Source organism: Lepidochelys kempii, chromosome 3 (assembly GCF_965140285.1).
Source record: "Lepidochelys kempii isolate rLepKem1 chromosome 3, rLepKem1.hap1, whole genome shotgun sequence".
NCBI lineage: Eukaryota > Metazoa > Chordata > Testudines > Cheloniidae > Lepidochelys > Lepidochelys kempii.
Window position 1 is genome coordinate 131,236,290 of NC_136382.1, and position 72,089 is coordinate 131,308,378.

General features: G+C 41.7%; 1 protein-coding gene across 5 annotated transcripts; it reads right to left on the reverse strand.

Annotated features, from left to right (window-relative positions):
• Window positions 1-278: 278 nt before the first annotated feature.
• Window positions 279-44,910, reverse strand: COG2 (component of oligomeric golgi complex 2). 5 transcript variants are annotated; one of them, XM_073338031.2, is made up of 18 exons: window positions 44,738-44,893; window positions 38,317-38,478; window positions 37,358-37,423; window positions 35,040-35,120; window positions 32,932-33,035; window positions 31,430-31,538; window positions 29,354-29,533; window positions 24,191-24,315; window positions 21,959-22,085; window positions 15,749-15,888; window positions 13,875-13,936; window positions 12,350-12,501; window positions 11,307-11,504; window positions 10,367-10,439; window positions 9,690-9,832; window positions 5,955-6,094; window positions 5,102-5,282; window positions 279-721 (listed from the first exon to the last, which is right to left on the reverse strand). In XM_073338031.2, exons 1-18 carry the CDS (start codon window positions 44,810-44,812, stop codon window positions 620-622), a joined length of 2,220 nt encoding a protein of 739 aa, XP_073194132.1. In that variant the 5' UTR covers window positions 44,813-44,893; the 3' UTR covers window positions 279-619. The 5 variants fall into 5 exon arrangements, 4 of the variants coding, with proteins under 4 accessions (XP_073194132.1, XP_073194135.1, XP_073194133.1 ...); XM_073338034.2 differs by lacking the exon at window positions 44,738-44,893 and adding an exon at window positions 40,873-41,371; XM_073338032.2 differs by lacking the exon at window positions 5,102-5,282 and having other exon boundaries at window positions 44,738-44,898.
• Between the last annotated feature and the right edge of the window lie 27,179 nt (window positions 44,911-72,089).

Here is a 72,089-nt window from a genome sequence, read left to right on the forward strand (position 1 = left end):
AGTTGTGATAATTTTGCAACAACAAGAAATAAAGTGTTCTCATTCCAGTGAGCACTATATTCTAGGAGAGTTTTCCCGTTGTATATGTATTCATTAGTTCTAGAAGTCTGAAAGTAGCCACGAGTTGCACATTTATATACTAGATGTCAGCACATAGGATCACCATTTGAAAATTAAGTTTAAAGATGACTCAGGATTTAAACATTTTGATGAAAAACCCCTAAACCCATGGACTCCACTGCACGATTCCGTCCCCCACTCAATGACACAGTTAGGAAGACAATTTATTATATATTTATTTTAATCGTTAAGTCAGTTCTTCCACATTAAGATTTACAATAAAAATAAAAACATTTGCTTTGCTTTTAATCTAAAGTAGAAAGTTTAGAATGCTTTAAACTGCCTTCCATACAATGGAAAACTACATTGAATGCTCTCTTGTAATTTATTGTTGAAACGAGTCTTTGGGTATCTTGACAGAAGATGCATTGACTTGTTGCTGGAGACGCATTAGGAAGCACTTCATTGCTACATAGTTTGGTAAAAGAAAGAAGAGGGAAATAATTCCCTCCCGTTTTTGGAGACCTGGTTCATCCTCATCACACGTTTTCAAATATATTTAAGATTGTTCCACTGTAGTCTGATCCTTGGCAGCGAGAACAAGCTCTAGAAGAGCTGAAAAGCTTTTTATGTTGCTTGTCTGCAATCCCATCTTTTGCATCTAAAAAAACCCACGGAAGACAGGGTTAAATTGTTGTCTGACATTTTTTGTAGGATAAGGTAGACACCTTATTTGTCTGCATTATTCTATTGTAAAAATCTAGAAAAGAAGCATATCATGTTTTGTTGTGTGCTGACAAAGCAAAGTCCATTATTATACGTGTTCATCTCTGTAAAGAGAGAACTATCCAACTTTTAAGAATTTTCATTTAATACGTTTTGCAGGCAAATATTTAGCAGTTTTCCAGGGTGCCTGTTGCTAATGATCCCTATAAAGTTTATCCAGCAAACTTACCACTTATGAGAATTAGCTCTCTGAGGACATATTTTTGACAAGTGTGCCTTGTGTGACAAGAAACTATTGCTTAAATAAACTACTGAAATAATTTTAAGGTGTTTATTTTGTTCTACTGTAACAATGGATAATTTTCAAATTTATCTTCTCAGCAATTATAGAGGATCTGATCTAAAACATGCTATGTGTGCATGAACTGAACACTCCTAACTGAAGTCAGCTTGTGCTGACAGAGTTAAAACTGATAATAATGCAGTAACTAGGGCTGTTGATTAATCATAGTTAACTTACGCAATTAACTCAAAAAAATTAATTGCGATTAATCACTTTTAAACAGAATACCAACTGAAATTTATTAAATATTTTAAATGTTGTTCTACATTTTCAAATATATTGATTTCTATTGCAACACAGTATACAAAGTGTATAGAGCTCACTTTATATTATCTTTATTACAAATATTTGCACTGTAAAATGATAAACAAAAGAAATAATATTTTTCAATTCACCTCATACAAGTACTGTAGTACATTCTCTTTATCATGAAAGTGTAACTTACAAACATACATTTTTTGTTTTGTTACATAACTGTACTCAAAAAACAATGTAAAACTTTAGAGCAGTGGTGGGCAACCTGCAGCCCATCAGGGTAATCCTCTGGCGGGCCGCGAGACAGTTTGTGTACACTGACCATCCACAGGCACAGCCACCCTCAGCTCCCAGTGGCCGTGGTTCACCATTCACTGTCTTGCGGCCCACCAGAGGACTACCCTGACAGGCTGCATGCGGCCCATGGGCCGCAGGTTGACCACCACTGCTTTAGAGCCTACAAGTCCACTCAGTCCTACTTCTTGTTCAGCCAATCGCTAAGACAAACAAGTTAGTTTACATTTACGGGAGATACTGTTGCCTGCTTCTTATTTACAATGTCACCTGAAAGTGAGAACAAGTGTTTGCATGGCACTTTTGTAGCCGGCACTGCAAGGTATTTATATGTCAGATATGCTAAACATTCGTATGCTCCTTCATGATTCGGCCACCATTCCAGAGGACATGCTTCCATGCTGATGCTTGTTAAAAAAATAATGCATTAATTTAGTTTGTGACTGAACTCCTTGGGGGAGAATTGTGTCTCCCCTGCTCTGTTTTACCCACATTTTACCATATATTTCATGTTATAGCAGTCTCGGAGGATGGCCCAGCACATGTTCGTTTGAAGAATGCTTTCACTGCAGATTTGACAAAACGCAAAGAAGGTACCGATGTGAAATTTCTAAAAATAGCTACAGCACTCGACCCAAGGTTTAAGAATCTGAAGTGCCACCCAAACTCTGAGAGGGACAAGGTGTGGAGCATGCTTTCAGAAGTCTTAAAAGAGAAACACTGATGCAGAAACTACAGAACCCGAACCACCAAAAAAGGAAATCAACCTTCTGCTTGTGACATCTGATTCAGATGATGAAAATGAAAATGCGTCGGTCCCCTCTGCTTTGGATTGTTATCGAGCAGAACCTGCCATCAGCATGGATGTAAGTCCTCTGGAATGGTGGCTGAAGCATGAAGGGGTATATGAATCTTTAGTGCATCTGGCACATAAATATCTTGAGACCCTGGCTACAACAGTGCCATGTGAACACCTGTTTTCGCTTTCAGGTGACACTGAAGAGGGCAGCATTATCTCCTGCAAATTGTAACCAAACTTGTTTGTCTGAGCAATTAGCTGAAGAAGTAAGACTGAGTGGACTTGTAGGCTCTAAAGTTTTACATTGTTTTATTTTTGAATGCAGTTATTTTTTGTTCATAATTCTACATTTGTAAGTTCAACTTTCATGATAAAGAGATTGCACTACAGTACTTGTGTAACCCCTTGGGGTTTAGAGAACATGGCCCCTTTAAATCTTTTTCCTCAGGAGGGGAGGGCGAGGGTGAAAGGAGGGAAAATCCAGGTGGGGCTCTGGAACAAGAGCAAGAGAGAGAAGGGCTGCAGCCCACAGGCCCTCGCAAAGTGAAGCAGCAGGGAACCTGCCTGAAGCGTGGAAAGGACAGTAGCCAGGAGGAGCAGTGTGCAAGGGAGGAATTGCCCGAGAAGGACAGGCCGGAGCTGGACCCAGTATCACTGCTGCCCAGTGCTGCATGGGGCTGTGAGTACTGGGGCTTGTGACTCTGCATTGGGAATGAGGAGGGAGGCTGTAACTAGTTAAGTGGGGAGGTGGTCGCTCTGTGTGGCTTTGCAGAGAGCAGCAGAAGAGGGCACCGGCGGGGTTTGTTCGGGGAATTTTACTGGCGCTGAAGACGACCAGGAGCACCCAAGACTCAGCACTGAACTGGAACTTTGCTCAGGCCTCCTGAACTCTGTGTGCAGACGCATTTGCTTGGTGTCTGCCCTTTCAGACTGTGCTACCACTAGGCCTGTGGGGCCTTGGTTTGGATGCAACCCTGTTTTACTGCTCCCCTTATATTTCCCCTTGTTGTTTTTCTCTTCTCATCCCTCTGTAAATAAATATCTCCCTTTGTTATATCCATTGTACTTTTCCTGGGGTGGGTGGTGGGGGGTGCGTGTGTGTGTGTTCATTCACTCTGGGGGGTTTGGAACAGGTGCCCCTGGGGTGGAAGGGATTTTTCCTGCTGCATTCCTGCGCACGCCTTCTCTTGGCCAGTGCTGCCTGCAAAGCAGACTCCATCTTGGCCATGAGGATGCTAAAGTTACACTTGTATTAGGTGAACTGAAAAATACTATTTCTATTTTTTCCAGTGCAAATATTTGTAATAAAAATATAAAGTGAGCACTGTACACTTTATATTCTGTGTTGTAATTGAAATCAATATATTTGAAAAATGTAGAAAACATCCACAAATATTTAAATAAATGGTGTTCTATTATTGTTCAACAGCACAATTAATTGCAATTAATTTTTTTAATCGCTTGACAGCCCTAGCAGTAACAATATTTGCGACTTTTATTTTAACAAGGGGTTCCCACAAAGTCTTCTCCCTTAACCCCTGTGCTAAACCCCAGTACCAGGGAAGCATGTGTTTACAGGAAGTTTGATGGACTAGAGGATCTATTTATTTATCATCACACTTAAATGCTTTTCCACAACCATAACCAAGGGAAAAAGTGACATTATTTGGTAACTAATATTACGAAGCTGCACTTAGCTAGTAATATTTATGCTTTGCTTCTGAAAAATATACCAAGTATGTCCATAGTTCAGCATGAACGTTCAGTTTGCGTAATTTGAAGTGAGGAGTGTACACACACCCTACCTTGAGGAAACCTCATTTATTCTTTGAGCACCCTAAAGCATGCTAGATAATACAAGTAAATAACATCACACATTAAAGAGACAATCACTGCAGGGAAGTGACAAGTTAAGAGAAGACAGACAAGAGGATGGGGGGAAGAGGGTTACAAATACAAAAACATGAAAAAGCTTAGTGATACTGCATGTCTTGTGCATTTTTTCTATTTGTATGTGTTTGTTAAGGTTTTGTTTTATATATGACATTATGATATTTCAAAAGTGAATCAAGTTTAAGCATTGTAATACTTATTGCTTTGCTGGCATTTTCACAGCCCTTCAAAAAGATTAACTACTCCTCACGTAGTAACTCAGGTAAGAATGCCAACACATGAGGAAATCAAGGCAGAGGGTGTTAAATGTTCTCAGGGCCACAAGAGTTGCTGGGTCAGAGCCAAAATTAGAATTAAGGAAATGCTTGCTCTGGCTCTAGACTCCGACCATAGAAGAGGCTTATATCTCTTCTTATGCTTCACTCTCACAACAGAAAGTTCTGAAGATCATTGAATTGAATTTGAACAAAGAAATGCAAGACTTCTTCCCAACCCATATAATTAAATGAATAAAGCGGAAAAGTGTAATATATTATTTTAGTTTTTATTTGTGGTAATTGAGAATTGCTTTATGCTTAGGAGATAGGCTTTAATGGAAGTCAGACTTATACAGGCATTTGCATACAACCTTTTCTAGCAGACCTGAACAAAACTGTAAACAACTAAGACAGGTCCACAAGAAATAGCTAGTGATAACCCTTTAATAAGCAGACTTTTCTCTTCCAACTTACCTGGTCTCCAAAGTACTCAACATCCAGGGCCAACTGTAGTCTGATTTTGTTATCATCACTCATGCCCCCGTTTGAACTAACATGGTTTGGAATTACAGTTTTTCTGGCCTGTTTGAGTCTTTTCAGGCTCTCTTCCATTTTTTTTACAGAGCTCAAAACATCTGATACAGTTTCATAATACCTGAGTAAAGAGAGGTTAATGGAATTTAAGTTCCTACGTAAGTAAGGATTTCAGGCAATATGCCATTTGATCCAAGAAAAAGGCAAAATAATATGGTATTCTTCTGAAGAATGAGACACTCTCTCATCAGGATATTTATAGGAGCAGGTTTGGAGAAGAGAGCTCAGTGTTAAAGACAAGTCATGTCTCTTTACTATCCAGCAGTCTTTCTACCCACCCACAGAATAAGTGTAATTTCTAGATTTCAAACACTTTGAGGTGTCCAATATTTAAATGCCTTTTTATTTTCAACTATGAGTAATTACTGAAACAATAAAGATACTTAACTCCTATACAGAGCACCTGATTCATAGATCTCAAAAGCTTTTTAAAAAAATGGGTAACCTATTACATGCATTTTAAAGAGGGGAAAAGTGCAGCAGAGGTTAAGTGCTTCACCCTAGGTCACACAGTCCGACAGTAGCAGAGCTGTGAACAGAACTTGGGTCTCCTGACTCCCAGTCCTGCATGTGGTATACACAAGACCACACCACCTCCCTATGAACATACCTTGCTAACAACGGAATATGCCTGCTTTGTTTTTGAAATAAAAAAAACTGACCGGTGAGTTAAGGTTACAGTTTTGGCAAACACTGAGATTGTTCTGTATGGTTCTATCATCTTTTCACTTACTTTTGTGTGCTTTCAGATAGGGCACTTTCCAACCATTGATGAATCCTGGGTTGCGTCAACATATCCTTGTACTCATTCTGCAGTCGGTAGAAAGGTTTAAGAGCACTGTCGACGTAAGGTGATGCTTTAGTTGGCACCTCCTGGTAAATCATGTAGGAAGCAAGGTGGAGAACAGAGCAGATAAATATCTTGTTATTTAAGAATGCCATGTCAAATATACCATACACGTGAAACGCAAAGCATAGTCAATGGCAAAAAGGATGTTAATGCTGCTTGGGCATATGTCATCTCCTTGCAGGATGTGGAGTTGAGCCAAACTCAAACTGAAAATCAGCTCTAGGAGAACAGAGGGAAAAGTGGCATAGGTAACCTTTCCCTCCCTTCCCCTATTTGTCCTTTAATAGCATTAGACAGAATCCTGTGGGTGAGAGTGAATAGCTGGTAAAGAGAGGTGAAGTGTGTGTTCATTTCAGCAACTGTGGGGTGGTAGAATAAACGTGTCTGTTAATGGGGAGTACTGGGGCATTGCTGAAAGAGGCAGAGCTCGGACTGCAAATAACTCAGCATTTCCTGGTTTTCAGAAGTTTGAATTTTGCTCAACTCAGTGTTCTGCAAGGGGACGACATATCACCAAGCAAGCCTCACTTTGCCTTAGAGTTTTTGCCATTGAATCTCCTAGTTTTGAGAACAGGAAAAGATGTAACTGGCAGGAGTCAGTAGTCACCTAGGCAGTTGTATGTATATCCCGCAATTTGCGTATTGAGGCAAATCAGCCTGTTGTCAGCAATCCCCACATGATGGTGTACTCCGTGCAACTTCTGCAATCTTGTGACTCAGGAATTGTCCAGAAACTGCCACACATTTAACAGAATACTTCTTTTCCCTCATTGGCGAAGGTATCTGTTCCACTATGTGTCTTTGGAAACACCACATTAATCTGCCCCGAGATCAGGAAGTAGCCATTTAATAAATTCTCTCATGTGGTATCATATCGACATGTACATGGATCTACTGTGCTGGACCACAGACCTCTGCCATTTGAGCTAATGGAGTGACAGGTAGCTGTAGTAGATAGTCATCCGCTATCTGGATCAGACTAGAGGGGGAGGAGAGACGTTGCCAGGGAATTTCAGAGATATTTCCTGAGAGCACAGTAATGGTGAGACTCAGGAATTTTGGTTCCATTCCAGGCTCTGGAGGGGAATGTACTCTAATGGGCACAAAAGTTTGGGAGTTTCCCGAGGCTTGACCCCTTCTGCCCCATGCCCCCAACTTGTCCCAGTCTTGTCTCTTCCCTACCCCTGGCTCCTCATCCCAGTCCGACCCTCGTTGACCAGCCAGCCCTAGTCTTAGATACGTATATCGCCCCACTACCATAGCATCTGAGTCCCTGACATTTTTTAGTGCATTTATCCTTACACCACCTCTGGCAAAGCCCCATTTTTCAGAGCGGCAACTGAGACAGACTAAATGTTTTGCCCAAGGTCACACAGGAAATAAAACCATGTCTCCTGAGTCTCCCACTAGCAAGGTGGATAAAAATAATTGATTTTTTTTTAAAAATTGGATTTATTGAAATCAGATTTTTAAAAAGAAAACCTTATTATAATTTAAACATCAAAATAAAAAAATGTCAGATTTCATTTTAAACAGGTTTAATACAAAATCTGTTAAGGCCTAAAATTATCATCACCTCTTAAAACACTGAAATAAAAAATAGGTACGCTGAATCCATGTGCCTCTAGCAACAGCTTTAAGTTAAAGGCTGCTTTTCTATATAAAGACAGTATCGGGGGGAAAATATCTAACTTTTGAAGTCAAGCGTTAAAAAAGGACACCACAGGCCATGTACTGTTTTAAAGGCTTGATCCTGTTGGGGACCAAGGGGTTATGCTTCTGGATGCAAAAGACTGGCCAAGATAATCACCGGCATTGAGACCAGGCCTCTGACTCCAGGAGACACCAACAAAAATCATAGGATCATTCACCGAGCCCACCCGAGGTCTCGTAGGCATGTTTTATAGCTTCTCCTTACCTGAGCTCTGAGTGGCTCAGTTCTCATTTTAAAGAAAATCACATCACTGAACTGGGGGAAGTCACTAGCTAAGCACCTGGAACCTGGAAATGCTCAACCAGCTATTGACAAGAGTAGCTGCTTCTGAAGGCGCACACAGAATATTTTCTTCATTTGTGCAAATTCATTCAAAGTTGAAAAATCAATTGGGAGTTGAAAAAGCAGGAAAACTTGTCTCTTCCTTTCAGTCTATGAATAAAAATGAGGAGGGAGGGGATGAAATCTACTAGTTTTAAAAGTCTGAAGGACAATTAAGTAACTTAGGAGACTGTCTCATTTTCAAGAGTGAGTAGGAACTTATGCTCCATTCATTTTCATTTAGGCATATTCAAAAATTTTCCCAGGCTGACCTGAAATAATCAATGTAATTCACTGATTATAGTTAACCCTTCTATGTAATAAATTATTTACTTGTACGTGAAATGTTTTGTTAAGAAGTTTATGTATCTAAAACATTTTACATAAATGTTTTAATAAAAATACATTGTATATGCTGTTTTATGTTTAATTAAATTCCAGTTACCATCCTAATGCAGCTTGACAGAAATCATGAGCAAAAACTGAATTATCTGGAAAATAAGCAATATATGATTCACCATTTTCTAACATACTAAAAATGTACAATTAAAAAAATCTGAAAATAATAAGCTACATAAATGCTTAAATAAATGTACATAGTTATAGAGTACCATCCTAGGTAGCAAAAAGATGTACCAAATATAGTGAAGGCTCTATTCAGTAGTAAATCAACAGAGGATGTTATGAAGACCAAGACACTAACAGGGATCCAAAAAGAACTAAATACTTTCATGGAAGATAGGTCCATCAATGGCTATTAGCCATGCTGGACAGGGATGGTGTCCCTAGCCTCTGTTTGACAGAAATTGGGAATGGCAACAGGGGATGGATCACTTGATTATCTGTTCATTCCCTCTGAAACACCTGCCATTGGCCACAGTCAGAAGACAGGATACTGGGCTAGATGGACCTTTGGTCTAACCCAGTATGGCCATTCTTATGTTTTAATGGTTATATCAACCATTGAGAATTCTTTAGAAAATAACTGAAGTACAAATGGAAAAACTGATTAAAACTGATTATTTAAATCAAGGCTTCCCCCCACCCAAAAGAAAATAAATTCATGAAATGAACAGCCTTGACAGCATCAGTGACTAACAGACTAACGCTCTCTATTTGTCCACAAAACAGGTACGATCATACTTAGCCATTGTGCTTACAACTCGGACTTAGGACAAGACAGATGAGGGGTCTGTGGAGAACAGGACCAAATCTAAGGATGAGAGGACAGATCAATTTCCATATTGTTTCTAATCTGCCCTGACAACGGTGCCAACAACAGTTTTGCCTCAAGGGCACTTGCTACTTGAAACCAACTATTCTCTAGGACACCTAAGGGTGACAGCAGGTTTTAGCAACTACTGTCACACTTTAAGAGCCAAGTATGATATTTTTCTTAAAGACCATATTAAAGTTCTCTTGAGCGTGGCAAGAATGAAATGGTGGCAGGAATTAAACAGTCACAAAGTAGGGATATTTGCAAGCAGCTATAGATAGGTGTGGTAGAAACCCTGAATACATCAGCTGGTTGTATTCACAGCCTTTCATGAGAGCACTTCTTTTCACATGAGATCAGCACTGACCTTATTGGTTCTTCTATAGTGTCTTGGTACTTCTAGTGCGCTTTTCAGATAACTGAAGCAGGATTCACTCAAATCCTGAATAATCTTATTATTCAAGGTAGGCATGGAGGCTGATAAAGATGCCTGAGAGTCTTCCAAGGCTCCTGTTGAATTACAAATGTGGAAGCTGAAACTAAGCTACACTGCCAAGCCCCAGACATAAGCAAACTTGTGCAACCCTTTCCATCCCCACTCCATACAATACATCTTGTTCTAGGATATGTAACAAAGACATTTCTGATATTATTTCTGCAATCAAATCCTATATTTAACATTACTCAGCTTAGGAAATAGTTACTAAAAGTCCATGTCACAGCCAGAAAAAAAAGGGGGGGGATGGGGGAGATCATCAGATTAATTGCTTTCTAGTGTTGGTAATAGTAGAGATGAGGCACACTCAGGAAGTTCAGAATCAGATACAAACTCTCCCAAAGTTCAGTAGAATTTTTTCCAGCTCTGAAGCTCCCATTTCAGACTATTTCTAATTAACTGTTCTAGTCCAAATTAGATTTTAAAGAACTATCAAATGGTATAGTTTTTTTAAAAAACTCTTACTTGTAAATATTACAAGAATATACATACACATAATGTTTTCCCTTTGTTTCCCCAAATGACTAAAATCAAACTCCCAGTTTTACCTGTGATGCAGGATATATTCTTGAAGCCAATCATTTCAAGTTTTGGTTTGATAATTTCCAAGAGTTCAGGAAGCTGAACAAAACCAGATATGCATACAACCATTATTATGAACACATATGGGTTTGTTCTCTCAAGGTCTGAAAATCTCCCATGCATTAAAAGGAGAGACTGTGTTATGTTTAAATACTGGGTATATTTTTACTGACTATTAAATGGGAATCAACAAGACCAAAATACAGGACATATCCGAGAAAATGGCATTAAGCATTTGGTGCCCTCCCCCCACCATGGCCCTTCCAGGCAAAACATTAGAATTAACGAAACACCATATTACTCATATTATTGTAACAAGCTGGCTCCTTCAAAGGTTTTAGGAAGTTCAGTTTAATCAAAAGCACAGGAAACCCTCCAAGCAGATCTGTACAACCCAACCATCTGTGAGATTTAGAATTTTGCTTTAAACTCATTGTTAACAGTAAAATCTTGCTGAGGCTCAAAGGTTAAAATAGTAAATATTTGTTTAGACCAGAAATAGCTCAAAACATGAAGCCTGATTTTGCACTGTGCCCCTGGACACCAGGTCCTTGCTGTTCATCATTCACACAAGGAGAGGTGCAAGACTGCGGCAGTGCTAACTGGTGCCAAAAGTGAACGGAAAAATCTGGTTTCAGCAGCCAGTGCAACAGCTGCTGAAAAATTCATTATACTGAAAAACTAGACTCCTTAATTACCTGTACCTGGACTGGTAGCTCTGTAACCAACCAGATTGAATAAAAACAACAGCGCCTCCCTAAAGCTTTGCTGCTTGTGATACCTCCCTACTTCGACTATGCTAGTTTCAGCACTAGTAAATATTTAAGATGTTGTGAGCAATATGCCAAACAGTATTGACATGTGATCAGTGAAAATGTTCTTGTACATATAGTAGCATGTACTAACCTGCTCCTTAAGTCTATCCAAATCTGCAGCAATATATACCAACTGAGTATTGGATATAGAAGGTAAACGCTGTGTTTCTGGAGCGCCATTTCCCTGGTCCTCACTGGGATTTGGGTTTACAGAGGATTCCTTGCTACTGGTTGCCACCGATTTTTTGTTGTCCTTTGTACTTTCATTGGAGATGGGCCTGAGCAAAAGCTGTAGTAGCCAAGTGAGAAATGAACTTCAGTCTTTGAGAAGATAGTTACAGCTGAGCTCAAAATTGCAGTGTATAAAGTCTTCTGCAAATTTTTCCCAACACAGTACAACATTTGCAGAAGTTATAAGCATCTAAGTTTCTATTCTGCCTCGTTGTACTTGGTTTACATAGGGTTGTTTTTTTGTTTTTTTTTAATATTAACAAAAGGCCGCAGAATATCTAACATTGTACAGCATCATCTCAAGACCCTGGTGTGTAAAAATCAATGTATTCTGTATCTGAATCTGTTCTTTGGGCCAAAGTCCATAAAATGAGGTGATGACAGTCAAACCACTGTCATTGGTTTAGATTGCAGAGACTGGGAGAAGGATGGAAATTGAGAACTTGACTATGCTTTTTCATTTCACAAAGGATGTTGCAATTTTCACACTCCTAAAAATGTTACCCCTGTGAACTTTAGGGGTTCCACTGGCTGATTTCCCCAGCAGTATAGTGACACTGTAAACAATACTGCCATTTTTCAGTTGCAACATAGAAGAACTGAAGCATGAGTATCAGTCCCATTATAATGACTTGAGAGGAGACAACTCTGTGAATGGGTTGTCTCTCCATGGCACTTTTTCATATAAGTAATGATTCAAGATAGTTCCCAACAGTGACCATTAACATTCTTTTGCAATATCTTTTTTAGTTTTAAGGCTCTATTTAAACTGTACTTGATACACATTTCTTAGTCTAAAAGGTACTAATATATTAGAAATTATAGATTTAAACTGAACACATTTCATTTGGTACGTATAGGCCATCAATAAGTATCAATGGCATAAGCATGTCATTCTCTTACCTCATTAATAAACACAGAGTAGCGTGCTAAAATCTGCAGTGTAAATTTCCATAGGCGGTGTGCTAATAATGGTAAAAACATCTGATCTGACCAACACTTCAGAAGACTCACCCATACCAGGTGAGTGGCCAAAAGGCAATATGAGCTTCCAGCTAAAAAAATAATTAGGGGATAATGGTTATATTACTAATCATGATTTAAGATCTTGTTTTGAAAATTTATTTTTCAAAGCTTATGGAACTGTACTTTTACTGTTAATTTTTTTAAATCAAAATACTTTGAACTTTAAAAATGACTTCAAAATGGTTTTCAACATCACCAAGATAATTTACTGAAATTGTTTAAAGCCAAATTTTTAATATCAGACCTACTTTCCCCTGGATCAAGTGTCCATTAACATTGCATAAATGTGCAACACAAAGGTGACATAAGAATCTTGATTGTCTCTATATTTACTGACTATTCACCTAATAGGATAACTAAAACTAGTTCTGAAAATGTTATCTTATCAGGTTTCACAAGGTACATTAAAAAAGTTACTAAGTTGACTGAGTGCATGAAAGTTGCCAATCAGAGCAGCAACTGTTCTGTGTCCTGACAATACAATGCAATAAACAGCAGCTGTTATCACTGTTCGGTACCAAAGGAGTGTTAAGTTCAATAAGTAAAAGCTACAATTACATGAATACTTTTAAAGCAGTTTTGGCAATCGAGTTATACAGTTTGCAAATGAATAGTACTTAGCTCTCAGTCTGTAAATGCTTTTCATTTAGTTTCTAAGATTAATGCATAAATCCTAGAAACAAAGGCAACGTGTCCCATATCTCCAACTCTGCTGTCCTGTTTTCTCATAATCTTTAGTCCTATGCTTAGAAAATTTGTTTTATACAGATTAGAGAGACTAATTCCATTAAAAAAACCAAACACTTTCACTGCCTTTAATGTTTCTTTTAAAAGGCCCTGTACGTTTCTCTCCTGGCTCTTCCCACAGCACCAGTCCTTTTCCTCCATTCCCATTTAATATGTTCTGCCTCCTAATTCACTCAATAGATTATAAATTCACTTTTCCAGTCTCCTAATACACTAAATAGATATGAATTCATTGCTCCTTTCTAATTTCTGGCCAATGTAGCAGACAAATGACTCCTAGAGTTGATGCCTATACTGCTGAGATTAATAAGTGCATTTGCTGCTTAGAAATGGTCATTTCTTCCTCACTTTCATAACTGTAGTGTTCTGAATAGGAAAGATGTTCGCGCCAATAGCATGGCATAATTTTTTAATTGCATCTTCTAGGAGACCTACATTAATTTAGATCCCTCATCTCATTTGTGTAAACCAGGTACCACTATTTGTATTAATGAGTTGATCTAGCCCATTTAATTGACTTACCAGTAAAAAAAGACTGACATGATTTTAAGATCTAAAGCTTTGTGTGACTGATTACTCTAACAATCCCCGTCACTACCTGGAAACAGTTTTATTTACACAATAAAAACTACAAGTTTTAGTAAAGGAAGTTTACCTGGTGCCTCTTCTAGGCTATCTGAAAGTGCAGCTTCTAAGGCTCCTGCTACCTCTCTAAATCTGACAGAAAGAAACAAATATTGTTCAGTATTACAAGTTATGATTATTTAAACTGGCGTCTAAACATGCCTTATACTATCAGCTATATAAAGAAGGTGTGGATTTTGTTTGGGGAGATTTTTTTTTGTTTTTTACTTAGTTTGATCCCTAACTGGAAAGCATTTAAAAGAGAAATGATGGAATTTTCCAAGCAGAAATGAAGTGGGACAAGTGGGAAAGAGATTCAAGTTATAATCTTAAACATCCTGTAAAAAGCAGCAAGTTTGAGGATGATTCAGTGTCTATACTTTTAGTAAGAAACACTAACTTGTTTACTTTATTGCTTTCACACTGAAAAAGTCAACACATTATCTCACTTCTTACATTTGCTTTAGTTAACCTTCAGGTAGGTCACATGATCATGGTGCCTGTAGCTTTCTGCATGTTTGCTAATGAACAGTGAGTGGCACAAGGTCCTGCAAACAGTTCTGTACCTGATAAAAATCAATAGTTCCTCCCTTGATTTGGATGCCCTGACCTCTTTTTTTTTTTTTTTAAACTACAAAAAACTTTGGGGGTTAGTACTGAAAACTTTCAATTCTCATTTCAACATACATTACCTAAACAGTGTACACAGCCTAAAGATACGTATCTGTTCAATAGCTACCACAACACTGCATACAACAAAGGCTTTGGACAGGCACCCATAGACGGATATTTAAGAGATTATGCAAGGGCAATTCACACCTCTTACCATCTGAGCTCAGTGGGGGGTGGAGGGGAGGGGAGGGTGTGTGAATGTGAGTGGGGGGGGGGGGGTGGGGGGAGATACCAAGTTGTAAATATAGGAGACAATCTGAGACAAAGAGCTTCTGGTGGGATGAAACTGACACTCTCAGGGAGGGGACACTGTTTGTTGGGAGACAGTAAGAGAGACCTGCCCAGGTTCTCTGCCAAGGGATGACAAGCCTCTAGGTAAGACAGATGTGTGTAGACCTTTATTTTACGAATTCCTTATCTCTTATGCTATACTTCATTCTTACTGTTAAGATTACACAACTATTTTTTTAAAGGCTGTTTTGATCCACTGTTTACACCTCTGATCATAAGCTCCAGAAGGGAAAACTACACATACTGAGTCCAACTGGATCAGCTGAATAACCATAGCTGGTACACAGGCTACTTTAGCCCATGACCTGGTCTAAGAGTGGAGAATTGCAGGATTCCATCCCAGAAAAGGTAAAGTCATGAGACCTAACACCTATGGAGGTACACCCAGTAAAATGAGAGAAGGGATTAGAGGTACAGCTAACCCAGAACCATGGCAGATTAATTGATATGATATTCAACCCTTTATTTTAGAGCTTTTAAAAAACAGAACTCTACCATGATAGCAAGTTTATTAAGCATTCCACCAGCCTTGCAAAAACTCTATTAAATCTACATTCTTTCTAATTCCAGAAAGAAGATAAGCAGAGACTGAGCTATAGAAGATGCAGAAGGTTTGAAAACGAGTCTAGACCAGTCCCTGGCAGTCTTATCAGCAGTGACACTCTGTACCAACTTCACCATAACTCTAACTGGTTTTCTGGCTTGTCTAACTCAGTGAAAGTTGTATAAAATTAATTACATGCCCTGGTAACCAGTTGCAGTATCCATGCTTTTTCTTCAGATTTATTTACATTTTGGCTTCTCCATTTTAAGAAAGCTGCTTTTATGTGACAAGTACAGCTCCCAGGGACAGAGGAGCTTTGGTTGTGGGCTACATTCTTTTGCCATGGCTAAACTTCGCTTTTGCTTCCTTCCTTCCAAGTAAATAAATCCAATACTGACCTTATTTGGAAATAAACAGGCAAATTCCACTTATTGTTAAAGCTGAGGTAGGCAGGATGTAATCTTAATCTTTTCACGCTGGCCTGCGATCCACACTGACGTTCAAATCTCTGTATAAAATCCATGCTTATAGTGTATCTCTGTATGAAGAAAAAACACATTCTGACTACTATAATTTAGTTTTTCCTATTAAATAGTCAAGACTGTATGCTGATTCTATTATGTGGTCTATAAAGATTATAGTTGTACTCATTTCTCAAAGTCAGTTGACACTACCCCAACTTTCTAATATCCATAGGTATGTCTACACTGCAAAAACACCACTCATGGCAGTGATCTCAGAGCCCAAGTCTACAGACTTGAGCTGAAGCTTCAGTTCTAAAAATAGCCATGTAGATGTTACCACTGAGGCTGGAGCTTGGGCTCCTGAAACCCACCCCCTCCCTGGGTTTCAGAGCCCAACAGGAACATCTACATGGCCATTCTTAGTGCCATAGCATGAGCCCCATGAGTCTGAGTCTATAAATCTGGGCTCAGAGACACACTGACACAGGATTTATTTTGTAGTGTAGACATACCACATAAGGCCAGAGCCTGGGTTGCAATGGAACTGAAGCAATCATCCAGTTTATTCCATGGTGAAGGGAAATGAGACTGACCATGAATTATGCCATGAGTGTGCAAGTTCCATAGCTACACCTCCCTTTCATTGGCGCTCTGTACTTGTCCAAGTATACTGAACTAACAACTCAGAGGTGCTCCAGGACTTGTGAGCTGACCCAGTGGTCTGGAAGTGGAAGAAGAGAAGCTCCCATGTTGCTCAGTGTTAGGAGAAGAGGAAGGTGGGAGCAGGTGACTGTGGGATAGTGTCAATGCCAGGCATGTAGGGATAAAGCTGTGAAGTAGGAACGGAATGAACTGGTGTGGGAAGGGAAGGAGGAGAGAATTTGAAACCGATTGATAGTATGAGGTTTACTTTGCACTATAGGTGTAATAAATTAGGCCCTTATTTTAGATAGCTATCTTAGATGTTTTTGGTTGTATACAGATGTTTTACAAATAAGTAATTCAGAATAACTATCTAGACTACTTCCTTTCAGAGTCGTGTACCTCAAGTGGGATGTTTACAAGTACCTCAAAGCCATTCTGCATGGCTTTGAGGTATGTGATTCATCAAGACATACATTCGGTGTTTTGCAAAGCACAAAGCTAACCACCACCTGAGGAAAAGGAGATGCATTCTGAGTAGTTCTTTGTTACTCTACAACATTTATGCACTATTTTATTCAAAAAGAGTGACATTAATGTAATGTTAAGGGTGAGATATCTAACAGAAATTAGGAAATGCAGAGTTAAGGTTAAAATCTGTCCTTCTTGCTCATTCTTTAAAATATGGTTTCCATACCATATGTTTGCCAAAAAATATGTAACAGAATACAAATCTGAGTTTCTTAACAACCTTATATATATATATATATATATAATAAATTCAAGTACAACACATAGTCTGAGACTTGATCTAATTTACACATCTCACTGAGATTATTAAAAACAGAGCTGATGAAAACTGCTTCAGCAGTTCTATGATGCTTAAAGTTGAATAAGTATAACATTCTAAGCCACACTAGCTTTGAAGTCACCTAAAAAAACCTGAGCAAACTTAAACGTAACTTAAAATACTGAACCAATTTTATATGAACTTGGCTTGGTTTGCATTAGACAGAATAAAATTAACATGAGTTAAAGACTACAAGACATAAGGGGTATGTCCACACTGCAATTAAAAACCTGCAGCTGGCCCATGCCAGCTGACTCGAGCTCACGGGGCTTGGGCTAAAAGGCTATTAAATTGTGGTGTAGACATTTGGGCTTGGGCTGCAGCCTGTGCTTCAGGCCCAAGTGAGGTGGGTGGAGCGAACAGGGGCAGCGGACATAAAAAAAGGTACCACCCGCTTGTACTCACCAGGCGGCGCTCTGGCTCCTCGGTGGCACTGAAGGCCCCCGCTGCCAAAATGCCGACGAGGACCCAGAGCAAGTGAAGGCCCCCGCCACCGAGGACCCGGAGCGCCGTCAGGTGAGTAAAAATTAAAAAAGGCGTTTATAAATTAAAAAGGCACCACTTATGCTCAGAGGGGGAGCGGCTGCTCCCCCCCCGGCTACGCTACTGGTGGGAGAGTTCCAGAGCTCAGGCTGCAGCTCAAGCCCAAACATCTACACCACAATTAAACAGCCCCTTAGTGCTAGCCAGCTGGCACGGGTCAGCCATGGGTTTTTCATTGCAGTGTAGACACAGCTTAAATGCCATTTCTTAGGCTAACCGTAGGGCAATGTACAACAGTGCCATAAAACAGTCAGCATACACAGAGTTAATGTGCCATAGTGGAATCTGAGATACTGCAGTATTTCCCTTAAAAAGGAAACTCTTGGATACTACCTGATAGCTGTTGAAAAATGCTGCCTTTATAATCACCACCACCACCACCACCACCGTGCAAGTAACACCATACACACACTCACTGCTTCGGATACTGAAACTCCTGTATGTCCTTAACCCAGGGGTCAGCAACCTACGGCACACGTGCCAAAGACGGCATGCGAGCCAATTTTTAATGTCACGCTGCTGCCTGCCGAGTCCCAGCCACCGGCCCCGCTCAGCCCACTGCCGAACCCAGGCCGGGACGCTGGCAGGCAGCAGCGTGCCATTAAAAATCCTGCCCACCCTGTCCCACTCTTCTCTGTCCCGTCCCACCCCGCCATGGTGGCTCCTGCTGCAGAGCAGGCAAGCTCCCCCCTCCCCCACCTCTTCCCCCAGCATGCTGGGTTCCTGCCCCTCCTCCTCTCCCTCTCTGCCACCAATCAGCTGATGGCCCTTGCAAGCTTGCTGCTCCTGGGAGGAGGTGGAAAAGAAGTGGGGAAGGGGAGTGGAATCAGGGCATATCCCCTCCAGCCCCCTGCTGTGAGCCGCTCTGAGCAGGGGGCTGGGAGCAACCCCACAACCCCAGGCCTCTGCCCTGACCCCTGCTCCACCCTCTCACACCCCCAGCCTCCTGCCCTGACCCCTGCACCCCCACACACACACCCCCAGCCTCCTGCCCTGACCCCTGCACCCCCCCACGGCCCCAGCCCTGACTCCAGTGCCCCCACACATACCCAGACCACTCACACCCCATGTCCTGACTCTCACACCCCCCACATTCCCACCCCCACCCCGAGCACCAAACGGGAGCTCCTGCACCCCCTGCACCAAATGGGAGCTGCCCAGGTAAGCACCCCACACTCAAACCCCAACCCTGAGCCCCCTCCCTCATTCTAGCTCCTAGCAGGACCCTACACACCAACCCCGAGCTTGCTCCTTCATCCCCAGCCCTGTGCTCAGTGCACTCCCACCCTCAGCTCAGTGCAGAGAGAGAGAGAGAGGAAGAGAATGGGCTAGAACCAAGGAGAAGGTAGGTACCCACTCTATGTGGGCAGGGCTGGGATCCCACACCGGCAGCGGGCTGAGCGGGGCTGGCAGCCGGAACTCTGGCTGACAGGAGCCGGCGGACTGAACCCCAGACGGGCAGCGGGCTAAGTGGCAGCAGACTGAGCTGCTCAGCCCACTGCCAGTCTGGGGTCCCAGCTGCCGGCCCCGCTCAGCCCGCTGCTGGTCTGGGGTCCTGGCTGCCAGCCCCTTGCCAGCCAGGGTCCCGGCCGCAGGCCCTGCTCAGCCTGCTGCCGGCCTAGGTGAACGGAACCCCAGGCTGGCAGCCGACTGAGCGGGCCAGTGGCATAAGATCAGCAATTTAATTTAATTTTAAATGAAGCTTCTTAAACATTTTGAAAACCTTGTTTACTTTACATACGACAATAGTTTAGTTATATGATATACAGACTTATAGAGACCTTCTAAAAACATGAAAATGTATTACTGACACATGAAACCTTAAAGTGAATAAATGAAGACTCGGCACACCACTTCTGAAAGGCTGCCAACCTCTGCCTTAACCAATCCCTGGGGCTGGCCATTTATCCAGATCTGTCTAATAAGTAGTCGTTGGCTTTTTGGAATAAGCATCAATGAATCACACCACATTTCTGATTTGAACAGAGCATCTCTGCTGCAGTGTGTTTGTAATGGTAGGACCTTTACCACATACTGCAGCGTTGTGTGCAGTGGTGTGCAAAAATCTCTTATGAAGCACTAAAACATCTACAAAAAGAAGGCCTAAAGCTACTGTTAGGTAGCTTGCTTTTTTAAATTCTCATCGGTCTTAGGACCTACAACGAGGATATTAAGCTCCTGGGCAGCCTTGAAACTGAAGAAACTATTAGAACTAGTCTTCAATGGCAACTTACAGTATGGTTTGCCCCTGAGATGGTTAAAGCACAGTTCCATTTTGGCATGTGGAGAAGATCAGCAAAATTCTTAACCCATAAGTCATTTTGACACTTGAAATTTTAATTTCTTATTGATTTTAGGTTAAAATATTTTAATGACTCAGATTCAGAATTGCTAAATTCTCATTTAAGTAGTCAGTTGGAGAAGTACTCTATTTTGATTGCATGGTGTAACTGAAGGTCAAATTCTTTTAATCTGGATTATGGATCAATATCAGATTAATTTTAAAAGGCAAGCTTTTAAAAGTTTTGTTTTTTTTTTTTTTAACATGGAGATAAGCTTTCAATAAAGATACAAAGATTCCAATTTAACCTGAGCAGCATGAAGAACAAAAGCACTATGCAACTGATACACTGTCATACACAGGGCATTCAATGGAACATTGAAGAGCAGCTGATGCTTTATGGAAAACTGAAAAGCATTCTCTTTAGAAACAAACACACACATACACATTTGCTGTATTTCCTTATCCAAGACAGCTGCATGAAAACAGGATCTCTTTCTTTAACCTCCTTATGATGCTTGTCCCTTATTTAAGCTCCGAACCCGCAAGCACATGTACTTAACTTTAGGCATGTGAGTAATTACATTGTGTGTTTACAGGAAGGAGACCTTAAATTCTAAGAGAAATTGATCTGTTTTTATTACAGATAGTTTTGCATGAAAATAGGGAGAACCACTTGACAGATACACCTACATATGCAAAGAGTTCAACATTTTCTTAAACAGTCCATTTGCACTGATGTACCTGGTATGCCTCCTCCCTCTCCCACCTTGAGATCGTTTGTTACAAATAGTCACTTCACCATCTTAAAAGGAGTAATGTAAGAATCCTTTTCAATAGAGCTAGTTACAAAGAGGATTCTATCAATTAAGAGAGTACAAGTAAGAAAAATAAACCACAAGAAAGCTATTTTGACATTCTGGTTTAGATAAGGACACAGGCATCTCACCATCTGAACGCATGACAAAAGCGGAAGGCTTACCATTTCCTAGTTTGTCATCTGTTCAGATGGCAAGCTGCAGTCTCTATGCCCTACTCTACATCAGACTGAGCTTCCAGCTGACAAGTATCAGTAAAATGTCATCTCTCACAGATATACAGTAACATTGTTCACAATTATGAAAAAACTGTAGTGACAAGTATTTCCATACACTTCATAATCCATTTTTGAACACACATAGTAAATATTTATGACATTATAAAGCAGTTCTTTCAAGAGTCCATTTCTCCAAAGTCTTATTTACATCCACATTCCCTCAAAATACTTGAATTATTCAAGCTGCCCTCTGAAACACCTTTAGTCACAGCATTGTTAGTGATGAAAAAGGCTAAAGGTTGAGAGAGAAAGATGGGATGTCAAAGAAGGTGGGTTTTTTTTGTTTTTTTTAACCTTTCCACAGTAAAGGGCAAGTCACATTCAAATGCCAAGTTGCTTCCCAGATGTTTAACTAACACAACAGCGGTCTATTTCTAGCAGTTCCAGCCTTAAACATTCAGTTCTCCCTTTCCCTCCTTTATTTACATTGTGTTTTTCTATAAACTAGAGATATCTGCTGTCTTGCAAAGGTTAAGACCAAATTCACATGACCGTACAAGTCCCACTAACATCAAATGCATGGGCAGAATGCATGCTGAAGGCAGAATTTGCTCCTAAAAAAGTTAAAATAGAATTTAAACTATCACATGATCTCTACCACACTATCTTATTTGGAGGCATGCAGCAACATGAATTTTCACAATAGAATCTGAAAAAACAAGCTAGAGAACATGACACACAAGTTCTTCCCCACATCAGAGTTATAGCAAATGTAAAAACATGTAAAATTACCTCATGAAATACATCGGGGTTTCCAGGGTTAAAAAGTGATTGTAATTTTTCTTCTAAGCCATGTACTATTTCTGGCCACACTGAATTCACTAAAAAATCATATCCAGGAACAATATTTGCTTTTTCACTGCAAGAGGATAAATATTTCATTTATTGCAAAAAAAATTTCATAAAAAAGGTAAGTTTAACTCATGAAAGTTCAAATTTGGAAATAATGTTAACCAAAACTCAGGCACTGCATTACATAGGCATGTTATATAGGCATGTTTACTCAGCTAAACCAGTTCTTTCTTTCTGTGTTCTTCACAATTTTCATATTTATTATGTCTACATTAGAGCACCATATTTGAGACAACCAAATTTGTTCCAATTTAATACATTTTTTAGAAAAACAATAGTTTTATGTAGAAGCACATTTTTAGTAAATTCTGAAAAAACACAAATATTTATCAGTAAAAAAAATTCCTACTCTAACATGTATGTTTTAAAGTTTCAACAGGTCCCTCATCAATCAGATGCCAAATGGAAATAGGATGTTGGGAAGAAAGGGAATTCCTCTCTTTGCTTCCTCTGAGTCTCATTTCTACATGCAGCAATTGGTGTTATGCTTCCAAGTGGAAGATTAAAAGTTTATCTTGAATTTCCAAATTCAAAAGCTGACAGAGCAGAAAAAGAAAGAAGCATTTATAATTCTAGTAGGGCACATCAGAGTAAATACTAAAAACATCCTCCTATAAAAATAAGGATTAAAAATGCTGAGGGAGTAACAGAATTGAGATGTTAGTAAAATCTAAAGACATGTAAAAAGCACAACAATAGATGGCTAAATAGAAAAGTAATTCTGCAATCTCTAGAGACTAAATTCTAAGCACTGCTAATTGTAGCAGTCTACTACATTAACCAGCCTCTGAATAGATAAATAAATGGATAAAGTTTAGTAGACTTGAATTCTGTAGGCTTCAAAACAGGCAGTTTAATTACAACAGGAATTAAGCGTTTTTGAGTAGACAGCAAAAAGAGGTATACAGATCAATCAAATCTGTAATTCCAGAACATATAATGAATTAGTCAAAACTATGGGGGAAAACTAATAATTTTTTTCTTTTTTGTTATGCAGACAATCTAGTAACTTTGAAAACTGAATTTTCTAATAACTTCCTTGTGCCCCTCTCCTTGGATGGAGGACACAGTCAAGTTCCCTCGCATCAAAGAAAAATCTAACCCAACCATTGGTTTACAGATAATGACTGTGGCAACCACTCCTTCTGGGAGTACTATCAGAGGAGGATGGGGGTTAAATCCTCAGTAGGCACAGTCTTCATTTTGTAATGAACCAATGCTCCAAGGGCTGACTGGGCACTAGATCCAGGAGTTTTGGTCATATTTCCACCTGTTTGTAGCTTGATGTGAAAGGCAGCGATTGCCCAGCTACTTGCACCTCTGGACAACCTACTAGACTTCCAACACAGCAGCACAGGGAAAGGACTCATCATATCAGGCATTCAGCAGATTGTTTCCTTGCCAGAGATATCAGTCACATGGACAAAAGTGTCATTGAATGAAATGAAGATATGACGGACACCTTCAGCAACCTGAGGTTCCAAGCTGATGACCTGCTCTTCCTTCTTCTCCTTAAATGTATAAGGTGCCATTTCCAGGCACCCTACAGACTGACGGAAGCCACCCTAGGGTCAGGGTGCTTCAGAACCCTGACCCAGATCCATTGCCTGTATAATGGGAGCAAAGAGCAATCAAAACCTCTCACTGGCTTCTCTGAACAATGTCACTTTTCAGCACAACTGGGCTTCTTGGTGACTCTAGCCCCTGGCTTCCCGGAGGCCTAGTGCCCTGCTCTGAGGGCTTTCCCTCTACTCTTCAAGGTGGCTGGGCCCAATTGATAACAGTAGGGAAGGTCCCAGACAGACTGGCTGCAGAAGGCCAGGGCTGCTGCAGGGTCAGGCCAAGCTGATGGACTATTGTAATGGTACTCAGTTTCATTATTGTAGTATACAGTTTCTCCCCCTTCTCAGGCCCAGTGCTACAGCATCAGGAAAACTTGTTCACATTTTTTTTTTTTTTTACACGTGCAGATCTAAAAGAGAAACAGTATCGATTTTAATCTTTAGGAAAGGACTGGCAAATCCTTTGTGTATTGTAGTTAAATATCATACAGGTCATTCAGAAGTATTGGATAATCAACAACTGGCACAACTATAGCTGACAACCAGTTACCTTGACATAGCTCCCCCTGTTACTTCACGCAAGAGACGGCAATGGTGAGGAACAAACTCCAGCAGTTTATTGTACATGGCCTGCAGGCCATTGGGATGAGATTGAACATACTGTTCCACAATCACCTGCCAGGAAGATTTTAATATGAAACATCAGACAGGAGAACATGCAACGAAAAAACAATCAGATGTAAAACATACACATGCTGCATTCAATAAATATTACAACTGCTACAATGTAATGCCCATTTTGAGTTATATATTTTCTTTATCTTATGTAGCACTCTGGTTGGCTTAACCAGCCTCTGGAATCATTCAAATGTGATTAGCATAATGGTATTTAGGTGCTTCAATAACAAAACTTTAATAAGTGGACTAGAATAGGAATGTAGCAATACACAGAAAGCTCATGTTTCAGGAGTCCTAGTCTATCAACCTACTCTTACTTATTTATTGTAGCAATTTGTCCCCCATAAGATGCATAGGAATGGAGTTATTCTAAGGGACAATGTTAGATTAAAAATGATGTTAAAAGACATTTATGTAAAGCAATTTACCAAAAACATCTGAGATTATTAAAATCTAAGAACTTTAAAACTGAATTTAGTTTTCTACTTTCTATAACTTTTTTGCAGCTCTCAACATTGTTAAACAGTCAGTTTCTAATCAACTGTACTTTCAGGTGTGCATACACTGCCACAACAGCTGGACTGCAAACACCACAGTGGATTATTTCTTATAAACTTTTCCTTGGACTTAAAATAAAAAAAAAAAAAAAAAATCACAGAAAATTTTCTACTGGTTTTAGTTTTTGTAAGAACAAACTTTCCAAAACCTACAATTTGGACTTTGTTGGGCCTGATCAAAAGCCTACTGAAGTCAGCTGGAGTCTTTCCACTGACTTTAATGGACATAGGATTGGGTCCACAGTCCCTTTCAAATAGCTTTTTATTGTTAGTTTTCAAAATCAACCCAAGCAACAGTGAGCTTTTGTTACAGGGTATTTTACCCTTTTAAGTGAATTACTATTAATTACTTGTATTAGCGTAGCACATAGGAGCCCTAGTCATGGACCAGAACCGCACTGTACAAACACAGAACTAAAAGATAGATTGTAAGCTCTTTAGGGCAAGGACTAAGTACAAAACAATACAAAACAGATAGATGCAACACTATCTGTTTTCAATGTTGTCCCACTGATTCCTTGTATTCCCCATCCATCCATCAGGATATTGTATATTTCCCCTTTTAGTCCTTTAGGATAGTAGGTGAGAGAAAGAAGGGATCTTGGGAACCTAACATAATAACGGACAGAATTTCTTGCCTTTCCTGTGGTTGTTTTGGTTTAACTAAGGATCTGAGAGCAGTACTCCTAATGAACAGGGTGAGGGCTCTATTCTTTTCCTCTTTCAAGACGCAAAGGTTGTTCCTTAATTTTTAGTGGTTCTTCCCTGTGAATTTTTGCATACATGGGTGAGAGGTGAGTCAGAATGGTTCATAACAGTTTTCTCTCATTTATTCCAAAACTTTGCAGGTTCTGTCCCTCTCTCTGAGCAGAAAAAAAGAACACGTTCACTGTTGTCAGTGGAGCTGTGGCCACATTGCACATCAGAAGAGGAAACTACTCTTCAGCAACAAGAGTGAAAGAACCATAGCTTAAAGGGGAAACGAAGCCAGCTATCAGCCTCCAGATGGAAAGGCATCTCTCATTACATAATGAAGACATCTCCCTAATATGATTCATAGAGTCAGCCACCCTGTAAACAACTGCTACACAGATCAGCCCCTGGGACTAACGTAAAGAATCACAGGTGTGGAAATCATCAGCTAAAAGGAACTGAAGCAGAACAACCTGAAGTAGTAGTTTAAGGACACATCTGCCTGGATCTTCAGGGAGACAGGCTAGGCTGAGGAAAGGCTACTGTACAGCCCCAGGAACAAGAGAGCACAATATGGGAATGTGCTCAAGTATCTGAGAAATAAAATCCCTTTGTTACTGATTTTGATAAAGAGATGTTGTTCTGCACCTTAAATATTTGTCATTTTTATCAATAAACCAGTCACAGCAGAGCATAAATAGGACTGTTACAAGAACAGTCTGCTCCATCCTAGGAGTAGAGAGAGAAAATGCAGTACCACTCAGCACCTCACACTGCTCAATAGCAGCCCCTTCAACTGAGAAGAGCTTTATTAAGTCTCTCTCAACTGAGAGAATGGTGGCCATAACAGTGTCTCTTAAGGGTAAAGTAGCGTGAGAATGAACAATTAAATTGACCCACAACCCAAAGCCACCAGATAAGGAGGAAAAATATTATGCAATACAGAGACCAACATGTGAGGGTAGGAGAGATTCCTTACTGTTCACAACAACACACAGGAGGAGCATACATTATGAATATTTTGTTCTTTAATAGAAAAATTTACATGTGTGTCATCAGGTATTATTGAGATGACTCTGGTATTATATAGGCTTTTCCCCCAAGCAGACATTGTATGAATTGGCCAGATCTTTCAGAACCATTAGCAGTGTTGAAAGCTTTAAGATATAAAATTGCTATACCAAAATTAGTAATTCAATCAAAAAACAAGGAAAACACCCAAAGCAAGACAGTCAATTAACAGCCTTACTGAATATAATCTAAACTAGGGGTTTACTCAAATCCCAGCAGGGAGTGGGTGTCCTCCGAAACAATATGGAGGTGTTACCTGTTCCTAGAAAGAATTCCTAATTGGCTGTGAAGAAAAGTGTATAAAACTTAATATAGGGGGTTTAGCTCTTCAAGTTTCAATAGAAAAAAAACTATTTTAAATATGAGAACATGTAGAATAGCACTTCCTAACAACTTGGTAAATGATTTATATATACTTCTACCCCGATATAACGCTGTCCTTGGGAGCCAAAAAAATCTTACCGTGTTATAGGTGGAACCACGTTATATCGAGCTTGCTTTGATCTACCGGAGCACACAGCCCCGCCCCCCCAGAGCACTGCTTTACCGCGTTATATCCGAATTCGTGTTATATCGGGTTGCATTATATCGGGGTAGAGGGGTGTGTGTAATATATATATGTATTTATGTACATGATTCACTGACAGTAACAACTGCTTGAGTGCATATAAATCAGACTAATCTGTGGAAGTGACAGGAAAAACTGACAGACACACACACACACACGCTAGAACAATGTGCAGAATCTCAGAATAATAATTAACAGATAATTATACTTATAATATTTTTAAAAGCCAAGAAGAGAAACATAACTCAAACCTGAGTGATATGCCAATTTCACTTGATATATCCCCAATGCAAACTGAGAGGAAGTTACATCAGTTTGAGGATCAGGAACTTTATTAACACTACTGTAAACTTATTTTCTATGTCTATTTGAAAATGAGGAATGACCCAATGCCAGATATGCCAACAATGGGTTTTTATTACCATGACAGATATTGAAACCGCATGCAGTATCTCTGGGGGAAACACACTGGATTAAGTTTATGTATCACTGTGGACCCGGTATTGGATTCATGACTGTGGTCTACTCCACTTGGGAGGGTTACCACCACAGATCCTTCAGGAACTAGAGGAGTGGGGTATGATTAAGATGAATCAGTCACACCTCCAGAGAAGGAGTACCCCCTGAGAAGGTTCTTGCATTCTGGTTCAAACTGGGTTACCAGAGACTAGGAAGACAAAAAAAGGTGGGTTTGGTATAGAAAGGCTGCATTTAAACTGATTGCAGGCCTTTTTTCTGTTCCAGCAACAAACAGGACCTTCTGTCAAAGGGGTCCTCAATCCCTGCAGGAGGGTTGGAAAGACTTTGGCCTACCAGGGCCCCTAAGACTGATGGGTGATCTCAGACAAGCTTTTAGCATGTGTCTAGGACCTTTTGTTGTTTTTTATGTTTTTTCTGGAATCCTTTTACTTTAGGAATAACTGGGCTTGCTTATAAAGGGTGGTGTAGTAACTGCTGGCATGACACTGTTCATAGCCCTCAGAGAGAAAGAAAAGCACAAGCACTGGCCATTAGGCAGACTAGCTTGCTGGGAATATCACAGTGCATGGCAGGAAAATGTGCAGTCTTAGAACTTTGACTGTCACTTGTCCCAATTTCTTCTGACCAGGAGAGACCTAAGACCTGACTGGGAACTCCTGGAGTAGACTATGAAGGGATGAATACAGGTTCAGTTACCCTGAAACTATTACACATCTCTTAGCATGATGCCCCAGGGAGAGCTTGAGGCCTTGTTTACCATGACCAACTAAATTTGCCCTTAAATTGAAGCAGCCGTAATGATGGTGGGAATGCTAGTGTTGATAAGCTGGTAGAAGTGCCAGTGACCAGCTGATGCCAAGTATACATTAGTATTCTGACTATTGCTATTACTAATACAGATTTTTTTTTGTGGGGGGGGAGGGGAAGTTTCCAGTGTAGAAAAGGCCTACAAACACATCTGGGCAGCTAACAAAGGCTTTGTCCACACTGGCAATTTTAGGGAAGCCTTCCACCACTACGTAACCAACAGTGCAGCAGCACCAGTGCTAGAAACAGTGGGAACAGCAGTGCAGATTATTCACCAGCACTTTTAACTCCCAAATTGAATAATCCAGGCCAGAGCATGTCTCGACACTGTGGAAAAAATCCTGGCACCGCTGGTTTACACTAACACTACTTCCACCATTGCCAGTAGAGCTGCATCAACACTCGTGCAATGGTGGAAGCCTTCCACCAGAACTGACAGTACAGGTAAGACCAGAGAGATCAGATACTTCCTGACCCTGGAGAAAGACTGTGAGATTGAAACAGAATGCATTGTCAAGAGCAGAATTTCTGAAATTTGAGATATTCAACTTGTTTAACCAATGTTCTGTAATTAAGAGGTCTGGCCTTACTAATTACAGTATTGTATTGTAGTCTAACATTAGTGATGATTATATTTTGCTTCGCTTCTGTTTTATTTTGATTTTCTATTGCTCATGCCAAATATATTTAAGACAACTGAAAATGGATACTGATATTAGGGGATACTATCGAGCAGCTGGAAATAGGAGCTTTGAAGGTGCTAACTACACTCAGAGGGAGCATGAGGGAAGCTAGGCATGTTCACAAGTAAACAAATTATTTTCCCAAGCAAGTTACTTTTCTCTGGCTCTTATCTTACCTCATCTACGTATGGTTTTACAAGAACCTGACCAACTAATGCCTCTGCATCTCGTGTTTTGTCTATTGTTGCATAGGTCCGTAAGCAATGACGTACTATGTCAACATTGGATGTTTGAAGGCCTTCCAAGAGCAGCCCTTCCAGAGACTGCTGCAACATAGCTGTTATTCCAGCTATACGCTACAAAAAAGAAGAGAGATAATAAAAACAGAGCACTGCCCTCTTTACAGGACTTATGTGCAAGAAGATTTACCAACTTCAACACACACTTTTAAAATTAAAATGTGTACATTCAGAATTGTAGTAACTGTATCCATTTAACATTAAAATCCAATGATTAAAATAAACCTATGTATTATCACTGTATATTTAACTCCATATCATGAAATTACTCAATTTAACAATGTTAAACTAGAGAAAAAGTCAACTATTTTCTTTCATATATTGAAAAATCAATCTGGTAAACAGTCTAGGATCTGATTGACATGGGAGAAATGATAGTCAACAATTGTTCCTCCCCAATTAACTAACCTACACCTTGTGTCAACACGCAAACCCATTTGAATCAATTGCAACATTTACCCCCTGGATTTTTTGAGAAAAGCAGTGACTGAGTCCCAAACATTTCAGGTCAAAGAACTGAGAGCCAATATGACTGCATCCTATTAGCACAAACGAAGGACTGTCATGGTAGGCAGCTGCCAGGGCTAGCAGCTGCTTCAGCCAGCAAACTTCCTTTAAGTTTGTTGGAGGAGGGTCTCCCCCTGGCAACATCTCCTCCACGTAAGCCCCACTCATTCCCAACACTCTCCCCAGAAATACCCCCTTGGCCATGCCTTTCCAGGAGATTCTCCCAGTAAGCGTCCCACTGTACAGCTAATGTCTCCCAATATGAAGCTGATGATTCAACTGTTGACCCCCAGTCTAGTCCCTTTTATGCCCCCTCTTAAAGTATCCCCCTAAAAAATAATCTCCTTGGAAATGCTCTCAGAATCCATCCTGAACATCCTAAAATGGCAATCAAATGTAGGTCACCAGCTGCAAGTAATCATTTGAAAACACACAACTGGGTCACTGGTCCAGGGGGAACTGTGTCTACACTGCAATGAACTGGAGTTTGAACCCTGGGTCCTGGTTTGACTCAAGCTCATGGGGTCCTGGGTCTGAGCTCTGGGTTAGTGCAATTTGTGTGTAGATGCCAGGGCGCTAAGCTTGAGGCTGAGTTCGAACCCTGGGCTTATACTGCAGTTGTCTACACAGCAATTAAAGACCAGTGGCTGGCCCACATCAGCTGACTCGGGCTCATGGGGCATGGGTCTGTTTAACAGCATGTACACATCTAAGCTCGAGCCCAAGCCCGAGATGTGGGACCCTGTGAGGTGGGAGGGTCTCAGAGCTCGAACTGCAGACTGAGCCTGAACATCTACACCTCAATCAAACAGCACCACAGCCCAAGCCAGCTACCACGGGCCAGCTCTAAGAGTCTAACTCAGTGTTGGGCAACCTGCGGCCCGTCAGGGTAATCCGCTGGAGGGCCGCGAGACAGTTTGTTTACATTGACCATCTGCAGGAGGCCACAGGTTGCCTAACTGCAATGCAGACATACCCTAAGAGGTGGTTCACTGGCTGAGGAAGCCATCAAAGATAATAGCCACTACACCTCAATTAGTTTAAGGAAGCATTGCTGTGGACACAAAGGCAAACCTTTAATCAATTCAGGGTAGTTACTCTGGACACACTCAATTGTTTATTCTTCAGTCTGTATAAGATAATCAGAGTTATTAAATCCCCTGAGTACCAAGGCCTAGATTTAGACTAAGGATAAGATGTTATGCTGACAAACATTTAATATAATTTCTTATTTTCTATTCCTATTCTCAGCTGTTCATCTAAAAGATGTTGGAAAATAACAGCATGAACACCCACAGAAGATACCATTGGTAAAGGATGGTTTTAAACTAGGAACCTGTTTTGCTCAGAACAAACTAATTAAAACATTACTGTTGATGTAATGTATTGTACCTACTGCATATGTTAGATTTCATGGAGGTTAAGCAGGGTAACAGTGGTACTTACTGGTCTGACTTTGTCCAAAAGAGGCATTCCTTTGCTTTGTACTGCATGAAATTGTAATTGGTTAAATTCTGTGGCAATTCTCTCTAAAATCTGTCCAGTCAAAAGCGGGCTGAAAAAGAATGTGTGTTTGTTAGGTTAGAACTAGCAGTTCAATACATAATAAGGTCTCCACAAACAAAATCATGTCCACCTAATGGTCAGAGGCACACTGCTCCCTGCCCAACTCTCAGCTCTAACATGGGGGAGGGAGGGTATGAGGTCAGAGTTACAATGTTTTCCCTGTGAATAATGGTAAGAGGCAGGCATACTGGGCACAAGATCCTGCCTCAGCGGCCCAGAACATTGTTCCATGCAATGACGATTCTGCTTGTTGTCACAGGGGAAGCCAGTTTTACAGAACTCAACAGCTCTGGAAAGGAACAAATCTGACTGATGAAGGAAACCCGCTCTTTGCCAATTCCCTGTGGCATGGCAGCACTAATGAAGGCCATCTCTGAGGAAATAGCCATGCCTTCTTGATCCTAGCATGGCTCCACTAAACTTCCCCATTCCCTACAATTGAACTGCTACCCCTGCACCCAGTCTCAGTTTTCACTGTGTCCCCTCTAAACAGTAGGAGAGGGTGTATCCAGGGCTCCTACATCCATTCTCCCTCCTAACCTTCCCATACTGACTGTGTCCCCCAGACATGCCCCCCTGTACCACGACTGAAGAGCAGCGGAGCTGATCTCCTGCACCAAGAGGCGCAAAAGACTAGCATTTCCCCTGCCTATGAACTACAGCTAGTTTGTAGGCAAGATGAGGTATGTGAGGATCACATCTGGTACTTCAGCTTCAAGGCAGATGGAGAGAGAAGTACCCCCGCATCTTTCCTTAGAGGAAGAGAGAAGGGAACTTGTCCCTGAAGTTATCTGAGAAGTCCAAGTACCAGTCTGGCTCTTCATGAAGCTCCCTCCACCACAGATATGACATCATCACATACACATCATCTTGCTGTTGGCAATTTTCTTTTCAATTATATGAAAAGGTTGAGGAAACAGGAGAAGCTACTTTTTGTTTTACTCCCAACAGTACTGGAGTTAATGGTATATTTGCAGAAACATAGGAGGGATTTCAGAGCCAAAGGTGTTACAGATTATTGGCAAATGGATTCTGAAAAAAACAACACTACAAAATTTTTGAAATGTACCTTTTTAAAAATTGATTAATGAGCATGCAACAATCTTCTTTTACTCAAAAAAACACTTTCAAAAATTCAGCGTTTATGAAAATGTTAAGTTCTATATTTAATTTACTGCCACTTTGCAGAACAATAACTGAGATTTTAAGAATCCTGTAAAATTTAGAACTATGGCATTATCTTAACTGTGGCCTTGCTGTCATTCCACTGTATTTAAAATTCTAAACATGTAATAAGGGTATCTGTAAATTCTGGTACAGTACAACAATGAAACCGCACTTGTTGGTTAGGACTATATCTTGAATGTTTGCACATTCCTTACCTGTTTGCTTCTAATAAGGACAATTCTTTAGAGCTTTGGGAGTGTAGAATTTTCTCAATTTTTTCAACTGATTGAATAACCTGAATAAGTCTCAAGACACACATCTGTAAATAAAGCATTATTTATCATCATCTTCATCTCCTGTTTCAGTCTCCATTTTCTAATTAACAACTCTGAGAATGGTACTGGGGCCACTCTTCACATTTTTGTTTGAAAGTTTCTTAAGAATCTGAATTGGTTTAGGAGAAAAAACAGACGACCCAGGAAATTATATACCAGTTCAGCCTAACTTTGATACTTTGAAAGATACTGGATCAAATTATTAAATAATCAATTTGTAAGTACCTAGAGGATACTAAGGTGACACGGAATAGCCACCATGCATTTGTCAAGAACAAATCATGCCAAACCAACCAAATTTCCTTCTCTGATTGTCCTAGTGGATAGAGGGGAAGCAACAGACTGGATATATCTTGATTTTAGTAAGCTTTTCATGCAGTCCCAGATGACAGTCTCATAAGCAAACCAGGAAAATGTGTTAAAAATGAAATTACTATAAAGTGGATCAAAACTGGTTGAAAGACCATACTCAAAGCGTACCTATTAATGGTTCGCTGACAACCTAGGAGGGCGTATCTAATTTGGTCCTGCCAGGGTCAATGCTATTTCTGGTACTACTTAATATTTATATTAATTACTTGGATAATGGAGTGGACAGCATGCTCATAAAAATCTGTAGATGACACCAAGCTGGGAAGGGGTGCAAGCACTTTGGAGGACAGGATTAAAATTCAAAAGAACCTTGACATACTCAAGTATTGGTCTGAAATCAACAAGATGCTATTCAATAAAGACAGCAAAGTACTATACTTAAGAAGGAAAAATCAAATGCACAACTACAAAATGGGGAATAACTGGCTAGGTAGCAGTACTACTGCAAAAGATTGGGGCGGACAGTGGATCACAAACTGAATACATTGTTAATGTGATGCAGTGGCAAAAAAGGCTAATATCATTCTGGGGTGTATTAACAGGAGTGTTGTACGTAAGACACAGAAGGTAATTTTCCCGCTCTGCTTGGCACTGGTGAGGCCTCAGCTGGAGTACTTTGTCCAGTTCTGAGTGCCACACTTTAAGACAGACTTGGACAAATTGGAAAGAGTCCACGGGAAAGCAACAAAAATTATAAATGGTTTAGAAAACCCCATCTATGAGCAAGGTTAAAAAAAATGGGCACGTTTAGTCTTGAGAAAAGACGACTGAAGGGGGACATGAGAACAGTCTTGAGATATGTTAACAGCTGTCATAAAGAGGACCATGATCAATTGTTTTCCATGTCCACTGAAGGTAGGACAAGAAGTTATGGGATTACTCTGCAGCAAGGGAGATTTAGTTTAGATATTAGGAAAAACTTTAACTTAAAGGATAGAAAAGATCTGGAATAGGATTCCAAGGGAGATTGTGGAATACCCATCACTGGAGTTTTTAAGAACAAGTTAGAAAAACACCTGTCAGGGATGGTCTAGGACTCTAGGCTTATTAGTCCTGCCCCAGTTGAGGGGCTGGACTTGATCATTTTGAGGTCCCTTCCAGCCTTTCATTTCTATGATTCTAATTAGATATAATGGTGTTAAGCACAGTAGGAACTACATTACATTTTAGTACATGTCCAAATAATTCTTGTTCTTCCACCTCAAAATAAATTAGATGTTTTTTGTGTAAGTCAAAAATTAAACATTTTTCTCTCCACGTTTATTATACTACATTTAAATTATGTGGAACTTTACACACCAGTATGAAATAGTAGTGCAGTCTTTTTTATAGAGTGAAAAGTAAAGTAAGTGTTAATAGTAAAAATGGCTTGACCTAATGATAAAAGGAAATTTGGGATTATGATTGATTGACCATCACTCACCTTATACTACCAGTAGTCTCCAAACAATGGATGTCTAACCTTTACATGTATAAAAGCAGTGCACAGTATGATATGGACAGACACAGCCATCTCTCTAAATTTCTTGTTTTAACACAGTTATTTGAGAGGGGTGGGGAGAGATACATAACTCTAATTAGTGTATTTTCTTCCCCCAGCTATTTGTCTGTTGTACCTTTTTTCTTCTGATATCCTCTTGTTTAGACATACGTTCATCTACTGCCCGAATTCCTTCACTCACGCACGACTTAAGGCTCTGAAAGAGACATGAATTAATTTGGAAAATTTGGCTTAGTGATATGGAAAAATTTAAGCCTAAGAACACACCAACTTGTGTCAATTAAAAAAAAGAAGGGTTTGGCTGTCCTTAAGAACTGTTAATTTTTATGGGATTGCAATAATTTTCGTATTTAAAAAAAACACTGTCTCTTACATCATAACAGGAGAGAGAAAACAAAATAGGGAAAACTGATTAACTGATATACAGAGGAAACAAGTTGAAATATACAGTACATGAACTGCTGTCAAATGCACAAAGTAAATAAAACTGAAAATAGAGGAATAATATTTTCAATTATATTTAAGAACTTAAGAACTGCCATGCTGGGTCAGGCCAATTGTCCATTTAGCCCAGTATTTGGTCTACAACAGTAGCCAGTACCAGAGCTTCACGGGGAGTGTACAGAACAAGGCAGCTAGAGTGACCCACCCTGTCTTTCCTACCCAACATATGGCAATCAGAGGTTTAGGGTCATCCTGAGCATAGGGGTGCATCCCTGACCATCTTGGCTCATAGCCATTGATGGGCCTATTCTCCATGAACTTATCTAATTCTTTTTTTTAACCCAGTTATAGTTTTGGCCCTCACAACATTCCACAGGCTAATTATGTGACGTGTGAAAATATACTTCCTCTTGTTTGTATTTAATCTGCTGCCTGTTAATTTCACTAGGTGACCTCTGCAGGAAAGGGTAAATCACACTTCTCTAGTCACTTTTTCCACACCAGTCACGATTTTACAGACCTATTAGATCTCCCTCCCTCCCCCCCCTTAGCGGTCTCTTCCCTAACCTGAACAACCCTACCCTTTTTAGTCTCTCTTCACATGGAAGCTGTCCCATACCCTTGATCATCTCTGTTGCCCTTCTCTGAACCTTTTCCAGTTATATTATATCTTTTTGAGATGGGGCAACCAGAACTGAATACAGTATTCAAGATGTGGGTGCACCATGGATTTAATATAGTGATAGGATATTTTCTGTCTTATTTTCTATCTGTTTCCTAATAGTTCCTTACATTCTGTTTGCCTTTTTGACTGCTACTGTGCACTGAGTGGAAGTTTTCAGAGAACTATCCAGGGTGACTCCAAGATCTTTCTTGAGTGGTAACAGCTAATTTAGATCCCATCATTATACATGTGTAGTTGCGATTATTTTTCCCAAAGTGCATTATTTTACACTTAACACTGAATTTCATCTGCTATTTTGTTGCCCAGTTCTGAGAGATTCCTTTGTACCTCATGAAGTCAGCTTTGGACTTAACTATCTTGAATAATTTTTTGTCATCTGCAAACTTTGCCACTTCAACATATTCATTAATGGTCTGGAAAAGGGAGCAAACAGTGAACAGCACAGGTCCCAGTACAGATCTTTGCTTACCTCTCTTAAAATTTACCTAAGTGTTACTTGAAACAAACAGTAAGTTTTCAGACAGGAGTGTGATTTTTTTAAGTTGACTGTGTCTCTTTAACTTATGCTTTATTTAAAAAAGAAAATGAGTTAAATGTACTAACTTGCAAGCAGTACACAGGTACCCTAATATGATTTTGTTTTTTGGAACTGAAGGTAATATGTGGATTTAAACATTTTTCCACCATGGAGGAAAGATAAGGTACTAGCACATGGGCATTTTCCACCTCAAAGAGATGAGGTTATAAGTCAAGTTTTCAACAAAAATCCTCTAGGAACATCTGTGAAGAAGATTTTTACCAATGTATTTCAGCTGCTAAATGCAATTCATGCTAGGTGAACTACTGTAACAAAGGTGTCAAAGGAGAAGGGGAGGAAAGATGTCTTTGTGAATAATGAATACAACTGGGAGGGAGGAGATGCATCCTCTATTTCTGGTTCTGCTGTAGACATCCTTAAGGGCTCTGTGCCTCAATTTCGGGTGTAAAATAGTGCTAATTCTTCACTACACAGTGGTTTCATGAGGCTTATTCATTTATGTCCTTAGATCACTTGAGGTCCTTGGATGGAAGGCATTTCAGAAAATGCAAAATAAGAGTTATGTAGTAGCAGAAGTAATATCACACTGTCCTCTGAAACAATGAACAGGAAATGATGTCTTACATTTCTCATTTTCAAAGAGAAGACTCTGATAAACCATTATCAATTCGAGGAATTTAAAAGGTAATTCATTTTCATAAGATATAGTAGGAGATCTAAGTTTACCGAGCTATTTTGACATATATATGGATTATTTCAAACATACCATGACTTCTTCTCGTAGCTGTCCCAAAGGCACTGAAAGCTGATTGAGGGCCTTATCCATGCCAACCTACAGAAATGATCAAAACATACAGTTGGGAAGCTATTTGATTATAATAATGTTTGTTTCACTTAACATGTGAATTAATTATTGACTGTATCCATTAGATACAGCACTGTTTTATAGACCTATACAATCCTCACAAAAAAGTCATCTCATCTTGATTCATACTTATTAGTGATGTGCCAGTATGGTCATTTAATACTACAAGGAAGGCACAAAAAAATCAGCACTACTATTTGTCTTAGTGGTGCAGAACAGGAAGAAAAATGAAAAACTATGTAAGATAGATATTTGTACTATGCATTCCAATGCACACCATACAGAAATGCAATGACCAAAAATGTGCATAATTACACATAAATGTAATTTATTTTTCAATCAGCAAAATCATGTAAATTGGTGTAGAAGGGTAGCATTAGAGACATTTCCATTTGAAAAAATGAAGTGTGGAGCTTGGTCAACTGGACTGAACAATACTGACTTGTTACATAGTCTGCATGCTTATAAGCATGGCCATTTCTGAAGGATTCTTACGGGAATCTCAGATCTGTGTCACTCAGTTTTAATAATTCAGATATCTGGAGCTTTACATGTATTAGGGGCTTTTCACATTTTAAGGGGGTTGGGGAATTCTCAACATTTATTTACTACCTTCATACTAAATCCATTATCTGTAAGAAATCGCAATTATTGCTTTTCATCTTACTGCAGACAAACAGCAGTTATATAGAAAGTACAGGTACAGTACGTAAGTGTTTTCCAGTATCTCTCAATTTGAAGGGCAACAATTCAAGGCTTCTTTACCTAACATGCCAGGAAAGAAAGACATTCACTATTTTGTGGTGTAACTAAGTATCACACTAAAACACACACACATAAAATTAAACCTGAAGACTTACCAGATTTGTTGAAAGATTAACAAAATCTGCATAGTCCTTGTTTATGAGTTCTACCATAGAAGTTTTAAGGAGTTTGTAATAGAGCTCCAGATCATCTCTGAGCTCTTCCAACTGGACACGCTTTCTGCAGTCAGACACAAAGTGATCGACATCAAAGTCTGGCTGAAAATGAAACGAGCAAAAAGATACAGGGATGTAAATAAAAAACATACAAAAGAAATGGATCTTTCCTGCAATAGAGCATTCTACATGAAACTAAACTGTTGAGCCTACCTGAAGGGGGGAAAAAAAAATGGTTTGCAGAAAATTGACAAACCATACTCTAGAGACAGATTTTAGCTTTCTGGGATCCTAGACTCATTGGGACAGACGATACTGTCTTCTAATGTGTATTGCAGTACTGTATTTACCAAACCCCTTTATTGCTGCTTTAAACTGCCCATGGATTTATCTGAAAATATGTTACAAGTATGAGCTCAACACTGAAGCTTTTTTTATAAAGCCCCATTGCACTTTGTAGCTAAGCATTCAGCAGGCATTGTTAAATGTTTGATTTTAGTCATGCTGCAGTGGAGAAGTTCAAAGCTTCTGTTAAGATTGCAGGAGGTGGAAAGGAAAAACGAAGCTATGTAGATCAACCAACAGATGACAATTTTCAAGACTACTAGACAACACTGAGAAATCAGATTGATGACCAGGAAAAAAAAAATCAATATCAAATTAAGATGTTTCAGTGGAAGGTGAGAGAGGACAATGGAAAAGAAGCTGAAGCTGCTTTTTCACAGTAAATTATGAAATCTCTAGGGAAGTGTCATGGAAATAGGAGTCTGCCTTTCAGGTTCATTCCATCCAGAGTCAAATGTATTCTCACTCACAGTCTAGAAAAAACAAATGATTAAAATGGACACAAAAACCTGTGCACACAGACAGACAAAAGAGGACACAAATAAACAATCTACAAAATGTTAATTACTGATATTGATTGTGTTCTCTTCAGACTTCTTGATTCTTATAGAATCAAGAAGAATGTAGTGAAAAGGAGTACTTGTGGCACCTTAGAAACTAACCAATTTATTTGAGCATAAGCTTTCGTGAGCTACAGCTCACTCACGAAAGCTTATGCTCAAATAAATTGGTTAGTCTCTAAGGTGCCAAAAATACTCCTTTTCTTTTTGTGAATACAGACTAACATGGCTGCTACTCTGAAGAATGTAGTGATTCAACATATAGGCCTAATCTAAGCCTAAAAATTAGACTGACCTAACTACATCACTTAGGGCTGTGAAAAATTTTGTATCCTGAGCAACATAGTTAGGTCAACCTAACACTGCAAACATATTCTATTGAAATTGGATTTTTAAAATTTAAATTACACTTTAATTTAAATTAAATACAGGTTTATTTATTGTAAACAAACCTATTTAAAATTAAATTTGAAACTGAGACTCTGTGTTAATGCCTAAACTTATTTAAATTAAAAGACAAAACATAATATTAAGCAGCCCATATGTTTGCTGCCAAGTTTTAAAGGAAGTCAGACCATTGAACTGGTGGAAATCATTGGCTAAGCACCTGGAACCAGAGTTTGTGGAAGTGCTCAACCAGCTTTTGAAAGCAGTAGCCTCTTCTGCAGCTGAAGAGAGAATATTTTCTTCATTTCAATTTATTCAACTACTGTAGTTCAATTGAATGACTATCTCAAAGTTCAGAAACCAACTGAGAGTTGCAAGAACAGGAGAACTTGTTTTCTTCTTCCAATCTATGAATAAAAACTGCACGCAAGAGACTGACATCTTTTAGTTCTAAAATCCTGAAATAATGGTGACCAGAAATCATCAAGTCAGTTCATTAGTACCGATATTATTTCCTTGGTTTAATAAAGCAATCAGTTCTAAATACAAAAGACGTTTTGATAAACTCCTTTTGATTATATATTGAGCACATTTAAGGTAGTCTTATTTAATAAAAAATAAAATGCTATTTTTGTGCATTAATTGAATTTGGATTTCCATTCAGATAAAGCTTGGCCCAAGGCACAAATAAAAAATTAATCATGTAGTAAAAAGTTAAACTATATAATTGCTTAAATAAATGTGTACAGAGATAGCGTATTCTCCTGGTTAGCAAAAAGAAGCACCAAATGTAGTGTAAAAACTATATTTAACTGCGAATCAACATGTTTTAATGTTTATCAACCAATGAGAATCAATCTTTCTTTGGGAAAATCACTAAAAAGTAAAAATGCAAAACATGACTAAAATCAATTATTTAGTCAATCCACCCTGAAAGAAAGAGAGGTACTGAAGTTGATAAGAATAATGTATGAGGAAATTGAGAAGCAGCACTGCAGGAATGTCATTTGGAAGCAGTTACAAGCACAAACATCAAAAACAGACAACAATCAGATGGACAAGAAAAGGAAAATCATTAAAACAGATTTATGTTTCAAGTTTCCCCTATTACAGATGAAAAATTAAAGCTTTTTCTTAAAACCTAGTTTATATTTCTTATGCTACACTATTTATTTACAGTTACACCCCCAAATCTAACATCTACCTGAAAATCTGTGATTTCTTCTCAGCTTCCCGTGTATTTCTCCTAGAAGTATATTCCTAAGTGTCATTTTGCAGTCATCCTAAGAAGGATTTTAATACCTTACATATCTTTATCCAAAGAATAACCAAATGCAAGTAGTCCGGAGTAGTGCACATATTCCAAACCATCACAGTAAAAGGATTTTCTGACAGCAGCAAATACTCTGGCTGATATACCCATCTGAGATGGATATAAGAATCTGTAAAGAGCCATGACTCTAATACACAGGCCTACCTCAGTCACAGAAACTGAAAAATCTGCTCAGAGACTAGCCCTATTAAATTTTTGCATATTTTCCAACAATCATATACTGCACAATCCTCCCTCCCTTCCACCCTAAGCAATTAAGTGCTGTGCCTGTGTTTTTACTGCAAAGTCTTTCAGCCACTCCTAGACAACTGATAGGCACAATTGGAAACAGAAAACAATACATAAATAGAAATCAAAGGAAAAAAAATTGCATCTAATCTAGAGACTTCAGATCTGAACAGAGCTATGCTAGAAGTGTCTTTCAGGACAAAAGTCAATATACACTAAGCAGACTGGTGCTTTACTCTCTCCTAATTATTACAATAAAAGAATTAATCAATCACCTGAGACAGTGGGCTGTTAAACTCATGTTTTGCTTCTTTTGACAAGACTAAGCCATCCGTTGTAACAATCACAATCACTTTCATTTAACCCCTAGAAACTCAATTTCCTCTCTTTTCATTAATTTTTCAATAGCAGTAAAGTTCCATCACCAAATCTGATAGAAAAGCCAACCAAAACTCCCTCTTCCCTGTTACTGTCACTCTAAAACGAACAGAGCTGAAATGGTGGTTGAAGTTTTGTTGTAAAAGTCCCTAATATAGTCAAAGCTTACCAAACAAAGTAGTAGATTCAGCTTAGTCTTTCTTTGACGCACTCATTTTAAAACAGGTTAGACAAAAATTGTCAATAATTTATATATTTCAAATCTACCTGTTCTAGTGGTTTACCAGCTTTTTCATTCTGCACACCACTTCATAGAAGAGCCCTACACACACCAACCTCATTGACCATTCATTTCTTGGGTTCTCAACATAATATTTTTGGACTACCCAAAGCCTTTAGTCTACACAGAAACAGAGAATCACCAGTGATCTATACTATAATTAATACAGATAGCTTTTTTTTAAGCTTAACAGTACTGCTAACCCCAAGGATTCAAAAATCATTTGATTGGCTTAAAAATATAAGATGTGAAAATAAATTATAAATTTTTGGTTCTTTTAATTTGTCTTCTGTGTCATTAAGGTACACCCAAGTTCACATTTTCAAGTTTGTCGCTGCAAAAATTAGGGCTAGAAACTTCCTTTCATTTTTTAAAATGGAAGCTGAGATTCTCACATAATCATGTACCCCCGAGAGCTGGAGTTTTATAAAAACCATCAAACACTGCAAGACTGGAAATACAATTGCAAACATTGGCAACACAGCAAACAAGCCCCCACAACAAAAAGTGCTTCAGCTATCCTCATGGGTGATTCCAGGGGCCTGTATTCAGAGAGCAAAACCCAAAGAGGGCACCTCAGTTATCCAAGTTATCCTGAAAACAAATTTCAAGATTTTCAAAAGTTCTGCTGCCTATCACCTCTCAACACTGCCCCCCCCCACATCGCCACAGAAAAGGTGAAGAATAAGTTGTCCCAAAGAAAAACAAGCAGCAACTATTGAGAAAAACAATAGTTTCTAACCTCCCACATAATACAAAATCAAGGGCTCAATTTTTATCTTCAAAACACCCAATGGGCTTTGTCCACTATCAACAAGATCGTGGTCAACAACTTCGCTCCTCTGCACAGTGAAACCTTCTACGATAAAGGGGAAGTTTGTGCCCGGGAGAAAAAGCTTTCCTAGGGGCCAGCCCAAGACTGTGGCATGAACTCCCACAGGAACTAAGGATCACCATAAATCTCACCACCTTAACATAACATAAAAATGTCCGTACTGAGTCATACCAATGGTCTCTCTAGCCCAGTATCCTGTCTTCGAACAGTGGCCAATGCCAGGTGCCTCAGAGGGAATGAAAAGAACAAAAAGAAAAGGAGTACTTGTGGCACCTTAGAGACTAACCAATTTATTTGAGCATAAGCTTTCATGAGCTACAGCTCACTTCATCAGATGCATAAAGTGGAAAATGCAGTGAGGATTTTTTAGACACACACAGGCCATGAAAAAATGGGTGTTTATCACTTCAAAAGGTTTTCTCTCCCCACACCCCACTCTCCTGCTGGTAATAGCTTATCTAAATGTACATGTACATTGGTCAAACTGGACATCTCTACGTAAAAAAATAAATGGACACAAATCAGATGTCAAGAATTATAACATTCATAAACCAGTCAGAGAACACTTCAATCTCTCTGGTCACACGATTACAGACATGAAAGCTGCAATATTACAACAGAAAAACTTCAAAACCAGACTCCAGGGAGAGACTGCTGAATTGGAATTCATTTGCAAATTGGATACAATTAACTTAGGCTTGAATAGAGACTGGGAGTGGCTAAGTCATTATGCAAGGTAACCTATTTCCCCTTGTTTTTTCCTACCCCCCCCCCCCCGTTCCTCAGACTTTCTTATTAAACCCTGGATTTGTGCTAGAAATGGCCCACCTTGATTATCATACACATTGTAAGGAGAGTGATCACTTTAGATAAACTATTACCAGCAGGAGAGTGGGGTGTGGGGGAGAGAAAACCTTTTGAAGTGATAAACACCCATTTTTTCATGGTCTGTGTGTCTAAAAAATCCTCACTGCATTTTCCACTTTATGCATCCGATGAAGTGAACTGTAGCTCATGAAAGCTTATGCTCAAATAAATTGGTTAGTCTCTAAGGTGCCACAAGAACTCCTTTTCTTTTTGTGAATACAGACTAACACGGCTGCTACTCTGAAAACTGAACAGAACAAGTAATCATCAAAAGATCCCTCCCCTGTCACCCATTTCCAGCTTCTGCTTCATGTGCAAAGTGTACTTATTTTATCGTGCCTTCTCTAATATAAACATATAGCAACATGGGTGTTGTCGGTGTGTGTATATATATGTAAACATGAATTTCAGAACACACATTTCCGCCCCAGGGGAGAGGATGAGAGAACAAACATGTGACAAACATTAGTCATGCTGCTCAAGGCACTAATGAAAAGCACTCAGGTGATGGTACAAAAACCTAATCAGAATAGGAGGAGGACAGCTGACGCCTATCTCAGTACTCAGACTTCAGCTTTTGAAGCTAGTGCTCCAGGCTTCCACTGTCTACCTAACTGAGCCATCACCATACACCCAGCTTATCGCTCAGTTGTGGGCGCTCAAAGCCACCACGGAGTTTGGGCTGCTAGGGTGATTAGGGTTTGAAGCAGGCCTTGCCCCATGGCGGGTTACAGAAGGGCACCCAAGGCAATGACACCGAAGCCAGGCTACAGTCCGAGCCTGGTGAACTAGTGCATAGCCCAAAGGGACGGAAATCCGCTCACGAATAACAAGCGTCCCCCGCTCAGCCCTAGGAAAGGAGTGTGGACCTGCCCCCTCTGCCAACCGCCCCAAGGGCCCCAGCCGAGATGAGCCCGCCCCACACATCGCCCTGCGCAGCCCGGCCAGCGGCAGGGGACCCGTCACTGCTCCGCTGGGGAGTCGGGCAGCCCCCGCTCAAGCCCGGAACACGCTCCCCCCGCCGCCGCCGCCGCCCAGCCCTGCTCCCCCGCAGCCAGCGCAGGGACGGGCAGCCCCGCGCCGCCCCACGGGCACCGCCTCGTCCACTGGCCCCGCGGTGACCCCTCCCCCCGTCCAGCTCCCCCCACCTTCATGAACTCGTCCTTGTCGAAGCAGAGGTTTCCGGGCCCGCGGGGCAGGCACATCCCCCCCCTCGCCTCCATCCCCGCGCGCGGGCCGGCCCCGGGCCCCTCCTCTCCGCCCCGGCTCCCGGCCCCCCGAGCTGCGGGCGGCCGCGGCGGCTCTTCCGCCAACATGGCAACGCGGCGGGCGCGACACGGACGAGTCGCCGCCTCCGAGCTGGGAGAAGCCGCCACCGGCGAACGCGGCCCCTAGCGGCGCCAGGCGTCACTGCACCGCCCCCACCGCCCCGTCCACACGTTCGTAATCCGAATTCGGCGAAACTTGAGGAAACCGAGGAGGACCCTGCACCGTTCCCTGAAGGTCCAGATCGGCGCGGGACGCGACGGGTCTGAGTCAAGAGGCCCTAGGAGGAGCCCTCGAGCTGGGATGTTGCAGCCAGGCTTCCTCCACCCACGGCGGATTAACCACCCTGCGGCCCTGCCCCGCACCCGTCTCCTCCGCGGCGGTGCTGGGGTGGCTGCTGTGCCGTTCAAACGCTCCCCACAGGAGCGACTGCCTCAGGGAGCTGCAGTGAGCGCGGCGGGGCAGATACTAATGAGAGGTGTGAGGGCAGCGCTAGTGCCGACATGAGGGAGCGAAACTGCAACAGATCTGAACTCAGAGTAGCATGGCTGGTGTGAACATCCCCCTTCCCCCTCTCCCCCACTCCCCTTCCGTGCTTAAGAGCTAATGAAAGAGGTGACTGGGGCTCAATAATTTTTTTTTACTTTAATAACTGATGCAGCAAGCCCAGAGGTGCCAGGGCTATGGACTGCCAAGCCTAGAGGTGCCAGGACTCAGCCCTGGCACAAATTAAGCACTGCCCACCCCTGGTATTTAGCCTGGTGCCCTGACTCGGGGTCAGTTCTCTAACGTACATGAGGTTTCTGGTCCTAGACAATTTAGGGCAGTGATTTTGACCATATTCTACTACGGCAAAGATAGACAGGCTTTGCCTCAGCTTCTGAATGTGACAAGATTTTCTAAGTGTCAGAGGGTGACTGGCCCCTTTAAGAGGCATAAAGTTTCCATGCATCCCAGTTAGACCCAACTTTCATAGGAGATGGGTATCTAGAGTCATATATTAAAGGTATATGTGCATTTCTGTTATATAAAGGGCTCTAAGGTTGGTGTTTGGCCCCTTTAAGAGAGAGCAGGTTCACTGCCCAACTGCCTTTAGGGAAGGCACCTGAGCCTTATAAAGAGGGAGACCACTGCAGCTGGTTGTTGGCTGATGCTTGTTCCTTTATAAAACACAGGTGCCTTCCCTCAAGACCAATTGGACAGCAGATAATTAGTCCAAGTTCACTAGAACCTGCTCCTCATTATAGGAGCCATCTATTTAGCCTTTAACATATGACTCTGGGTACCTATCTCCCATAAAAATTGAGTATAATTCCAGACTCTTGTGTAACATACTCAAGGCACAGTCCAATTATACAGTGGTTTTACCAGATTGGAATCCAAATCAAAAGATGTGTTCTGTATTTGCATCCCCCTTTGTCATTAAAATGCTATGTGGGTAAGGAATGTATTTTTTTGTGTGCGTTTGTACATTGGTGAGGGCCTTGGTCCTGACTGAGGTCTCTGGGTGCTAGTATAATATAAATATACAATAATAAACACTCCATGGGAACCTCACAATTTACCAATGAGAACTGAGGTAAAATAGTTGAGAGTCATAGGGTATGTCTACACTACGGAATAAGGTTGAATTTATAGAAGTCGGTTTTTTAGAAATCGGTTTTATATATTCGAGTGTGTGTGTCCCCACAGAAAATGCTCTAAGTGCATTAAGTGCATTAACTCGGCGGAGCGCTTCCACAGTACCGAGGCTAGAGTCGACTTCCGGAGCGTTGCACTGTGGGTAGCTATCCCACAGTTCCCGCAGTCTCCGCTGCCCATTGGAATTCTGGGTTGAGATCCCAATGCCTGATGGGGCTAAAACATTGTCGCGGGTGGTTCTGGGTACATATCGTCAGGCCCCCGTTCCCTCCCTCCCTCTGTGAAAGCAAGGGCAGACAATCATTTCGCGTCTTTTTTCCTGAGTTACCTGTGCAGACGCCATACCACTGCAAGCATGGAGCCTGCTCAGGTAACCGTCACCCTATGTCTCCTGGGTGCTGGCAGACGCCGTACGGCATTGCTACACAGTAGCAGCAACCCCTTGCCTTGTGGAAGCAGACGGTACAGTACGACTGGTAGCCGTCATCGTCATGTCCGAGGTGCTCCTGGCCACGTCGGCTGGGAGCGCCTGGGCAGACATGGGCGCAGGGACTAAATTTGGAGTGACTTGACCAGGTCATTCTCTTTAGTCCTGCAGTCAGTCCTATTGAACCGTCTTATGGTGAGCGGGCAGGCGATACGGACTGCTAGCAGTCGTACTGTACCATCTTCTGCCGAGCAGCCATGAGATGTGGATGGCATGCAGTCTTTCTGCACCGTCTGCTGCCAGCCAAAGATGTAAAAGATAGATGGAGTGGGTCAAAACAAGAAATAGACCAGATTTGTTTTGTACTCATTTGCCTCCTCCCCTGTCTAGGGGACTCATTCCTCTAGGTCACACTGCAGTCACTCACAGAGAAGGTGCAGCGAGGTAAATCTAGCCATGTATCAATCAGAGGCCAGGCTAACCTCCTTGTTCCAATAAGAATGATAACTTAGGTGCACCATTTCTTATTGGAACCCTCTGTGAAGTCCTGCCTGAAATACTCCTTGATGTACAGGCACACCCTTTGTTGATTTTAGCTCCCTGAAGCCAACCCTGTAAGCCGTGTCGTCAGTCGCCCCTCCCTCCGTCAGAGCAACGACAGACAATCGTTCCGCGCCTTTTTTCTGTGCGGACGCCATACCAAGGCAAGCATGGAGGCCACTCAGCTCACTTTGGCAATTAGGAGCACATTAAACACCACACGCATTATCCAGCAGTATATGCAGCACCAGAACCTGGCAAAGCGATACCGGGCGAGGAGGCGATGTCAGCGCGGTCACGTGAGTGATCAGGACATGGACACAGATTTCTCTGAAAGCATGGGCCCTGCCAATGCATGCATCATGGTGCTAATGGGGCAGGTTCATGCTGTGGAACGCCAATTCTGGGCTCGGGAAACAAGCACAGACTGGTGGGACCACATAGTGTTGCAGGTCTGGGACGATTCCCAGTGGCTGCGAAACTTTCGCATGCGTAAGGGCACTTTCATGGAACTTTGTGACTTGCTTTCCCCTGCCCTGAGGCGCATGAATACCAAGATGAGAACAGCCCTCACAGTTGAGAAGTGAGTGGCGATAGCCCTAGAATCATAGAATCATAGAATATCAGGGTTGGAAGGGACGCCAGAAGGTCATCTAGTCCAACCCTCTGCTCAAAGCAGGACCAATTCCCAGTTAAATCATCCCAGCCAGGGCTTTGTCAAGCCTGACCTTAAAAACCTCTAAGGAAGGAGATTCTACCACCTCCCTAGGTAACGCATTCCAGTGTTTCACCACCCTCTTAGTGAAAAAGTTTTTCCTAATATCCAATCTAAATCTCCCCCACTGCAACTTGAGACCATTACTCCTCGTTCTGTCATCTGCTACCATTGAGAACAGTCTAGAGCCATCCTCTTTGGAACCCCCTTTCAGGTAGTTGAAAGCAGCTATCAAATCCCCCCTCATTCTTCTCTTCTGCAGGCTAAACAATCCCAGCTCCCTCAGCCTCTCCTCATAAGTCATGTGTTCCAGTCCCCTAATCATTTTTGTTGCCCTTCGCTGGACTCTCTCCAATTTATCCACATCCTTCTTGAAGTGTGGGGTCCAAAACTGGACACAGTACTCCAGATGAGGCCTCACCAATGTCGAATAGAGGGGAACGATCACGTCCCTCGATCTGCTCGCTATGCCCCTACTTATACATCCCAAAATGCCATTGGCCTTCTTGGCAACAAGGGCACACTGCTGACTCATATCCAGCTTCTCGTCCACTGTCACCCCTAGGTCCTTTTCTGCAGAACTGCTGCCTAGCCATTCGGTCCCTAGTCTGTAGCTGTGCATTGGGTTCTTCCGTCCTAAGTGCAGGACCCTGCACTTATCCTTATTGAACCTCATCAGATTTCTTTTGGCCCAATCCTCCAATTTGTCTAGGTCCTTCTGTATCGTATCCCTCCCCTCCAGCGTATCTACCACTCCTCCCAGTTTAGTATCATCCGCAAATTTGCTGAGAGTGCAATCCACACCATCCTCCAGATCATTTATGAAGACATTGAACAAAACTGGCCCCAGGACCGACCCTTGGGGCACTCCACTTGATACAGTGTATCGTACGACTTCCCTGTGGAAGCTTGCAATGCCAGACAGCTACCGGTCAGTTGGGAATCAATTTGGAGTGGGCAAATCTACTGTGGGGGCTGCTGTGATGCAAGTAGCTCACGCAATCAAAGATCTGCTGATATCAAGGGTAGTGACCCTGGGAAATGTGCAGGTCATAGTGGATGGCTTTGCTGCAATGGGATTCCCTAACTGTGGTGGGGCTATAGACGGAACCCATATCCCTATCTTGGCACCGGAGCACCAAGCCGCCGAGTACATAAACCGCAAGGGGTACTTTTCGATAGTGCTGCAAGCTCTGGTGGATCACAAGGGACGTTTCACCAACATCAACGTGGGATGGCCGGGAAAGGTGCATGATGCTCGCATCTTCAGGAACTCTGGTCTGTTTCAAAAGCTGCAGGAAGGGACTTTATTCCCAGACCAGAAAATAACTGTTGGGGATGTTGAAATGCCTATATGTATCCTTGGGGACCCAGCCTACCCCTTAATGCCATGGCTCATGAAGCCGTACACAAGCAGCCTGGACAGTAGTCAGGAGCTGTTCAACTACAGGATGAGCAAGTGCAGAATGGTGGTAGAATGTGCATTTGGATGTTTAAAGGCGCGCTGGCGCAGTTTACTGACTCGCTTAGACCTCAGCGAAACCAATATTCCCACTGTTATTACTGCTTGCTGTGTGCTCCACAATATCTGTGAGAGTAAGGGGGAGACGTTTATGGCGGGGTGGGAGGTTGAGGCAAATCGCCTGGCTGCTGGTTACGCGCAGCCAGACACCAGGGCGGTTAGAAGAGCACAGGAGGGCGCGGTACGCATCAGAGAAGCTTTGAAAACCAGTTTCATGACTGGCCAGGCTACGGTGTGAAAGTTCTGTTTGTTTCTCCTTGATGAAACCCCCCACCCCTTGGTTCACTCTACTTCCCTGTAAGCTAACCACCCGCCCCTCCTCCCTTCAATCACCGCTTGCAGAGGCAATAAAGTCATTGTTGCTTCACATTCATGCATTCTTTATTCATTCATCACACAAATAGGGGGATGACTACCAAGGTAGCCCAGGAGGGGTGGTGGAGGAGGGAAGGAAAATGCCACACAGCACTTTAAGCACAGCACTTTAAAAGTTTACAACTTTAAAATTTATTGAATGACAGCCTTCTTTTTTTTGGGCAATCCTCTGTGGTGGAGTGGCTGGTTGGCCGGAGGCCCCCCCACCGCGTTCTTGGGCGTCTGGGTGTGGAGGCTATGGAACTTGGGGAGGAGGGCGGTTGGTTACAGAGGGGCTGCAGTGGCAGTCTGTGCTCCAGCTGCCTTTGCTGCAGCTCAGCCATACACTGGAGCATACTGGTTTGGTCCTGCAGCAGCCTCAGCATTGAATCCTGCCTCCTCTCATCACGCTGCCGCCACATTTGAGCTTCAGCCCTGTCTTCAGCCCGCCACTTACTCTCTTCAGCCCGCCACTTACTCTCTTCAGCCCGCCACCTCTCCTCCCGGTCATTTTGTGCTTTCCTGCACTCTGACATTATTTGCCTCCACGCATTCGTCTGTGCTCTGTCAGTGTGGGTGGACAGCATGAGCTTGGAGAACATTTCATCGCGAGTGCGTTTTTTTTTCTTTCTAAGCTTCACTAGCCTCTGGGAAGGAGAAGATCCTGTGATCATTGAAACACATGCAGCTGGTGGAGAAAAAAAAAGGGACAGCGGTATTTAAAAAGACACATTTTATAAAACAGTGGCTACACTCTTTCAGGGTAAACCTTGCTGTTAACATTACATACATAGCACATGTGCTTTCGTTACAAGGTCGCATTTTGCCTCCCCCCACCGCGTGACTACCCCCTCAACCTTCCCCCCTCCCTGTGGCTAACAGCGGGGAACATTTCTGTTTAGCCACAGGCAAACAGCCCAGCAGGAATGGGCTCCTCTGAGTGTCCCCTGAAGAAAAGCACTCTATTTCAACCAGGTGACCATGAATTATATCTCACTCTCCTGAGGATAACACAGAGAGATAAAGAACGGATGTTGTTTGAATGCCAGCAAACATACACTGCAATGCTTTGTTCTACAATGATTCCCGAGTACGTGTTACTGGCCTGGAGTGGTAAAGTGTCCTACCATGAAGGACGCAATAAGGCTGCCCTCCCCAGAAACCTTTTGCAAAGGCTTTAGGACTACATCTAGGAGAACCGCAAATGCCAGGGCAAAGTAATCCTTTCACATGCTTGCTTTTAAACCATGTATAGTATTTTAAAAGGTACACTCACCAGAGGTCCCTTCTCCGCCTGCTGGGTCCAGGAGGCAGCCTTGGGTGGGTTCGGGGGGTACTGGCTCCAGGTCTAGGGTGAGAAACAGTTCCTGGCTGTCGGGAAAACCGGTTTCTCCGCTTGCTTGCTGTGAGCTATCTACAACCTCCTCATCACCATCATCTTCTTTGTCCCCAAAACCTGCTTCCGTATTTCCTCCATCTCCATTGAAGGAGTCAAACAACACGGCTGGGGTAGTGGTGGCTGAATCCCCTAAAATGGCATGCAGCTCATCATAGAAGCGGCGTGTTTGGGGCTCTGACCCAGAGCGGCTGTTCGCCTCTCTGGTTTTCTGGTAGGCTTGCCTCAGCTCCTTCGGTTTCACGCGGCACTGCTTCGGGTCCCTGTTATGGCCTCTGTCCTTCATGCCCTGGGAGATTTTGACAAAGGTTTTGGCATTTCGAAAACTGGAACGGAGTTCTGATAGCACGGATTCCTCTCCCCAAACAGCGATCAGATCCCGTACCTCCCGTTCGGTCCATGCTGGAGCTCTTTTGCGATTCTGGGACTCCATCATGGTCACCTGTGCTGATGAGCTCTGCATGGTCACCTGCAGCTTGCCACGCTGGCCAAACAGGAAATGAGATTCAAAAGTGTGCGGTTCTTTTCCTGTCTACCTGGCCAGTGCATCTGAGTTGAGAGTGCTGTCCAGAGCGGTCATAATGGAGCGCTCTGGGATAGCTCCCGGAGGCCAATACCATCGAATTGTGTCCACAGTACCCCAAATTCGAGCCGGCAACGTCGATTTAAGCGCTAATCCACTTGTCAGGGGTGGAGTAAGGAAATCGATTTTAAGAGCCCTTTAAGTCGAAATAAAGGGCTTCATTGTGTGGACGGGTGCAGGTTTACATCGATTTAACGCTGCTAAATTCGACCTAAAGTCCTAGTGTAGACCAGGGCTTAGTGAGCTGATTTCAGAACTCATAAGTACTGATATTGATTCTGCCCTAGTCCACTAAACTAGACAATAGACACCCAAAGTGGTGCTAGTCAATGGGAGTGGTGCGATGGAGTGGAGATATTACAAAAATGTAGAAGAATGGTGAGGATAGACAGTCTTACCATAGAGGTGGATGAATCAGACATTACAATGAGTTGTCTGAAGGTATCTTTTCTGCCAGTACTTTTTTACCATGACTACAGTACATTTCTGTTATAAGCCTCTGGTCCATCTCTCTTCCTTTTACCTTGGCTTTACTCATGTTGCTGTTCTCATTCTTTGATTTTCAATCGTCTGCAGGTATGCTGGGCTTTTTTTAAAATGCCATTTCACACCATCCATTCCAAATAGTAGGGAAATGGTGCTTTTAATAAACTCTTGTGGAAACCTTCCAACTGTGTTTAATCTGCAGGCCTCGGTGACAAAGGATTAACATATGCCTCTCTTTCACGGGAGCCTTGGAGAGACTGAAGATGAGGCATCTGAAAGTCATTTAAATAACACTTCAGAATCAGCACAGTTGCAACGATAAGCCCTTTGTCTGCAGCCATATTGTAAAGCCTAAGGCCTTCTTCTGCAGCCAGATTAAAAGAGCAGCTGAACAGTCGCCATTAGCTGAGAAGCAGGAAGTCACATCTTCACATTCCATTTAAGTAACATTAAAACAATGTAATATCAGGCTGTTTAGAAGGAGACCCTGTCCTAATGGCACCCACTCTACCACCAGATAAAGAAAAAGATCTTAATATGGTTAAAGAAAACTTAATTTAATAGCATTCTGTCAAGAAATCACTTATCAATAGTTGTAGTTGTGAAATCCTCATTTCTTTATTGTTTTGTCATTATGGTCCCCACTTCCCTATTGTTTATCTGTATGGTCTCTGGTTCTTTAATTGTTTCCATCTGTTACATAATTAATTTTGCAAGGTGCAAATTAAGGTGGTGGGATAGGATTGGTTAGAGAATTTTGTTACAATGTGTTAGGATTGGTTAGTAAAATTTTAGTATAATGATTGGTTAAGATAGAGCTAAAAAGGACTCAAATTTCACTATATAAACTGGAGTCCAAAAGGAAGTTCTTTGGGAACCAATTCCAGGACACAGCCCCAAAGATCAGAGCTGCCAGACCTCAACAATCTGTCAATGACACCATGTAGAAACTGGAGTCCCCCAGGTGGACCTGATCCTGACTGGCCAGCAGGGAAAAGTTAGTCTGTTTTATTGGGAGTGGTAAGCACTGTATGTGTAATGTGTGCACTCTGTTTTTGGTAATTGTTAATAAATAGAGGATAAGGATATTACTGTGTAAGGCACTTTCACTGGTAAAAGGTCCTGCAAACCTGTAGGGTTATGCCTGAGCCCTAGGAATGCCTCTAGAGTGTGAGAGTAACAGAGAATTTTGTGCAGGTAACACAGTTGCCAAAGTAGGAAGATTGGGTGGGGGGGGGGGAAGAGGTATTTACAGACTGCATGGAGGCTAATAGCTTTTAAAGATCCCAGTGTCACTTCACATCCCTGAGCAGAGGACACTTAAAGGGATGCACATTGATATTATAAATAATGTTTAGTATAATTGAATCATCACTTTCCTGAGGGCTGCCAATGACTAATCTACTATCTTGGAAATGGTTCCATTCTAGTGTACATTAGTTAAATGAGGAAGTAAAGAAACCATGTAACCTCCTGTCTCAGTCTTAAGGTTTCTTTGGGTGTTATTTTTATTAAAAAGCACTGCTTGCCAGAGACATAGCATACAATTTAGGATAAAGGGTAGAAGTACAAGAGCATGCTGCATGCAGAGATAGAGATACTAAAATTAATTCATGGGAGATGCGCAGGCTACCAAGAACCTCCAGGAAATGTAGATAACATTAAACAAAATGATGTACTTGGTGCTGATGCATTGCTTTGAGTGCATTCCCTTAATACAAGGGCATTTCTGCCACTGCAATGCTTGGCTGTCTGCCCACATTGTTAAAGGCAAATTCTATTTTGGCTACTTCCTGTAGATGTTTCAGACTGAACTCTAATTAAGAAACTTAAGTTCAAAGCAAAGGAAGATGTTTCTGACTAATATGTCACTTGCATCCATTGTTTTCTGTTGACTGCAAAGCACATGGCAGTGGGACTACTCATGTGAGTAAAGTGAGCAGGAGTTAGTTCTGTGGGTCCAAGCCTGCACATTGAGATCAATGGGGATTTTTCCACTTACTTCAGTCACAGCAGGATAAGGCCCAAGACCCTGGTTCAGCAAGATCTTAAGCATCCGTACCTAACTTTAGACACATGAGTAGTTCCACTGGGGCCAGTGAGATTCCACTCATGCTTAAAGTTAATATGTGCTTTAGCATCTTGATGAATCAGGGCCCATATGAGCCAGATGAAGAATTAAGGTTGCTGAATTCCCCAACTGATGTGCAATTTAAATCTGGACCATAGAATTGCACTGACATTGGTTTGGTCTGTTGTTTTGGGGGTGGTTTTGGTGGTGGTGGGTTTTTTGTTTTGTTTTTTTTTTAAATAATTTATTACATATTTGATTTATGTAAAAGTTTTGCAACTTTTAAAACATGTTTTATGTGTAAAACACATTAAAATGTTGCAAAATTGGGCTTCTTTTCATCAAGGGTAATTCATGTGCGAGATTCTCTTCAGTGCCAGAAACAGTGCAGGCAGGAGTGAAGAGGGGGGGCGTCAGGTTGTAGCACATTGATTCTCAAGCTACCCTAGTCCTATCCCTGACAGAAATCAGAGCAGACAAGGAGCTGCTCCCGATGACAGAGTGGGAGAGGTGTGCATAAGAACTACCTCTGCTAGCTTTATGCCAGTTGAGAATTCCCCTCTGTTGGGGAACAACTTAGCTGGCCAATTTTGTCCAAACTATATCCTCAGACAGCACAAAGTGGACAGAACCGTGGCTGAGAAACTAGCCCTGTGTGCTTTAATATACTGTGTAGTACAGGAACAAGGCTACCCAAAAGATTGCTGGCTTCCATCTTTAGAAAACAGAAGGAAGGAGTAAATATATCTTCTAGTAAACATACTGGAAGTGAATACACAAATATTTACATCTGCATAACTAGCCACTGGATGTCACCGATGCTTCACAGAAACAGAGAAGCATGCTCATTTTTGTGGCTGTAAATAATGTGACTCAAGAACAAGAAGTCTAAAAGAGAAGTAGTTATGTGTTTAGTATGACTCCAAGAGGAGCAGGTTAAAGCAATGTAAACATGGATCAAATTGGGACCAATGACTTGTATTGAATTCTGATACACGAGGAGAGGAGAACAGGTACTCCATTAAACAGGTCAGGGGGGCTCTTCCTAGTGCTAAGCCTGCAATTATCCCTTGTGGAATTTCAGAAGGTCACAAGGCATGTACATAACCAAGCTGAAAGATAAACTTCTTATGGGATTCAATAACTATCCCATTCCAGAGTGCAATCCAGACCAGTGAGGGGTTGTGCCACCCCTGGCCTGCAACCTTGGGTGCCTCACAATGTATTGCTGCTGTAGATCCCACCTGGGACGTTCACAAACAGCCTGCCAGCAAGCAGGTAACACCCAGAGTGTCTGTGTATAGCTGCAGCATGCCAGCCACACATCAGTCACACTCTGGTTTTCACCAACCTTTGGTTACCATTTTCAGGGTGTCCCCAACACATGCCAAGCCCCAGATTTCCCCTCAAAACATGAGTTCTGCAAAGTCCAGCCTTCTCCTAGACAGCCCAGATATAATAGGTCCATTGTCCCCCCGTAAGGGGATCAACAGCTTGCTACCCTAAATGGAGATACCCACACAGTTCACAACACTGGGTTAGTTTTGGCTAAAGAATAAAACAAATGTATTTAACTACAAGGAGATACGTTTTAAGTGAATAGAAGTAATGAGGCATTAAAGTCAGAAATTAAATAAAGATAACACACTTCCTAGTACTAAAACTTAACAAACTAGACTTGGTTCAAGGTGAAGTCCCTTATCACATGTTTTCAGTAATATTGTTGACCAAACTCTGAGGCCGGGATCTGTTCCCAAAGTCCAAGGGCTGTTTCTTCAGTCTTCTTAGGTGAAAGAGAGAGATGGATAGGGAGAGAGAGCTTGGGGTGGTTTTGCCCCTCACTTTATAGTCCAGTCCCCCTTTGAAATGCCTTTTCCTGAGGGTTACCCCTGGATAAAGTTGATCCTCTCTGTGAGGAAGGAGTCATGCAGTTTCATGGTGAAAGAGGTTTCATGCTATTGTTTGCTAAGATGTCAATCTTTTTGTTCCTGCCTCCCTCTTTGCCAAAAATGGCCTCTTAATAGGTGATTGCCCATCAACTTTGATGACACTTGGCTAAAGATGTCAGCTTGTGATTTGTCTTTGAGAAACAGGTTGACCCATTCCCCATACTTATCTTGCAAACACACTTCAGTCATGATTTCAGCTTATGTTCATAACTTTACAGATAATGTTGCTACACACACGGTATCGTGATATTGATCAATGAGTGATTAGTTATCCAATGATACCTCACAAAACATATTTTGTACAAAGATTATTACAATAGTGTGTAGGGTGTGAATAAATGAATGTGTTTGATAACAATAACCACTAGTTGAGTTGTATGCATAATATATACATCACATAAATTTATATCCATACCACCAGCACATAAGGAAGTTATGGAAATGACTCAAATGTGCCATCATTGTCTAAACTGGTTCAAAGGAGAAGTGCACACTTTGGGCTTTTAACAAGGGTTGTAGCATAAAAGGGCAATGTACTCATCAAACTATTCCTGGGAGTGTCTGTGAACTGACTTTATGTCTGTGAGGTAAGGTTCAAGGCGATATTAATAGTAAATGGGTTAATCCTAATATGTGACCTATATTAATTATTATCTATTTTTGTTACAGTAGCACTCAAAATGTGGTAAGAGTTCTATAGGCATATAGAAAGAGAGAGTCTGCTCCAAAGACATTACAATCTATAACAAAAGACAAATAAAGAATTGGGGAAAGGGATACACCATATAACAAAGGCCATCTGTCTGACTGGCCCACATCTTGTAAGAAACCCCCCCAACCCCACTAAACCATTAATTAGTTTTAGTTCTGTTAACTGTCACAGTTTATAGTATTAATTGGTTTTGTAATAATTGTCTTTTCCTTTCTGTTGGGTTTGTTTTTAATTTTTAACATTGCCTATTTCCATATTTAGTTAGTTTTATCCTTGCCTATTCATTAAACCACAGGTAAAACTGAAGGTGCCAGTGGCAAAACTAAGCAGGGTGTTTTCTAGTGCTACCTTTATGGGATCCAAAGAAAATATAACAAAGTCCAGTTTTGCTCTCAGTTACTTTGGTACAACCCTGATGATTTCAATGGACTGTACCAATGTAACAAAGAGCTTGACCTCCATAGGCATTAGGTGACAAAGGCACAGTTGAATATAATGGGTAACAACTGAATCAAAGGTATCCAAGTGGAGAGAGAAATATTTTTAGATTTAAAGACCTAAACATTGGCAGGCATCATACTATAATTTTATTTTATTCAGTATTTAGGCCAAAAGCAAACACCTGTATGAGATCTGTTATCCTCTGAGCACGGTGAGACTTATATATTAAGATGATCTGCAAATACGAAATACAAAAAACCAAAACCATTGCAAAATATGTTGAATGCAGTATTGCCAACACCAACCACTCAAAAATCTTGAGTCAAGCTCCAAAAAATCATGACCTTAGCTTAAAAATCATGAGATTTTAAAATAATACATTTTAGGTTATTTTTATTTGCCTTCTGCTTTACAAGCCTTTTTCATTCTTTTCTTCAAAATCATGAGGATAAGAAACTTACAAAAACTACTTGAGTCTGATTTAAATCACATGACTCCAGGAACTGGTGCTTCAACAAACACAACATATATTGTGATATGCGTGATAATATCTCCAGAGTTGGCAACACAGCATGACAAAGAGGAGTCATTGGCTACACTGGGAATATTAGTGTTGCCATTTGTTTCTTTTTCAGGTTCCTGACTATTGCAGATTGTTGGCTCTTACTTCAAGCAATCACCAAGCATGTGCTATGCTGATGATGTCACAACTACCAGGGAACTCCATAGTGGTTTGAGTACAGGTCTAGGAACTTGGAGTTCTGAAGCTTTAATCCCAACTCTGACACTAATTTCCTCTGTGGCTGTGGCCTGAGGCAATTTACTTAACGTCTACCTGTCTCTGTTTCCCCATCTATAAAATGGCAATAATGAAATTTACCAATCTCAAACATTTCTTGTGAATTGCAAAGATTATAAACACTTTGAAGATTAGATTGCAGATTGATTATTAGATTAGATTAGATTATTAGATTGAAGATTAGATTGGGGCAGGGACTGACTTTTTGTTCTGTGTTTGTACACTACCTATCACAATGGGGTCCCGTCCCATGGCTAGGGCTCCTAGGGGCTATGGTAATAATAATAATAATAACAATAAATAAAGATTGAAAGTGTTAAATAAATTACTAAGGATTATTATTATTTAGTTAGTTTGGATAAGAACCCCAAACTAACCAACTTTTGGAGTCTTTGAAACTGGGCTAAAACTCATGGGCATGCCAACTTTTTAGTGGTATTTTATCACAACCACTTCTGTTCCTATCTAGACCCAGTAATACAGATTGGCGTAGCCAAAAGTGTAAAAAGATGTGGGGAAAAAGAATTATTCAAACTAAACGTAGGTTTGGTTAAAGCTCTGTCTGGACTTTTGGGGCAGTTCTTACTTTATGTGTATAATCATATTTTATCTGAATAAATTTTGCCTAGTCCTACAAGAAAACTGAAAGGTTGCATGCAGTTTTTCTTCCAAGGAGAGTTTTTCCTCCTGATATGGATGGAAAGTAATAACAAATACCATCTGTTGTAAATTAAGTTACTCTCTTAGCAATCTGTTAGATCAGGCTACTGTTCAACCCGTACCCACTGGCAGCTCAGTCCACAACAGAGTGAGTGATCAGAAATGAAGTGGAAGAGAGAAATGTGCTGAGAGCAATTTCTGTTAGCTCAGGGATTGGTAGCGTTGCAGTGACCACAGTCTTGAGACCAGCATAAAGGTTCTGAAAACATTTTACTCTTCCCATCGCCAAAAATAGCAGCAAAAAATAGGTTATATTCAGCCCTCAAATTCTGCTGGTGCATTTGAATTGCAGGCCCTGTGGCACAAAGTCATCTCAGAAGGACAAGAGCAACATCACAAAGTGCTTGCAACCACTCTCTGCTGGGAGCCAGCCCAGAGAGGAAGTAGAATCAGCAGGAGAGATGTCAACGTAAGATGAGCTGTAAATTAAAACTGTCTGCCCCTGACAGAACCTTTGTGGCAGAGAGGCAGTGATGCACTCCATTCACTACCTGAGCTCCCTCAGCAGTGAATATCCCAGCTTGTGCAGCTTCCCTGGGGGTGCAATTTTCTTCACCAGCCAGCCACTGACTTTTTTCCTTCATGTTTCACTATTGCCTGATGATTACAATGTGTCAAATAGTTTAGAGCAGCAGGTGTCTGAGCAGACACAGTATAGAATCTTCTAATGCAAAGCTTTGACTGCTGGACAAAGGCAAGGCGATTTTCCAGTAGAAACAGGTATATTTCCTCTATTTGTGTAGAGGGCCAAAAGTAGAGCTGGTGGGTCATTACTTATTATTTCTATTGCAGTAATGTCCAAGGGTCCTGATCATGATCAAATAACCATTGTGCTAGGTACTGTAGAAAGACATGATCCCTGCCCTGAAAACATTAAAGTATATTACATATAAAAATATATCACTCGATTACAGACCTAAAAGTGGCAATTCTTCAACAAAAAAAACTTCAAAAACAGACTCCAATGAGAGACTGCTGAATTGGAATTAATTTGCAAACTGGATACAATTAATTTAGGCTTGAATAAAGACTGGGAGTGGATGGGTCATTACACAAAGTAAAACTATTTCCCCATGTTTATTTTCCCCCACCCCACACTGTTCTTCAGACATTCTTGTCAACTGCTGGAAATGGCCCACCTTGATTATCACTACAAAAGTTCCCCCCGCCCACCGCTAACCTGCTGGTAATAGCTCACCTTAAGTGATCACTCTCCTTACAGTGTGTATGGTAACACCCATTGTTTCATGTTCTCTGTGTATATAAATCTCCCCACTGTATTTTCCACGGAATGCATCTGATGAAGTGAGCTGTAGCTCACGAAAGCTTATGCTCAAATAAATTGGTTAGTCTCTAAGGTGCCACAAGTACTCCTTTTCTTTTTGCGAATACAGACTAACACGGCTGCTACTCTGAAACCTTCAATCTACATGTAATTAATGGATTTTATCAAGACACTTATGTTGGCCATAGCTGAAGATCAGGCCCGTAGCATCTAGAGATGGTTGAATTTATAACCCACATTTCAAATTAAATCAAATGAGCCTTTCAGTGTTTGAAAACTCTCTCTCTCTCTCTCTCAGATCTCCTGCTATACTGCGATCTCCTTGCTGAAATCTCTCTCAGCAGCACCTCTAGCATCCCTGTATGAGTGGGATAATTTTAGAAGACTCATAAGTTCCAGAACTTTCCCAGAGTTAGACAGGGCAGTGTATACTGACAGGACCCTCTTGTCTCCTTATGGAAAAGTCAGATGGAGCATAACAGAAAATAATATCCCTGCTACCGGATTCTATGAGATGGCTCCACAGACCCATAGAAAGATTTGTATTCTCTAGTAAATTCTATGTGTAAGATTATCTTATTTATTTTGGCCCCTTTGTGTCGCTCTAGTTGCCCAAAGTTGCCAGAAAGCCACCAGACCTTGGATTTGGATTCCTCTAACACTGGGGAGTCCCATGGCCTAGAACCACCTATACCAGGGTCGGTTTCACTTTGCCCCAGCAAAGGGAAATGGTGGTGGTGGGAGTGCGTATGGCTACTCTCCAGCAACAGATGGCTCCTTGGGCATTATAGCCAGAAGACATACTGTAGAGTAGATGTGCTTTAGAGAACTATGGAGCTCAAGCCCACATACAACTGACCCCAGAATCAGGCAGCCACAATCAGTTCCCTCTGCGCCATACCCCAATGGATACAGGGTACAGCAGAGAATCTAGTTCTTTAGGTTTTCAGAATAATTTCTATAGAACCCTATTGGGGATAATTACTTTTAAATTCCAAAGGACTTTCCAATAAGGGTAGGGAACCCAGAAGCATAGAACATCCAGCTAGAGCCCAACAGAGAGAGAGAGAGTGAGTGAGCGAGCAAGCTCTGAGGTCAGCTCCAATGGAATAGCACTAAAGATACTGGTAGGACTAATAGGGGTTGGGTGTGGGATTTTGAAGTCTAGGATCTGTTAGGAGGTCATGGAGAGGAAGCTGGAAAGATTATGGGGCAGCTGCGAAGACTGAAGCGAGGGATGGCGCTCAAAGAAAGGAAAGGCCTCCACACTGTCCCTTATTCATAGGAAGAGCTAAAAAGCCACAGGTATTATTATCCTCCTTCAAACCTCCCCTTAAAGGCCACCTGTGCCAATGATGCCCAATGATCAACAAATTGCTTGACAATGGTGAGTCATTTGGTGTTCTGTGACTGCTGCTTATTACACTATTCATAACTTGGATCCTCATTACCATGTGCTCCATCCCCACCCCAAACTCCACCTGAATCTTCTCATAGTTAGATTATAAGCACTTTTTGGCAGTGACTGTCTTTTCATTATGTGTGAGTACAGTAACTACCACAATGGGTATATCATCCCTGATTAGGGACTCCAGGCCCTACTGTACACAAACAAACAACAATAATAATAATTAAAAGAAAAGAAAGAAGAACATAGAAGTAGGGAGACTTTCAAAAGCTCAGGTAAATTTGGGGTAGATAGAAACTTTCTGGAGCTTATCTAGAGCAAAACTTTTGATATTTCCCAATCACAAATGGGGAACATCATTGGGGAACATCATAAGTGGTATATACGGCAGGGAAGGGATAGTCAGAAGAGAAGGAGGACAGACAGTTGTAATGCTGGAGATGCTCAAGGTTTTGAACTGCTCACAGGCACTAAACTGTAACAGCTTTGCAAGGATTGTAACCTCAGCTGTGAATAAACTTTGAGTCATCTTCCTACCAATATGATTCACTGGCCCCTTATTTTATTGTCTTAGAAGCCATAGCAAGTTAGGTTTCAAATGCACTTTTATTACGGTTGGGGTAATTCGAGCTCTCATCTGTTGTAAAACACTGGTCCTCTGAAGTGTCTTCCTTATTCCTGTCTATAATTTGTTAAAGTTATCTAGTAGATATTTTTCTAAGAACACAGGAATAGCCATACAGGATCAGAGCAGTGGTTCAGCTTGTCCTACATCCTGTCTCTGACGGTGGGTAGGATCAGCACAAGTAGCGTTTATTGAACCGACAAAAGCGATTTTATTTAAACATGGCCGTAGCTAATTCTTAGAAGTGCTCAGATGCCACAGGGGGACAGGCACCTTAAAGCAAATAGGCTACCTGAGATGCCACAGTCATCTTCTATCCTTAGTCCAACCACCAGCTGCATTGTCACCCTCAGAGAGCAAGGCAGTAATGGCATATATAGGCCACAGTTTATGCTGATAGTACAGGTATACTCTTTACCAGATAAGGAGGAGAGGTTTCCTCACAGCATGCAATGATGGTAGGATTGATTGAGTGGGGAGTGGAGGAGAAGAGGGGGTTTGAACCACCTTTACTATGACCTAAGGATCGTAACATACTCACTTGTCTCATCTAAGTCCCAGGAACCTAAGTAGTGAGTGAATGTTTCATTAAAGTCCCAATAGGTTTATGACTCTAGGCCAGTAATGTATACAGGTTTTTTCCACGATTCTCAGAAATGTTGTTTAAGATGGTGCACAGAGTATTCCACTTGTTCTAACAGCATGTGCAGCATGTTAACCTCGCACCTCATTTGGATTACGGCTTGAAGCTTCTGCTACTGTGGGAGGGAAGCTGCCTAATTGTTTTTGTTCATTTGTTAACCATAATTGTTTTCCCCCAGCCTCTCTTCTTCTCTTTTGATGTATGCTATATCACTTGGCCTCTAACAGATGTAGTTAGTGATTCCCGCAGTTTGGTCAGGTACGGGGCAGTTGCATTATTCAGTTCAAGATAAGTCTGTATTTCATGTTTCAGCTATTTGCATAAATTTTTATCCAGCAGAAAAGAAGTTCGAAGATGTACTGTCCTTTGAGAACTTTGCCCTAGTTTTTTCTGCCTCTCCACAACCTTAATGCAACTAGAGTATAGTCAAAAAATTGCCGTAGTGCGCATGAAAGTTGACTAATGCATGGGAAAGCAGAAAAAAATTGATCTAGAGCATGCGTCACAGGAAAGGAATTATGAACAGTTCTGTAATTCATTTTGGAAGGAAGAAGTTTCTGAAAGTCTCACATACTGAGCCATTGTCAGAACTGTACCTCATTCCAAAAATCTAAGTATCTTGGAAAACCCAGGCCCATCACTCAATAGACCTGTTACCTGAAGTCTTCTCTCTCAGCATATATTATCTCCCATGGGAATATGATTACTGTTATAACAAACTTTACAGATTTCAAGTGCCTTCCATCTGAAGGTCTCAAAGCACTTAACAATAATGAAGCCTCACTTCACCCCTATCATGTTTTATGCCCATCTTACTTTTGGGGAAACTGAGGTACAGAAAGTTTAAGGATACATGCCTAAGGTTATACAGAGAGTAAGTTGCAAAGAAAGGAACAGACTCCAGGAATCCTGATGCCAAAACTCATACCACTACATACTCTCCGCTCCTTCCCCTAGTATGTGGTTTGCCACAGGAGGAAAGAAGTCAGATAACATCCAGCTACAGTAAGAGAACTCAGAGTTTTACTTAGTAGCATTGGATCCTACCTTTTGATTTAGAGTAAGAAAATCCTGCCTGCTTCTTTCTTGTATATACCCAAGGTTGACACTTGAATTTTCCCTTCCCCAAAGTCACATTGCAACACTGTGACAAAGTTTAATGATATTTGCATTTGCAAATCCTAACACACCACCACAATGTCTATAGACACAATTTCAACAGGTGGCAATCTACCATCAGGATCATAATTTTGTGACAACCAAAATAAAATGTCATGGTGAGTGGCAACTGCACCCCAACTTCCTGTTCTCTTCTGTCCTCATCTCCTGAGGAAGAATAGATGGACAAAGGAGTAGCTCCCCTCCTCTCTAAATCACCAGATATTAAAACCATGCAACTACCTTGTGTGTGTACACACAAAAACACACACATAGACACACATGCACAAAAATAAAGAGCTTACTGCCCTTGCAAAATTCCTTATTAAAACCATGAACTGCCCTTGCAAAAGTAACTTTATTCTAAGCCCCACACCACCTCCCACTACACAATCAAGTCTCCTGACACATCCTGATGTGTCCCCAACATCAAACTTCTCCCAATAGTTCCAGACAACCTCTCTCATCTGTTTAGCTTAACAAAGAGAAGGTTAAGGGATGAGTTGGTCACAGCCTATAAGTATCTACGTGGGGAACAATTATTTAATAATGGGCTCTTCAATCTAGCAGAAAAAGGTATAACAGGATCCAGTGGTTGGAAGTTGAAGCTAGACAAATTCAGACAGGAAAGGCATAAATTTTTGTCCGTGAGAGTAATTAACCCCAGGAACCATTTACCCAGTGTTGTGGTGGATTCTCCATCACTGACCATTTTAAAATCAAGATTGGATGTTTTTCTAAAAGATCTGCTCTGGGAACTAGTTCAGGGAAGTTCTATGGCATGTGCTATACAGGAGCTCAGACTGGATGATCACAATTGTCCACAGGCACCAATTTTCTAACGTGCCAGATGGTGCTCGACCCCTGGCTCTGCCCCAGACCCCAACCCCACTCCACCCTTTCCTCCAAGGCCCTGCCCCTGCCCCACCCCACCCCACTCCCACTGCACCCCGCCCTGCCTCTTCCTGCCCTTGCTCCACCCCCACCCCACCTTTTACCACCCCATTTCACCCCTTCCCCCAGCGCGCTGCACCCTTGCTCCTCCCCCTCCCTCCCCAAGTCTCCTGCAAGCCATAAAACAGCTGATCACGGCGGGCGGGAGGCACGGGGACAGAGGGGAAGGCGCTGATCAGCGGGGCCTGTCAGGGGGCAGCAAACACTGGAAGGCAGAGGGGGAGTTGATGAGGGGCTGCCGGTGGGTGCTCAGCACCCACCATTTTTTCCCCATGGGTGCGCCAACCCCGGAGCACCCGTGGAGTCGGCGGCTATGCAATGGTCCCTTCTGGTCTTGGACTCTATGAATCTCTAATCAGGCTCCTTGACCTTACTCCACCTCAGCCAGGCCCTCTTTTAGCCCTTACTCTGAATGCACCAGCATGCTTCCTTCTCCCACCCCACAAATGATTGTCAGCAGACTACTAACACCATGCTCTCTATCACTCCATGAGGGTTTCACTGCAAAGCATGCAGGAAGATGAACAGACATGCTTTCTCCTCTTCTACTGTTATATTCCTTCCCCTACTTTCTCCCCTCCTCTGCCATGCTCGTTAATATTTTTTCTTTCTTTTTCTAATTATTTTCTTTCCTTTTCTGTGTTTTAAGTCATCCTTCCTCTGCCTTTTCTTTCCATCTTCCCTTCACTCCACCTGCAAAATCATACCTTCAATCCCAGTTTCCCCAAACCCATTCAATACATATAAGGTCTGATCCAAAGTCCACTGAAGTCTATGGTAGTCTTTCCATTGCCTTCAGATCAGGCCTATATATGCATAGTCAAATTCTCATGGGACAGGATGGTTACCCTTTTAACTTTAGGTGAAAAGTTTGCCACCACCAATTTATTACTGACATGGAGCTTGGGATATTTTCCATCCTCTTCTTGAGCAGAGACCGCATGCTGGGATATGGTAGACCTATCCCATGTGACTAATTTCCTTCAATTGCAGCGGTGGAGTAGTGATTGATGGATCTTGTGCCCGCCTTCCCATCTTCTATGGTCTGTAAACCTAATCCCTTTTAAGATTGTCTATTAAATGTGTGTCTTGGATTCGTGCAGTACCAGGATTTCTTTAAAGATAAAATCAGTTGTACTTTTGGCCTATTTGGACTAGGTATGCCCTGTACAAACCATTAAATCAATTTTGGAGGGTGTCATTTTCCACTGGATTTCAGATTTCTCTTATCTCTTGTAACCCACATTTAACCCAGCGCGCACACAAGGCCCAAGAGGCAGAGAAAGTACACTGTCCCTTCAGCATGATGCATTCCAAGAATGCAGCCAGTTTTTATCTGGTATCTATCCCAGCCTCTTTGGGTGATTTTCAGAGCTGTCAGAGCCTGGAAACTTTTGCCAGAGCAAAGTTAAAAAGGAAAGAGAAAAAGCCAGGATGAAGTCTCGGATTAAACTTGAAAACAGAACACTTTGCAGTGAGATACATAAAGAATAATGTCCTGCTGAGACAAATTAGAAGAGCCCCTACTCCATGCTGGATTACCTGGGACAGCTGCTAGTGTCAATAATGCAAGGATGTGGTGATGTGCAGGATGAATACTTGGCAAGTCCAGTTAGCACCAGATATCAAACCCTGCTAAAACACCGACTTGTGTCTGGCAGTGTGCAATATCTGTGATCTAGCTGAATACGACAGTATGTGAAAACCAGTCAAGGAGCGAGGAACTCAAATTGCTATTAAGCATCCTGCCTTCAAATTAGCATTGGAAGACACTGCCTTACAAACTAACCCCCAGTCATAAAGACACCCATCAGAAAGCTACTCCTATAAAAATAGCTGGATGTCAAATGTTTCAAAGCACAGCTCTGGGAATTACATGCCCCTTCATTACCAACAGAGCACTTTCTAATACTTATTTTTTGGTGATAATTTTACCATTAAAACAACCCGCTTCCCAGCACAAATACCACTCTCACAACAATCTTGCTTGAATAGTGGCAGTGCTGAAAAAAATATAAGTCTCTTCGTTGCACAACACAATTCTGTGACTATTCTGTCAATTCTTGCCTGTGATATCCTCAGTTCAGAATCTAAATAGCCATCTAGCCTTAATCCTCCTTTATTGAGGGAAAGGGGTTTGCTAGTCTCCCAACAGTCTCTGTGTGCCTTTGTCTGGTCCAAACAGCACTAGTTCAGATGAGAGTTCCTAGAACTTTATTCTGGGCAAAATGATCTTTTGACATCATTTAATTGCTTCCTTTCACCTTCAAATGCACTAGCAGCGGGGTTCCTTCTGTCTGGTAGGAATAGCGAGTGATGAGTGGCACAAGTGACTAATCCTCTACAAATCTGCTAGCAGGAGGTGCTAACACAGTGACTGTACATCCATCATCATCACCCTTTCCCCCACCTTTCCAGAGCACAAGGACGTCACCTCCAGGATAAGGAAGCTTGACACAGCTCTGCCCTGAGACAAGCCTGAATCCATGTCTCTCTATGCTGCAGCGTGCCAAGCTCTGCAGCTACAGGACTCTGTCCCCACTACAGAACATCACAGCCAGACTGCTGCTAGAAATGACACCCTCTACAGTAACACAGCAGAGACATCTGTTGTTTTTTTAATTCCAGAAGGAACTCATAGTAATTTGGGGAATAATATTTCCATTCATCGAAAACTGCCATGGCAGTGCATTATGTGACAACCCTAAGCATGACCGACTTCAAGGATTCGTTATAGCAGGGGTGGCCAAGCTTACCGGCTCTGAGCCGCATATGACAATCTTCAGAAGTTCGAGAGTCGCAGTGCACCCGCTGGGGCTCGGGGCTTCTGCCCTGCGACAAGTTGGTGGGGCTAGGGGATTCTGCCCTGCAGGGTCAGGAGTCTCGGGACTTCAGCCCTGCGGGACACGCCTGCTGGAGCATGAGGCTTCAGCCCTGCTCCTGCTGAAGCCCCAAGCCCCAGAAGATGCCTCCCGCAGAGCTGAAGCCCAGAGACCCCCCCTCCCTACTCAGCAGAAGCTCCTAGTCCCACCACCTCACCGCAGGGCAGAAGCTCTGACCTCTCCCAACCAATCTGGTAAGCAGAGAATGAGGGGGTGGGGGGCTCTGAGAGCTGCACTTTAACTAGAAAAGAGCCACATGTAGCTCATGAGCCACAGTTTGGCCACCCCTGCATTATAGTACCCTCACACCTTAATTTTTAATAAAGCGGTTTAGGAAAGTTCTAGCAATTAAATAATAGTTATTTTTATAAAAAGAAAAGGAGTACTTGTGGCACCTTAGAGACTAACCAATTTATTTGAGCATGAGCTTTCGTGAGCTACAGCTCACTTCATCAGATGTTTACCGTGGAAACTGCAGCAGACTTTATATACACACAGAAATCATGAAACAATACCTCCTCCCACCCCACTGTCCTGCTGGTAATAGCTTATCTAAAGTGATCAACAGGTGGGCCATTTCCAGCACAAATCCAGGTTTTCTCACCCTGGTGGAGGGTGAGAAAACCTGGATTTGTGCTGGAAATGGCCCACCTGTTGATCACTTTAGATAAGCTATTACCAGCAGGACAGTGGGGTGGGAGGAGGTATTGTTTCATGATTTCTGTGTGTATATAAAGTCTGCTGCAGTTTCCACGGTAAACATCTGATGAAGTGAGCTGTAGCTCACGAAAGCTCATGCTCAAATAAATTGGTTAGTCTCTAAGGTGCCACAAGTACTCCTTTTCTTTTTGCGAATACAGACTAACACGGCTGTTCCTCTGAAACCAGTTATTTTTATCTTCCCCGTGGCTTAAGTACTATGTCCTCTGCAGTTTTCTTACTTTAAAGAGGAACGTACATTTTCAGTTGTGCAGAATTGCATAGAGGAGACAGCCTTCAAAGCATTAGAAGGAAGCTAAGCAGAGAAATTGTACAGGAGAGTTGTCCACTGACTCTGCACGGATTTTTAAAGGATGCACGCCGGCTTGTCTGCAGAATATTTAGCATCTGAATAGTTGAAATGTGAACTTAGGAAAGGCCCTGGCATGACAGAAACATCATCCAGGGAAAAAGAAAAGGAGGACTTGTGGCACCTTAGAGACTAACCAATTTATTTGAGCATAAGCTTTCGTGAGCCACAAGTACTCCTTTTCTTTTTGCGAATACAGATTAACATGGCTGTTGCTCTGAAACCTATCATCCAGGGAATAAGCCTGTCCAGGAAATAAGGCCATGGGTTCCCCTAGGATGCCGGTCAATCACCCTAGTTGTCATGTGTACCTTGTACATGGTATGTTGCAGGGCTGCTACTGGCAGGTCAGGCTCTTGTACCAGATATGGACTGGCTACCGAGCTTCCTTTCCAGAGAGATATGCCAGAGATGTGTTCACTATATGATCCTTTAATGTTCTGTCAGCTAGGGCTGAGGTTAGCTTAAATAAGGTATGTTACGCACGTGGTGCCACCTAGTGGCTGAACAGGATCATACAGTTTAGCATTCTATTACACTAGTTACACCCCCTTCTTTAGGGGAAATGTAACAGATATGGCAATTTTCTGCAATAGCCTTGAAAAACTGTATTGAATGAAGTTTAAATATCTTTGGAGCACATTGTATTATGTATTATTGTGGGCCTGGATGAGCAAAGGACTACACTGAACAATGTGACAGACCAGAATGGTCTATTGGGACAATATGTGCAAAGTGGAATTCTTGGGAAAAATCTGTGGGTGGGGGGGAAGGGGGGGAAAGGCAAATCCCTCCCCACCTGCCCACACTCACACACTGGTTGTGCAAAAACCCAGCCTTCTGCAGCCATGCACTGAGGAGGGGACCACTGTCTGCTGATCAGCTGTTCCCAGAATCGGAAGATCAAAGGCCCAAACTGTATAAAGGAATGGGCTGATCTGCATGGTCTATGTGCTTGTTCTGAGCTAAGGCTGCCATGAACTTGTAACCACAGAAAAGTCTCTTGGTCAGGAAGGTGAGAGTGACTGTTCTCCTCCCAAGAGAGGTGATGGCTGAGGAGCCAGAATCCTAAATGTGGGTGCCCCTGCTGGACCACAGAGGGGAAATACAGATGCAGTTGCCCTGAACTGTGACATATATACATGGGGGTGGGGGGGTGGCGGGGGTGTAGGTGAACCAAGGCAATTATTCCTGCAATACTCTCAAATGCTAGTCAAGGACCAAGAGTCCTGGGATCTGTTTCATCCCTATGTCTCTCCCTTATGATATGAAAGAACAAATTACATCAGGCATGATCCACCTAGCACATGCTTCCCTCAGCCTGCACTCCAAAGGGGTGCTCCTATTCTTTGGGGTAGTACAATATTTCATCCCTCTACCTGCATCTTGGGTTAAAGTGAATGCACCTGAAATCACATTCAGCCTGTTGTTACCTGTGACTGATCAATCCTTTCCATTGCTATAACCTTGTCCCCATCTAAGGGCAGCAAGTACAAAAAATTGCCCCCATAGTCCTGCAACCAGTAGGCTGCCTTGAATATTGGCACCAAATAGGAAAAACTTCAAGTACACATAAGCTTGCCTTGGATATCATTTCCAAGTGAGCAGAGAGCATCCAATGAGTCAGAATGAGACACAACCAAGTGAAACCCAAATAAAAATGTAAAAAGTTTAGGAGGGATTGGTACAGCCCCCCCTCCCCCCGGGTATGTCTACACAGCAAAAGCTGTGAAGGAACTAGCCTACCTGAGCTAGCTTGATTACAGATAGCACAGGTAACAAAAGCAGTGAATCCAGTGAAGTGCGAACTTCAGCCTGCGTTGGAATTAATATTATTTATGCAAGGTGTTACCACAACACTAATTTAACCATAAATTCCTTTATTAAATCCAAAGGCCAAATGGTATTTATACACTTGCTCTAAATATGCCTAAAATGCCTAATTAATAACCAATTTACTACATCCAAACAGTAACAAAATATTTATAAGCATTTGATCAAGATACTTACAAACAAACTAAACCCAGGGGTGCTTAGGCCCCTATTGGTCAGCTCCAATCAAGCAGATATTAGCAATGAACCCTTTCAGAGTTTATTTTTTACACCCTTTAACAAACAAGTGATGTCATTGCCAATTATCGGACCTTAGCTAAGGTCAAATGAAGCAGTTTCTTATATAGCCAATTATTTGCTGCACCTGGTGCCCAATTAACTGTGTTTTATTTCTATTACTTCAGCTCAAACCTTAAGTAAGATAACAATGTTATTCTGAAAGGTCACTAACAAGTTTAACACAACAACTCTTCTTTCCCATGAGCTCATTCTTTTTGGTCACATGCTTTGGGCCTATTGCTCATGCTAATATCCCAACTTAATTTAAAACCATCGATCACCCAATCTAATGTGGGCCTGTATTCCTTCAGGGTGGGTAAGACAGGCCCGGCACAGAGCCTGGGTACATACTTAAGCTCCCTTGCTGATGGTGAGATGGGAGAGACTCCGGGCCACATCCTCCGCTGTTATAAGTAGAAGCAGCTCTGTTGCACATTTACACCAGCCAAGCATTTGACCTGCCATGTTTCCCTAGCTCAGTGAGTGGCAGCTGTTATTGTTTCATAGAATATCAGGGTTGGAAGGAACCTCAGGAGGTCATCTAGTCCAACCCCCTGCTCAAAGCAGGACCAATCCCCAACTAAATCATCCCAGCCAGGGCTTTGTCAAGCCTGACCTTAAAAACTTCTAAGGAAGGAGATTCCACCACCTCCCTAGGTAATGCATTCCAGTGTTTCACCACCCTCCTAGTGAAAAAGTTTTTCCTAATATCCAACCTAAACCTCCCCCACTGCAACTTGAG

Bases quoted from the DNA above. Each gene is read 5' to 3' on its own strand.
- COG2 (XM_073338031.2), bottom strand. From the start codon at position 44,812: ATGGAGGCGAGGGGGGGGATGTGCCTGCCCCGCGGGCCCGGAAACCTC. The intron at 33,036-35,039 runs GTACAACAGACA...CTTTATTTACAG, and splicing joins AGGATATCAGAAGAAAAAAG to ATGTGTGTCTTGAGACTTAT. The intron at 13,937-15,748 runs GTCAGTATTGGA...TCTTTCTGTCAG, and splicing joins CCTGTTTATTTCCAAATAAG to ATTTAGAGAGGTAGCAGGAG.